The 66378-nt window shown below is 37.8% G+C and overlaps 3 protein-coding genes across 3 annotated transcripts; all 3 read left to right on the top strand.

The window, feature by feature from the left end:
• Positions 1 to 15040: 15040 nt before the first annotated feature.
• LOC147364875 (olfactory receptor 4F21-like) lies at positions 15041 to 15973 on the top strand. Its single transcript, XM_086322103.1, has one exon. It carries the CDS (start codon positions 15041 to 15043, stop codon positions 15971 to 15973), a length of 933 nt encoding a protein of 310 aa, XP_086178229.1.
• A 4448-nt stretch (positions 15974 to 20421) lies between these two features.
• LOC147364874 (olfactory receptor 4K15-like) lies at positions 20422 to 26669 on the top strand. Its single transcript, XM_086322102.1, has one exon. It carries the CDS (start codon positions 25104 to 25106, stop codon positions 26013 to 26015), a length of 912 nt encoding a protein of 303 aa, XP_086178228.1. The 5' UTR covers positions 20422 to 25103; the 3' UTR covers positions 26016 to 26669.
• Positions 26670 to 36490: 9821 nt separating this feature from the next.
• On the top strand, positions 36491 to 38954 carry LOC147364873 (olfactory receptor 4K3-like). The gene has a single exon (XM_086322101.1). It carries the CDS (start codon positions 38016 to 38018, stop codon positions 38952 to 38954), a length of 939 nt encoding a protein of 312 aa, XP_086178227.1. The 5' UTR covers positions 36491 to 38015.
• The last annotated feature ends 27424 nt before the right edge of the window (positions 38955 to 66378 follow it).

Genomic DNA, 66378 nt, shown 5'->3' with positions numbered 1-66378 from the left:
ACAAAGTTGTGCTATTTTTTAAATCATGCTTATCCAAAGTGATAATCCAATGAGTAATTAATAATAGAAATTAGTCCCTAAATATGATAGAAGTCTAAAATATCAATTAATTAAATAATTTAATTTTGATGAGAACAAATTATACATATATAAGCTTTTGAAAAATTATTATGGTAAAGGAGTGAGCTTTCTGTCACTAGAAGAATAAAGCAGAAATGAATAACGATCTGACAATATTGCCATAGGGCATTCCTGGTGACTCAGTCAGTATAGAATCCATCAGCAACACAGGAAGTGCCAGTTCAATACCTGGGTCAGCAAGAGTCCCTGGAGAAGGGCACGGCAACCCACTCCAGTGTTCTTGCCTGGAGAATCCCATGGACTGAGGAACCTGGTGGGCTACAGTCCATAGGGTCGCAAAGAGTTGGACACAAATGAAGCAACTGAGCATACACACATAATTGCCATAGGATAAAATTATGTTAGATGATTTCTAAATTTCAGAAGGGTTTAAAAGGTCCGTCTAGTCAAGACCATGGTTTTTCCAGTGGTCATGTATGGATGTCAGAGTTGGACTATAAAGAAAGCAGAGCACCGAAGAATTGATGCTTTTGAACTGTGGTGTTGGAGAAGACTCTTGAGAGTCCCTTGGACTGCAAGGAGATCAAACCAGTCCATTCTGAAGGAGATCAGCCCTGGGATTTCTTTGGAAGGAATGATGCTAAAGCTGAAACTCCAGTACTCTGGCCACCTCATGCGAAGAGTTGACTCATTGGAAAAGACTCTGATGCTGGGAGGGATTGGGGGCAGGAGGAGAAGGGGATGACAGAGAATGAGATGGTTGGATGGCATCACCGACTGGATGCACATGAGTTTGAGTGAACTCTGGGAGTTGGTGATGGACAGGGAGGCCTGGCGTGCTGTGGTTCATGGGGTCGCAAAGAGTCGGACACGACTGAGCGACTGAACTAAACTGAATGTAACTTCTCCTTTTGAAGTTTAATTTGGAATGTACATTTAATGGTAGATCAGTACTTGGAAAGTAAAACAATTTATTCATCCTCTATTGTTGAGCTGCAAAAAAATGAGGGGGCGGGGCCTCATGCACAAGGAAGATTTGTGGTTTGCGAGCCAATGTGGGTGGGGGTGCCTGGAGGGTGAGAAACAGATGGGCCCTGGCCCTGCTGCCGTCTGTAGGTCGCAGCTTGCCCATCCACTATTTAAATATTTTTAATTGTAAAATTTAATTGGAACTATTTTATAATCCACCCAAAATTAAGAAACGAAGAAGAAACAGAAAAACTAATCAATAAACCAATTATTCTATTTCCATGACATTAAACAAATTTTTGGACCAATTGAATTAGTTATGTACGGGATTATGACATGCCTTTTAAATGAGAAATGTTAAAGTGGTGTGTACAAGCAGACATGACTGCTCTAGAGATTGGGCAGCATGAGTTCATTCTTGCAGTCACTAATGTTTATTACCTTCTGCTTGTTAATAAGAATAAACATTTTTAAATGTTAAAATCTCATACCTGACTTTCAAATAATACTCTCTATGGAAGCCAAATGGAAAGTCCAAGGAGGAAAGATTCAAGCCCAAGCAAGCATCATTCTAAGTAGCCATACAATAATAGAATTAGAAAGCATCAGTGAAAAGTTGCTTATAATCCAGTTGTAAAATCTGAAAGACAAGAATCTGAAATATCAAAGAAGACAAACAGAGTTATACTATATCTTCTTATGAGATCTGCAAATATTTATCTGTCCCCCAATCAAGTATCCACAATTTGACTTGAATGGATAGTCTTCCCACACTCCAGGAATGCTTGACTTAGGGGTTTGTTTGAGAATTGGTTTTTAATGTTTTTTTCCTAGGGTGATTGGCCTGCTTAATTAAAAAAAAATAATTTCTAGAGCCAATTTTGGTGATATATATTTTCATTGAAATCTATCAACTTTATTTTGAATTTCAACTTATTTTAAAAAATCGATATAAAATTCTGTAAAAATGTATTCCATTTTTGTGATAACTTTTTCACTTTCTATTAATACATTGTATTTTCTCTATTTAAAGATATTAGCTAATATTTTAATTACTATATTTGCCTCAGATTATCTTGGAGTTATTTTCTTCTACTATAAATCTGTTTTTTAATTGTTAATATTTGCTTTCCTATATATTATTCTATGCCAGTTTGTTTGGGTTTACCATAATATTCATTATGGTAATTATAACATAATTATAATAAGTTATAACATGTTAAAACTTATATAACATAAGTTAATTATAACATTAACTCTAAAGTTGAAATGACAGTTATAATATTGTGTTCATTCTTATTTAGTTTAAAGTTTAAAAGCTAAAAAATTTTCTTTGTGCAATGTCTTAGCCACAATCTAAAGGGTCTAATAACTACTATTATCATTATTATAACCTAAATAACTTAAAATTTTAAATTGCATTTTACTTGACTAAAAATTGTAAAAGAGTATTTTGCTTTTATTATTGATTTCATTTTATCTCTCTCATTATGTCAATTATGCTTTTAAAAATTTTTAGTAGTTTCCTTAGAGTTAAAATACATATTTTTGACTAATCTAAATTCACTTTCAAACAACACTTCTGCTTCTCATGTAGCACACGTTCCTTAAAACAATGTTCCCAACCCTCCCTCTGTCCCTCTGTGACATTGTTATTATTCCTTCATTTATTTATGATACAACAACCAACACATTATTAGTTATTACTATAAACACAAGAGTTATCTTTTAAATTAATTAGGAATAAAGAAAAACTTTTTTTTGATCATGTATTCCTTCTTTAGAGTTCTTCATTTCCTTACGTAGATCCAAGTTTCTGATCTACATACTTTTCTTACTTTCTGCCCGAAGAACTTATTTAACATTTATTGCAGCATAACGTTGCCAGCGATGCAGTCCTCCAGTTTTTGTTTGTCTGTATCTCCTTCACTTTTGAAAGATAATTTCACTGGATTGAGAATTCTAGGTTGATTTTCTTTTCTTTCAATCCATTAAATATTTCACTCCATTCATTTTGCTTGCATGCTCTCTAACAAAAAGGCCAATATAATTCTTATCATGTTCCTTCATAGGCAAGATGTCTCCCCAACCTTTGGTTCCTTTCAAATTTTTATCTTTCTCTTTTGATTTCTGCAGTTTGCATTTGCTATGCCTAGGTGTGAGGGTTTTATTTTGTTTTATATTTGTTAGTGTTGGTCTTCTCTGACGTCCCAGGATCTAGGAGAAATCTAGTAGGGATTTCATGACTATTTGGTAGTTCTCCACCAACATTATTTCAAACATTTCTTCTGCTCTATTCTTTTTCTTCTCCCTCTAGTATGCCACTTATACACACATTATGTCTCTTTTGTTGTTGTTCAGTCAGTCATGTCTGACTGTGACCCCAAGGACTGCAGCACACCAGGCTTTCCTGTCCTTCACCATCTCCTGGAGCTTACTCACACTCATGTCCATTGAGTCGGTGATGCCATCAAACCATCTCATCCTCTGCCATCCCCTTCATCTCCTGTCTCCAATTTTTCCCAGCATCAGGGTCTTTTCTAATGAGTCAGCTCTTTGCATCAAGTGGCCAAAGTGTTGGAGCTTCAGTTTCAGCATCAGTTCCTCTAATGAATATTCAGGATTGATTTCCTTTAGGATTGACTAGTTTGATCTCCTTGCAATCCAAGGGACTCTCAAGAGTCTTCTCCAACACCACAGTTCAAAAGCATCAATTCTTCAGCACTCAGCTTTCTTTATGGTCCAACTCTCACATCCATACATGACCACTGGAAAAACCATAGCTTTGACTATGTCTCTTTTCATTGCCCCACAATTTTAGCTGTTCTCTTCTGATTTCTTTTTCATTCTCTTTGCATTTCAGTTTGGGGATCATCAAGCATATAGTTTTTTCCCTTAAACTCATTGAGACCAAATATCTCTAGTGTCCTTGTTTTACTCTCCTCCCTTGACTATGGGTTTCCCTAAGTATTCCTCCTCAGAAAGAATCTGTGACATTCAGTCCTTTCAGCTGTAATCTACTGTTACTATACTGGATCCCTGTTGTTATGGTGGTAATTTGTGAAGGAACAGAAGCACTGTATATTTTCTAAGATTAGATATCTATCTTATAGGAGTCTGTGGTTTAGAGATGAAGTTTTATAAATGTTTCTGCAATGTGTTTAACTCTTCTGTCTGTCTCTGCTTCCTTCCCTGGAAACAACATTCCCAATCTATTTTCTTGAGGCTTCAGTTCAATTCAGTTCAGTCGTTCAGTCATGTCTGACTCTTTGCAACCCCATGAACTGCAGCATGCCAGGCCTCCCTGTCCATCACCAACTCCCGGAGTTTACCCAAACCCGTGTCCATTGAGTCGGTGATGCCATCCAACTATCTAATCCTCTGTCATCGCCTTCTCCTCCTACCCTCAATCTTTCCCAGCATCACGGTCTTTTCAAATGAGTCAGCTCTTCACATCAGGTGGCCAAAGTACTGGAGTTTCATTTTCAACATCAGTCCTTCCAAAGAACACCCAGGACTGATCTCCTTTAGGATGGACTGGTTGCATCTCCTTGTGGTCCAAGGGACTCTCAAGAGTCTTCTCCAACACCACAGTTCAAAAGAATCAATTCTTCGGCACTCAGCTTTCTTTATAGTCCAACTCTCACATCCATACATGACCACTGGAAAAACCACAGCCTTGACTAGATGGACAATTTTTGACAAAGTAATGTCTCTGCTTTTTAATATGCTGTCTAGGTTGGCCATAACTTTCCTTCCAAGGAGTAAGCGTCTATTAATTTCATGGCTGCAATCACCATCTGCAGTGATTTTGGAGCCCAGAAAAATAAAGTCTGAGACTGTTTCCACTGTTTCCCCATCTATTTCCCATGAAATGATAGGACTGGATGCCATGATCTTAGTTTTCTGAATGTTAAGCATTAAGCGAACTTTTTTCACTCTCCTCTTTCACTTTCATCAAGAGGCTCTTTAGTTGTTCTTCACTTTCTGCCATGAGGGTGGTGTCATCTGCATATCTGAGGTTATTGATATTTCTCCCGGCCATCTTGATTCCAGCTTGTGCTTCTTCCAGCCCAGCATTTCTCATGATGTACTCTGCATATAAGTTAAATAAGCAGGGTGACAATATACAGCCTTGATGTACTCCTTTTCCTATTTGGAAACAGTCTGTTGTTCCATGTCCCGTTCTAACTGTTGCTTCCTGACCTGCATACAGGTTTCTCAAGAGGCAGGTCAAGTGGTCTGGTATTCCCATCTCTTTCAGAATTTTCCACAGTTTATTGTGATGCACACAGTCAAAAGCTTTGGCATAGTCAATAAAGCAGAAATAGATGCTTTTCTGAAACACTCTTGCTTTTTTGATGACTGTTTCTTGACTATGTTGAAGTTTGTTTTCTTAGGTGATACAGGAAAACTGCAGAGGGTTGGCATGGGAATCATTTCCTTACCCAGATTGGAAAAATTTTTAAATTGTGTTCAGACAAAGTCCTTTTACCTGCCCTTCATTATGGAGAAGGCTCTGGGTATTTTTCACAATGTTTAACTTCTCCCTTCCCCAGTCATAACCATGGGGGAAAGATCTGTCTCAAATCTTTACACTGAGAACCTGGTGGGGTTCCTGGAGGTAAAGCTCCCAAAAATGTGCCCCACCCCAGTAACGTGGCCCTCATGTTTCTCATGCCAGTCCAGACTCAACCTATAACAAATCATGAAAATCATCATTCAAGTCTCCCTATCAGTTTATGGTCCTTGTGGCTTCTCCTCTAGTTAGGTTGTCCTCAGTTGTGTTTCCCTGAATATGTCTCTCTCTTCAGGCATCAGGGGCCAGTTTGTCTTAGGACCTTTTTTGTAGCAGTTATAGAAACAAAAAAGTTATTGATTTTCAGTGTCCAGTATTTTTCATAATTTAAAAATATGAGTGACATATTACAAGCTCTTTATCTGTCAGAGAGAAATCAGAAGTCTCCTATAGCATGTTTTTTCTGTAATTTCAAAATTGTATGGTAACAAATTATAAGGTTTCACTTCCTTTTGCTTTATGAACCTATAGTTCTTACACAGTCTCAAACTGGCTCATTTCAGATTGCTATTCATGCTAGAATGAGCTTGTTACTTCTGAGACAGACAGTGGCAGAAATAGTAGACAACAATAAGCTGGAAATGTAGGAAGCAAGGAAATCGTAAATGTACAATGTGAATTTTCATAAATGAAAATGGTCAAGCAACTAACACCCAAGAAAATACATAAAACATTATCAGCTTTTCAGAAATACTGTATTGCATTACAAAGGTTTTTCAAGTTCCAGACAAATCATACTCCAAACTCTGCTCTAAACCAGCATCCTATCCCCAGTACTAGCACTCACTGCTGCTAAGTCACTTCAGTCGTGTCCGACTCTGTGCAACCCCATAAATGGCAGCCCACCAGGCTCCCCTGTCCCTGAGATTCTCCAGGCAAGAAACTAGCACTCACTAGTCTTTCATTATTAAGCTGTCTAAGACTAGGGAAAATCATTTATCCTCTTTTTGCCTGTATTCTCCTCCGTTCATGTATCTAAGTGTCTTTATATAATTAGATGAGGCCTGAAAATTGTGTTTAACACCCAACCAAGTGAATAAGTGTTGAGTCTTAATGTTCTCAGACTGAGATGGTCAAGGCACAAAATGTCTGGTAAAGCAAAATAAGTGTGCTCATATTTCATGAGCTCTAGAAATTAAGGAGATAAAACTTGGAGAGGGGGAAAAGCCAGACAGTAAAGATGGAGAAGAAACAAAGGGCCAGTAATGGACATTTTCAGGGTCAAGGAAGCACTGAGACTGTTGAGACTTATTCCTCTGAAGGACCAAGAAGAAGTCGAGGTCCATAGCAGTCCTTAAGTCATGAGCACAGTTGCAACATTTCAGTGATGAGCTCCCTGTCACCTGCCCATGTACATAACTCATCTAACTTGTGCTGGAGCTGGAGCTTATATCTTATTCTACTTCATGACATGGCAGATACAGAGCAAAAGAAAAAACTGAACAGACATATTTTAAACTTCCTTTGTTTACATACAATAACCTTTTAGCAATAGTTTAACTGGTGTAACTTGAAAAAGAGTGCATTACTACATGATGCGCTAAATTCAGAGAAAGCAGGCAGCAAAAGATCCCCGAGGAGCATGTAGGAGAAGTCTTTCCAAATACTTGGCTCTATTTAAACAGATATGGGAAGTTTCTAAGCCCAGAGGCTATGTGTAAACTTGCCACACTGAGAAGGATGCTCTCCCACCAGCACTGGTCATGACAGAAAATTAATTGGACTTCATTTCAGACTCATGGTAGAATATAGAGAAAACCTTCTCAGACAGAAACAAGATTCTGGTTTCTGATGTGATCTCTACAGAGTAAGTATATCCCAGTTAACTGATTTTTGAACTTTCACTAATGCCTCTCCCTTATTTTAAGACTAAATTCTTTGTTTTTTTCTTTAGTATGTTTTCACACATCCTTATAGATCTTAGTTTTAAATGTGTGATGCAGTTAATGTGCTTAGGAGAATTTTGCATTTTCTCCTAACTAATCCCTGGGACTTCTGGATTACCATAGCAGTTAACACATACTAAAAAACAGCTCTGCCTTTTACAGTCTTAGCAGTTCCCAGCTACCCTGGTTGAGAAACATCTGTTCTCACAGACTCTCCAAATTATCCTGAAGTCTTCTGATTGTTTTTGCATTTTGCTGTTCAACCATTTGATCAGTGTGATAAATACAGAAAAACCTCAGTCCTTACCACTAATAGGGGCCTAAGTACAGTCCAGTGAAGGTAAATGATGAAGTTAAAATTATTTTTCTATAAATGTGAACAACTTTTCTTACTGTTATTGGCCTTTACATATGTCTGTGTCTGAATTACTTATTCATAGGGCAAAATGTCTTATTTCAGAAATTGTTATTTTCTTAGTCTTTAGAAATTGGAAGCCATTTCTAATAAAGAAGTTACATTGGAGTTAGACAGACCTCCATTTATATTCCAGTTCTGTTACTTTCTAGATTATGAAATGGAAAAATCAAGCTTTCTCATCTATAAAATTGCAGTAAGTGCTGGGCTTATTGAAAAGAATAATATTGGTATTAAGCACAGTGAGTAGTACATAGTAAGCACTAGTCAACATCTTAATCATCCAGTTCCAAGCTTGAAAAAGGTAAAGGAAAAAGAGAGAGATGAAGGTATTAAGAGAGATGAAGAAAGAAAAGGAGGAGGGAAAAGGAATGAAGAAAAGAAGGAAAAGAAAGAGGGTTAAGGAGGCAGGACAAAAGAAGGAGGGAGGGAAAGAAGGAAGGAAGAAAAGTAGGAAGAAAGTACTTAACTCTCTGGCATAGAGAAAAAAAATATTTTCCACAGAAATCATTAAAAATAATACAGATTAATAGTTTATGACCAAGCGAACTTTGAGTTTACATTTTCTCCCATCAAGGACAATCAAGAGTGGAAGGAGTTTCACATGTCTATTGTATAAGACAGTCACAAAAAAGAAACCCCTTTGCCCCTGAAAGGCAAAGGGCAGTAATAAATTAAGCAGAAATTGGTAATTAATTCCCAGTCCTGCTAACAGATTCAGTATTGATGGTAAGAATCACTTATAGCTATTTATCTTAAGCAATGATGATGAATCTGAAAAGGAGACAATCTCTCAGTGTTTCTCAATCCCTTGAATCTGCTGCGGGTGAAATGTGAGCTTGGGAAGGTCTGTGGACCTAATTTTTATCACTGCAGAATCTGATTTCATAATTATATATCTTTTTCTTTACTCTCCACAATTGATTTCTCCCTCTGTCCTTTTTTTCTTTGTTGACTCATTTTATCTGAGTGATTTTTACTCATTTTGTTTGTATCCTTTTGGTATTATTCTCATAGTTAAAAATACATTTTAAGATGAATGTAAAATATTATTCAAAATGCTAAGGTTCTTTATTGGAGTGGTATGTGAAATGTCTTGACTTTTTCATCCTTTTGCTCTCTGAACATTAGGATCAGAAAAATAAAATGGCTATCCCATTTCTACTGACACAGTATAAAAAAGGATACTACCTTTATTTTTACCAGAGGAATTCAATCATTATTCCCATGGTTTCCTGAAAATTGTCTAAATTATCTAGCACTTGGTATACACTATAACGGGCTTCCCAGGTGGCGCTAGAGGTAAATAACCCACTTACCAATGCAGGAGACAAAAGAGGCACAGGTTCGATTCCTGGGCCAAGAAGATCCCCTGGAGGAGGGCATGGGAACCCACTCCAGTATTCATGCCTGTAGAATCCCGTGGACAGAGAAGCCTTGTGGGCTACAGTCCATAGGGTCACATAGGGTCACAAAGAGTCAGACAACTGAAGTGATTTAGCTGCTGCTGCTAAGTCGCTTCAGTCGTATCCGACTTTGCGCGACCCCATAGATGGCAGCCAACCAGGCTCCTCCGTCCCTGGGATTCTCCAGGCAAGAACAATGGAGTAGGTTGCCATTTCCTTCTCCAATGCATGAAAGTGAAAAGTGAAAGTGAAGTCGCTCAGTCGTGTCTGACTCTTCACGACCGCATGAACTGCAGCCTACCAGTCTCCTCCGTCCATGGGATTTTCCAGGCAAGAGTACTGGAGGGGGTTGCCATTGCCTTCTCCAGAAGCGACTTAGCACACACCTACAAATACACTATAACAAATAACACTTATTTAGCACCGACTATATGTCATAGCTGGAGAAGGCAATGGCAACCCACTCTAGTCTTCTTACCTGGAGAATCTCGTGGTCAGAGGAGCCTGGCGAGCTACAGTCCATAGCATCACAAAAGTATCAGATGTGACTTAGCGACTAAACAGCATATGTCATAGCATTGTCTGATTTTGCTTTGTTTCAACTCATATAATCCTCAAAAATAAGAGTCAGTGACTTTCAGTACCTGTCTGTAACAGGAAAAAATTAACACACTAGAAAGTTCAGTGTCTCACCCTAGAACAGCTAGAAAGGAGAATCTGGGGATACAGACAGTTTTGCTCCTAAATCCACATTATACTGTGTGTTGGAAATGACTCCAATATAAATATTTCTATCCCTCAATTAATTTTGATACACTGGCTTTTATATTAGGAAAACAAAAAATATATATATATTATCTCTAAAAATATACCAAACAAGTTGGGGATAAGGAAACAAGCCTAAATTGATTTAAAATCCCACCACCTTTAGAATTTGGGGAGCAGATACTAATGTAAAATGCCATCTGCATATCCCCCAAAATAAAAATGGGCTTCCCAGGTGGCACAATGGTAAAGGATCCACCTGCAAAAGCAGGAGACGTGGGTTCGATCCGTGGGTTGAGAAGATCCCCTGGAGAAGGAAATGGCTACCTGCTCCAGTATTCTTGCCTGAAAATTCCATGAACAGAGGAGCCTGGCGGGCCACAGTCCATGAGGCCTCAAGGAGTAGGAAATGACTGAATGAGCACAAAATAAAAAGATCTGTTTTCTGTATAAATGCTTTCTTGACTTATCAATATATCTTTATATGTTAGTTAATGTACACCTAACTTAGTGAACACTAATCTTTTTAAAAAACCTCTATTGTGTAAATGTATCCACTTAATCCCTTGTTCTAAAAAAGTTTGTATTGTAAGAAATGCTGTTAAGTAAAATATACATTTCAGCTATTTGTATGTTTGCATGCGTGCATGGGTGTTCTTTGGAAGGAATGATGCTAAAGCTGAAACTCCAGTACTTTGGCCACCTCATGTGAAGAGTTGACTCATTGGAGCTGCTAGGATCCTCTGAGCATGGGATTCTCCAGGTAACAATACTGGAGTGGGTTGCCATGCCCCCTCCAGGGGATCTTCCTGACCAAGGGATTGAACCCATGTCTCTTACACCCTCCTGCATTGGCAGGCAGGTTCTTTGCCACTAGCATCACCTGGGAAGACCATTTGTTCGTTTATTTCAATTCATTCAAAGACATAGGATTACTGAATCACAGTACAAATACATATATTTTTTTAACCTATTACTCAATTGCCCTCTAGATTGCTTATACCACTTCACATTACCAACAGCTGAGAATAAAACATACTGCTTTCCGAATCCCATAGCAACAAGTTTATTTATTCTGTTGAGGAAAAAAAGTACAAAATTGGAATCTGCTTTCTGAATTTGTAGGAAACATATAAAAATTTCTTCAACCTCAAGTTTAAACATTAACTATGACGTATTTTATTAAAATGTAATCCTTTTACTACTGTGTTTAAGCCTTACATTTAAGTTCCTCATTCACAACTTACTTTTATGTAAGATATATAGTAAAATACACTTTTACATTTCCAATGTTGAGCTACATGTTTAACAACCATTGAGTACTCTGAATTTATTGAGTTCTCCTGCATAATTGTAATGTCTTCTTCCTTATATACTAAATTCCCTAATTTGTATCTCATTCTTAACTGTGTTTTGTTAATTTATCTGTTCAACTTTACTCAAACTGATCACCGTTTAATTAGTAGAGGTTTATAATATGTTCCAATATCTTTTCCAGATAGCATTCCTTTTTCTCCTCTAACTCCCATTCTGTTCCCTCTTCAACATTTCCCTGGGCTTTTCAAATGGAGTTTGGTGCATTTTGTCATGTTCCAGACTTCCACTGAACTTTTAATGAACACTGCAGTTATTGCTCAGAATAATTTAGTGATAATTGATATTTTTATAATTTTGAGTCTTTTTATAACTTAGCATGATTTTCAGCTTCCATTTAAGTCAAGGCTTCAAATATTCCAGAACAGTTTGTTTCTCAATAAAATGAATAAATTGCTTATTTTTTTCCTTCATAAATGATGTCTCCTTTTATCATATTTTATCAAGTTATTAGCATCACTTTTATTCAAATATTTTACTACATTTAATAGTTTCTATTCAATTGTCTTAGGTTTTTGAGATGGATAATTGTGTGACTTGCAAATAATTGCAATTTTGATACCTTTCTTTCAACAGTATTATTTGATTTAATCTCATCTATCGTAAATGAAACATGTTACTGCAGCCTTCCTTTTTTGTGTTCCTGATTTTAATTTTTCATGTCTATGCTGACTGTTGGTTTAAAAATTATATTAAAAGCAGTTTGTTCAAAATAATTCTTCAGTTCAGTTCAGTTCAGTCGCTCAGTCGTGTCCGACTCTTTGCAACCCCATTCTTAATTCTTCCTAATTTACTGAGTTTTTATGTAAATTAGTTTTGAAATTTATTCAGTGAGTAGTACATTCATTTCCTAAAATTTCAATAAAAATACTCTCAAATAAAATTTTTCTCATCTCTGAGAGCCTTAGGTGTTATGTTGTGGGATGAAGAATTTTTTTTTCTTGATAGTCTCACCAAAGGCTTTAAGTAGAAAATCTATGTGATAATACTTGATGTCTAGATAAATGAGCTCTGAAAATAGACTATAGAAGGAGATAGTCTTGGGGACAACGAATCAGAGAGATCATTCAGTAACCTTTTCAAATATCAAGATGGGAAAACATGTAGACTAGAAACAAAAGGAAAAATGACAACAGAAATGAGAAAGAAATTTAAAAATACTTGAGAATGAAAATTGTGCAAATGGAGATGGAAATAAAAGGACAGAGGAGAGTGACACACAGGCATTTCAATTAGGCACCTGGAAGAACAGTAACAATATTATAAAGGTGTTGGAGTAGACGACAACATTATTAATTCAGTTTTGACATGTCAACTCAAAGATGGAGGTGTGGCTTTCATTTGTGTATACGGTTTTGGATAAATTACTCTGGAGTACAATTGAAGCTACAGACTCAGAATTCAAAATACAGGTACTTGTTAAACTGAGTAAACTGATATTGAATTTAAAAAATGCTTATTAAAAAACTTTGAGTCACACCAGAAATTAAGAATGAGCAGAGGAGAAGTGATCACTGAGTTAGTGAGAGGCATAGAGAAATCAGAAAATTAAGTGAATAATTATGGGAGGACTGTCATGGACACAGCATGATTGCATTCAACAAATTAACAGAAAATCTGATTTATAGAGGATCAAACAAGTTGGAATTCATTTCTTATCACATTACAAAAATAAATCTGAAGGGAGACTGTTGCTGGCTTTAACTGATTCAATATGCCCTTTGGTTGCCAGATTCTCCCTAAATTTTTACTATATTATTTGTATTTTACAGGCTTTAGAACTTTGCAGTTGCTGCACCTTTAGTCATGTCCTTTGAGTTAAATGCAGAGGGGAAAAAATAGACCATAAAAAGGACTTTTTCTACATGAACATTTGTCATTTCATTGGGGAAAGAAAGCCCTCCAAACACCCATTTATTTATGTCTCATTGAACAGTTAGCTCTAGGGCACGTGTGCCATCTTAGTCCAATTCATGGCCACAGTAACTGGTTTAGAAAAATATAGTGACTAGTTTAGACAAATCATATATCATGCTCACAATTTGGAATAGGGCTATTCTCTTCTAAAATTTAGACATCAGTCCACTACTTAAGCAAATGGAATTTCTGTTGGCAATAAATGGCAAGAGGGTTAGCTTGACAAAAGCCGAGAAGCCAACAGCAGAGGGAGTTACATAAACAAGGTTGTGATAAACAGCATCACATCCTGCAAGGAGATCAAGGAAAATGGTGACTGAAAATTGATTAATAGACAATGCATTCATATTCCAGGGGTTTTTCTATAGATAAGGAATCTTGGAAACTGAGTTGTTTTGACTTACTGATGAACAAAAGAGCCAAAGAAGAGTTAGGGAAATAAAGGAAAATTAGAAAGGGACACTAGATTAGAGATTTGATCTGATTTTTTTTAAGTTGTGAACTACGTTAGTAGGTAGAAGGAAACAAAAATGTTAATTAAGTTTAATTGACGGATCCTTGGGGCATCCCAGCTTGTTCTGTGGTAAAGAATCCACCTGCCAATGCAGGAGACGCAGAAGATGTGAATCATCCTTAGGTCAGGAAGATCCCCTGGAGAAAGAAATGGAAACCATTCCGGTATTCATACCTGGAAAATTCCATGAACAGAGAAGCCTGGCAGGCTACAAAGAGTCAGACATGACTTAGCAACTGAGCAATGACAATGACAATGAGTGATGGGGAAGATCTAGGGAAGGTTTTGGCCTTGAAGTGCATACTTCTATGGTTAGAAGCATGGATTATGGTATCCTATAGCTCTGGATAAAAGTCCTGGCTCTGACACTTGGTCCATTGCAGACTCAGTTTCTTCATTAATAAAATTAGTCTAATAAAACTGCATTTCTATATGGAATTCTATGAAGTTTAAATGAGATAATGAGCTTAGTACAAAGCTTTGTATAGAGGATATATTGATAAATGTTATCTGTTAATTTAACATTTTCTACTAATAGGTATTTTGTAATCAATATTTTATTGAATATACAGGTCTATATGCACTATGATAATGTTTCATGAATCAAATATTATGAAAAATCAATATCTGGACACCTTACTTCCTTGATAAATTGTGCCAAAAAGAAAAAAAAAAAAAACACACACACACAGGTGAAGCAACGTAACACACATTAAACAGTTTCAATCTGAAGATTTCTATTTAACCAGTGAAATAAATTCAGCTAAGGGTACTTTGCAATTTTGTGTGAGAACATTGATATAAAAGTGACAGAAATGACTAAGTTTATTCACATGAGAGCACACCTAGGTAGATGATCAAGGAAAATGTCCAAAACTTGAGAAACAAAAAAAATTTTATACATCTTAAAATGGAATAAGAAGAGAAGTAAACACACTTACTTTCATTCAAATTTTCATAAATTTTAATGTAATCATTCTTCTTATAATGTTTCCATATTCTTTTTTTTTCTAGTTAAATGATTTACCAAAATACAAATGAGTAGGATGAATAGAAAGTCTACTTTTGTACTAATTATGACTTTTCATTTTCTATCCTCAGGTGATTTGATAATCAGCTCTTCTGCCCAAGTCAATGGATGGACCAAATGATTCTGTGGTTTCTGAGTTTGTGTTGCTTGGACTCTCTGGTTCTTATGAAACAAAAGTTTTTCTCACGTTGATATTCTCCTGGATTTATTTAGGGATCATCCTGGGAAATCTCTTCATTTTGCTTTTAGTAATTTTTAATTCTCACTTACATTCTCCTATGTACTTCTTATTAGCAAACTTGTCCTTCATTGATATGGGGGTTGCTTCTACCACAGTCCCCAAGATGATTACAGACCTTTTAAATGAATACAAGATAATTTCTTTCAAAGGTTGTATGGTACAAATATGCTTCATCCACATAATGGGAGGAGTGGAGATGGTGTTACTCATAGCCATGGCATTTGACAGGTACACAGCAATCTGCAAGCCTCTTTACTATTTGAACATCATGAACCCTAAAATATGTGTTTCATTTGTAATCACTGGCTGGGTAATTGGGGTGACTCATGCTATGTCTCAATTTGCTTTCATTATAAACTTGCCCTTTTGTGGTCCTAACAAAGTAGACAGCTTTTATTGTGACTTTCCCAGAATCATAAAACTTGCATGCACGGATGGAGCCAAATTTGAGTTTATTGTTGCTGCCAACAGTGGCTTCATGAGCATGGGCACCTTCTTCCTGCTAATCCTCTCCTACATCTTCATTTTGGTCACTGTCTGGAAACGTTCTTCAGGAGACTTATCCAAGGCATTTGTCACTTTGTCAGCTCACATCACTGTGGTGGTTCTTTTCTTCACTCCATGCATGTTTCTTTATGTTTGGCCTTTCCCCAGATCATCAATTGATAAATACCTCTTCATTGCTGACTTTGCTCTCACCCCTGTCTTAAATCCCATTATATATACATTAAGGAACAAAGAGATAAAGGTAGCCATAAAAAGATTGATCAAAAGACATTATGTCAAATTTTGCTGATCAGATATGACTTTGGAGCTTTAAGACTATAATCCATCTGTCTTTTGGACTTCTCTACTCAGGCAAGAGAGTCGAACTAAGTCGTTCCAGTCATGTCTGATTCTGCAACATTATGGACTGTAGCCCTCCAGGCTCCTCTGTCCATGAGGATTCTCCAGGCAAGAATATTGGAAGGGGTTGCCATGCCCTCCTCCAAGGGATCTTCCTCACCCAGAAATTGAGCCCGTATCTCTTATGTCTGCACTGGCAGGCAGGTTCTTTGCCACTAGTGCACCTCTACTTAGGTACCTAAGACCTAAAATAGACAAAACTAGCAGCAGCAGATGTATCATCTACCTCACTGAACAAAATTCTGCTACATCTGTATAGTATTTATTCATTACATTTGCTACCATGGAAGGTATCAATCTACCACATAAGGTGATTCTTTTATTATTTTTAAAATAGCATGCTGCTGCTGCTGCTGCTAAGTCACCTCAGTCATATCCGACTCTGTGCAACCCCATAGAGGGCAGCCCATCAGGCTCCCCCATCCCTGGGATTCTCCAGGCAAGAATACTGGAGTGGGTTGCCATTTCCTTCTCCAATGCATGAAAGTGAAAGTGAAGTTGCTCAGTCATACTCTATTCTTAGCAACCCTATGGACTGCAGCCTACCAGGCTCCTCTGCCCATGGGATTTTCCAGGCAAGAGTACTGAAGTGGGGGTGCCATCGCCTTCTCCGAAATAACATGGATATCTACTAAATAACATTTTGGATTGAAAGTGTGGCTATTTTGACAATAACAAACATAAAATCTCTTCATCTTATAAAATTTGTAAGTAAATTAGCTTGGTTTGGGAAATGTCGGGAACCATCACATTGAATGGTTATATATTTTGTGTAGGACATACTAACTCTACTTAGTTACTTATGCTGATTTCCCTCAGAAGACTCAAAGACAAAATTTAATCACAGTAGTTTATTTGGAATCTGATTTTTGGAAGCACCAGTGAAGGAATGAAGAAATGATACTGAAAAGGGAAGGATGCTTGTATGTTAACATAACTGTGTGAGCTTATTGTTGTCCTCCAGGAGAACTTATAGGTTCTATGACTTAGAATTCTTCCGGCTGAAGGACAATGTTTTTGGAGTATTTGTTCATGATTATAGGATGTATTAATTTGTTGGCATCCCCAGAATATCCTATAGCAAATATTGTGTATCTGGGTAACCAGAGAAAAGATGTGAAATAGGCTTTCTGGTACTGACAGTAAAGAACTATCTCCAATAAAAGCAAACTTAAAAGCAGCCTCCCATTAACTCTTTGTTACTTAGATAAGTGCTAATTAAAGTGTTTATTCCAATAGACCCCAAACTAGTAATTGAGCACAGAGAATCAGTGATATAAGATATTTCTCTGCTTTCTACAATTCCCATAAACAGAGTTAGAGGTGGACCATTCAGCTTTGGGCATGGTTCCAAAAGCCATGACCAGATTCTGAAATCAGTCCCTAGAGATGACAACCACCTGAAACCCACAAAAGCCAACTTATTTCTTCAAGAAAGGAAGTGAAATAGTTTCAATACAAAAACTGTAGCTATAGACCAAAGTAAGAATTTTATCATACCTACAGAAAATTCAAATGAACCAAAGAACATTTTAAAATTCTACTTTACTTCCATCACTAGAATTGTTACAATTAAATTCACTTTGAAATTTTGGCTCTGAATTTGATTTAAAAGGTAAGCTATCAGATAATGCTTTCAATTTAGAGAAACACAGAAACTTAAAATCCCCTTGTTCTACCTACTCACAGAGCTCTGGAAGCTATTCTCCACCATAAGTATAATTCACATTAAGGGTAACACTGTCCCATAAACAATTCTCAAAAAAGACAATATAGTGTTTGTATTCCTGCAAGCTGACTGTATTTCAGGTCCTAAATAGAATTTTAAATCAGTTTTATCCATGAAGAATCTGATCCCAAATAATGACATTTCCAAATGTTATATACCTTGTGCTCTACAACAATCTCTTAACCTCCTCCTTGCTTTTCTTCCTCCCGCACATTTAAACCAGCTTTCTTAGTATTTCAATATCAACTTTCAATATATACTAACTGGGATTTTCTGGAAGTTTTTTCAAGTTTCCAGAAACATTAAGGGGTTCTTCTCAGCAACTTCCTGGAATTTTTTGACTCTCTAGAGCAAAGGTCCTTCCTTCACCAAAAGGGATGCCTTCTCTACAGTTCAAGAGCTGGATACTGAGATTCAGGAAGGCCTATCCCAGTTCATGGTCCACAATTCTATAACAGGAGATGATCCTGGACAGAGATATAAAATATTAATTACCAGAAATTTCCAAACGGGGAATTTATTGCCAATGGTATTGTTTGCTAATAGTTTTTTCAGGAAGAACTTGAATGAACTATATAAAGGGAAGCCTCAGAAGTTATGAAAACCAGTTATTTGCCATGGAAACAGAATTAAGCTTTTAGAATTGACAATACCAGAATGGCACCACTGAAGGAAGAAGCAGAGGAGCTTAGGTGCCCACCCCAGCCATACGGTTTCTCAGCCCTGTGACTTCTTGCAAGACATGTTGAGACATAAACATTTGACATAAGATCCATTTTAATGAGGTTATTATGAAGACTGCTGCTGCTGCTACTGCTGCTAAGTCGCTTCAGTCGTGTCCGACTCTGTGCGACCCCATAGACAGCAGCCCACCAGGCTCCCCCGTCCCTGGGATTCTCCAGGCAAGAACACTGGAGTGGGTTGCCATTTCCTTCTCCAATACATGAAAGTGAAGAGTGAAAGTGAAGTTGCTCAGTCGTGCCCGACTCTTAGAGACCCCATGGACTGCAGCCTACCAGGCTCCTCCGTCCATGAGATTTTCCAGGCAAGAGTACTGGAGTGGGGTGCCATCACCTTCTCCAATTATGAAGACTAGATCATGCAATTTGAAAGGGAGCTCTTGGCATGTGAAATACAGTCAGGTTCTCTTTGCCTGATTTTTATTTTGCTCTCCACATATTTTACACCTCTTTAAGGAGAGTTCTGTCTTGTGTATTTGAACATATAAATATAAACTCTTGGAAGCTTTATTTCTCCAACATAAAATATCCTGTCCTTTAAAAAATTAATTGCTACAGTATTCTTTGAAAGTGTTGAAGTAATCTTTATCTGGCTACTAATATGAATTAATTTTATAGTACTATTTGTAAGTCACATAACACCTTTCACAGAAAGTGTAGAGAAAATAAAGCAGGCATGGGCTTTGGGGTAATCCACAGCACTCAGGATCTCTTTCGTCTGAAATGTCCAGGAGTGAGTAGACTATGATCTATGAAAACATCCAGTATATCCTTTTGACTTCACAAGAGAAAATTAGAGTATTTTACTTCCAATATTTTCTAATTCCAGTCTCACTTTTCAAACTTTGCCATCTTCTGGAAATATTGAAGGCAGAAAGCTACTTTTTTTTGTTACATACTATGAGAGTGACCAAAGACTAAATTAGAAAAAAACTTTTAAACAGGTTGTAATGATAAACACAGTTATATAATATTTTTTCATATGGATACTGGCCATTTCACCTTTTTAAGTAGGATTCTTATGAAGAGTTGCATTATTAAATGAACAATTAACCAGATGACCCCAAAATCCCACTATTTGGTATTTACTGAAGTGAAATAGAATAGTTAAATACATAAATCTATGAAAGAATATTCACACAGCTTTACTCTTAATCATGAAAAATTGGAGACAACTCTAATATCCTAAACTGGGGATATCCATACAGTGCAATACTATATATCAATGAAAATAAATGACTAATATATGCATCAAATGGATGAATCTCAAGTACAGAGTAAGAAAAGCCAAATGCAAAAGACAACAAATTGCACAATTCCATTTGTCTGCTATTTTGGAAAAACGAAAATACAGAGACAGAAAAGAAACCAATAGTTTCATAGGACAGGGGTTTTGTGTGTGGTTGAGTAAAAGGGCCACAGGAGAATATGATGTGAAATGAGACTGTAATGTATCATGGTGCAATGGTTACCCAAGTATATACGTGTAACTACAAAACTCTCATTGGTCTTTCACTTAATAACTATAAGACTTAGGAACGTCACTTAGTCTCTTTTGCCTGTTTTCTCCTTTGTAAACAGCTCTATATATCATCATAGTTAGTGAGATGATACCTAAAAAGTGTGTGGTAGTACCCAAGTAACTGAATTAGTGTTGACTCTATGTGTTCTCAAAAACTGGGATGGTTATGGATTCTAGTCCTCAGGGCACAAAATGGGTGGTAAGTCAAATATATTCATTTAAATGTTTTGAGATCTAGAAATGAAAGAGATAAACAAAACTTTAAGAGGGAGAAATTGAGACAGTAAATAAGGAGGAGAGAAGCAGGGACAATAAGGGAAAGGAAATAAATTGAGATTTAGTAGAATAGTCTTTGGCTTTTATTTAAAATCAAAACTTCCAACAAAAAAAGATAAAGAAAAATAGCTCCAATGGCATACATTGATATGTACATCTACCACTACCGATAGGAATAGGAACAGAAGGATGCACTACAAGACTGATACTTGTTACCTCTGAGAGTGGATGAGATTTGGAGGGGACAGATGAAGTGGGACTTCAATAACTGCTTAATGATATACATGAACATATATCAGTATTAGCTTGACTCTTATAAGTAATGCTGTATCTGTGTATTATATCTTTAATTAAATAGTAAATTAAAAAGCATCCATCCACAGTCTTCTTGTAACGGAGTTGGATGAGCACAGCCCTTAGTAAGCAGCCATTGCTGTGTCTCTTACTCTACACCTGTTACTAGGCAACAGGTCTTGCTCAGACCTTGCTGGGTGCCTCAGTGGCCCCACCCACAAGCAACCAACCGTCAATGAGCCACTGTTAGTTGTCCTGCTCAGCTATTGGTCAGCACTGCAGTGGGCCCTGCTCACAGCTAACTGTCAATGAGGGACCACTGGGGAAATAATGGAGTCAAGGGTCAGTGGTATGGTGATCATCAGCTGGACAGTGAGGTAAGAGGCAGATTCAGGCCTTCTCCTGGAAGGCCCTCCAGCTTATCCAGCCTTGGGCCAGCAGGTGAGCTGGAGGACCCAAGGAATAGACTAGGGACTACATCTCATGGAGCTCCACGGCCCACACTAAGACCCTTCACTAGCTTGGCCCAGGCTTTGAGGCAGCAGTGAACGTCACCCCCATCCCTGTCTCTCCAACCCTACAGCAGTGGCCATCTGTATAAGTTGCAGTCTATGAGACCTGGTCTCCCCATTTGTGCAGACTGAGGAGACTGAGGGCCAGCTGGGTTGGGTGCCTGGCTCCCTTAGGGATGACACCTAGGCAGGATATGGGAACCTGGCCCTAAAGGAGCTACCAACTGAGCTCTTCCTCCTCTTAGCCAGGACCTGGACCTTGGAGGGTGAAGGTTGTGCCTTAGGACTTTGCCCTTTCTGATCAAGACAGAGAATAACATTCATCTGGTAGAGATATACAGTACATCGTTACCTGACCATGACCTGACCTCAAGGACAAAGGATCTGACACCAAGAAGTCTGCAACAACTAACCATACCCATCCCTCACCTTTTGCTTTTAAAGGGGCTTGCTGAAAGCTTTGAGTAACTTTGGGGTTCTTAGGGCATAAGCCACCCATCTCTTTGTATAAATCTGTAATAAACCTTTCTCTGTTCTGAATTCTAGTGTTTAGTATTGATGGGTCTCTGTGTGCAGGCAGAGGGGCTTGCGAATTCAGTGACACTCTCATCACATACAGAAATGCTTATAACATGGTTAACACACAAACCATTAACATTCAGAACTTTGCTCAAGGTAGCATTGAGAACATTGAGACCAACTATTCCTCCCAAGTCCCAGGAAGCAGAAGTTTAAGTAGGCCCCTAAGTCGTGAGCATAGTTGCAAAGTGATGAGGTGAGGGTGAGCTGCCTGTCACCTGCCCATTCACATGTCATCTAACTTCTGCTGACACTGGCTGATTCTGGCATCTTAGTTCTCTTCATGACATGGTAGATGCAGAACAAAAGGAAAAAAGTTATATCCTCCTAAATTCAGAATATTTGAATCTGTTAAACTTCCTTCTTTTACAGTTTTAGGTGTAATTAACTGAACTAACTTTAGCTTTTACAAGGGAGCATTATTTTATTATGCATGCAAAACCCAACTTTTCCTCAAGGGAAGTTGAAGACTAAGGATCCCCGAGGAGCATGACAGGGAGAGACTTTTCAAATGTTTGGCTTTATTAAAACACAGATATGGAAAGTTTCCAAACCCAGAGGCTACTCCTTAGAGTGTACATTTGCCACATTGAGGATGCACTCTCACCAACACTGTGGGAAATGGCAGAAAATTACTTGGATTTCATTTCAGACTAAAAGGAAAATCTAGAGTAAGCCTTCTCAGTTAGGAAAAGGATCTGGTTTCAGAGGTGATCTGTATAAGGTAAGTATATCCCAATCTATCTGACTTTTTAACTTTCACATTCAATGTTTCTCCTCTATTTTGATTTGATGTCCCCCACCCCTTTAGCATTTTTTCATACCTATCTGTGAAGCTTACTGTTCTAAAGATGTTATTTAGTTAATGTGCTTATAGGAAAGACTATGGGCTTTCTCTATCAGTCAGTCCCTGGGACTTTGGGATTCTTAACAACACTTTGACAAACTAACAAAAAACACTGCCTTTCTACAATCTTAAAAGTTCCTAGAGGCCCAAGTTAGTAAGATCAGTTCTCACAGATTCTCCAACTTCCCAACCCAGGGATTGAACCCAGGTCTCCTGCATCGCAGGCAGATTCTTTAATATCTGAGCTACCAGGGAAGCCTCCAACTTATATTAACATTTTCTAATTCCTTTTATATTTTACTTGCTCTACCATTGATCAAAGTAGTAAATGGAAAAAAGCCTCAGTCAAATATCAATAGGGCAAAGTACTCTACAATTTAAGGACAAACAGAACTGAATTTATACTAATGTAAACCTTTACTTCTTTTCCTATTGTTATTGGCTATGTACATTTACTGGTGTCTCAGTCACTTCTTTAAAGAACTAAATATCTTATTCCAGAAATCTTTTTTACTTAGTCTTCTCAAATTCAAGATTCCTATAGAAACCATTTTCGTAGGGAAGCTATCCTGGAAGCTTTGGAGTCAGACAAACCTGTTTATTTTCCAGTTTTAGAACTTTCTAACTTAAGGTGGGAAAATCAAATTTCACATCTACAAAAGGGCAGGAAACATGATTGCTAAAATAATGTGTGTGTACATAGTTTATTGGGGCTTCCCAGGTGGCTCAGTGATATAAAATCTGCCTGCCAATGCAGGAAATGCAAGAGACCTGGTTTCAATGTCTGGGTCCAGAAGATTCCTTGGAGTAGGAAATGGCAACCCACTCCAGTATTTTTGCCTGGGAAATCCTCTGGACAGAGGAGCCTAGTAGCTACAGTCCATGGGATCACAAAGAATCCGACATGAGTGGGCAACTGAGCACGCATGTACATACAGAGTTTATTAGACCTCATGTTGTGTTTCCACCAAAATAACATAGATCTTATGTTGTGCTCTTCCCAAAAAAAGAAAGTAAAATAATTTTAAACTCAATACTGAGATGGTGAGAGTCCATAATCCATATGCTGATTTTCATTTTTAAAAAATAGTCATACTTTTTCTGAGGAAAGAAGAAAACACTTGAGGAAAGAAAATAAAAGCAAAATCCAAACTAAAAATGTGCCCAGAAGAGTAGCAGGCAGTTCAAACAAAAAGAAAGGCAAATAGTCCTTTAAAATGGTGTGTGTTGATGGGGAGAGGGAGATGCTTAATCTCACAGTAAGAAATGAAATCTACATTTAGATGCCATTTCTTGTTACCATTAGGAAAACATTCTATTGGTAACGAGTGACAACAGGCAATTTTGTACACAGCTAGTTGAAATATAAAATGTTTGAAGTCTTATAGAAGGAATAACTAACAAAATAGGTTTTTAAAATGCTTACTTGGTAAATAGTAAGTGCTAGTGAGTCAACTTAACATTAGTAGCTAGACTGAAGATAACAACAGGACAATATATAGAGAGAAATAAAGAGACATTAAAGAGGGAAAAGTAGAAATAAAGAAGGAGGGAAGGAAGGAAGTGGGGAGGGACAGATGGATAGAGAGAGGGAGAAAAGAAAGGAAACAAAGGCTTTGCTTTCTGGCTTGTAGAAAATAGAAAATATATGTGTCCACAGTTCACAGAGGTCAATTTAAATAATGCAAAGGAATAGTGTAAGTACAAATGAAGTTAGAATTTATTAATATATTTTCTCCCACAAGGGCAGTCAGGAGTAAAAGTAGTTTAAATTGGCCTGCCCTTTAGGCTACTCTGAAATAAGGAATTTCTGTTGCCAGTGAAGGCAAAGGACCAGTCAATGTGCATTAATAAGTGGAGTTAGGCTAAGGAGTAGATAATATTATGGATATATCTTCTCATAGAGAGATCAAAATGCATGAAAATATTTTGCACTATAAATGTGTAGTCAGCATCTCGGGTTTCTTTTGGAACACAAACATCTTTTCTGAAGTCATTTGATGAACAGTTTCTCCCTGAGTGTGTAGAAGACCTTGGTTTAATTCAATCTGCTATATATATCAACTTAGAAATTGATTTGTTTCTAAAAAGTGTATACTATAATGAATTATTGCCCTAGATAGATTCTGAAAAATAAAAAGCCTCTAAATAGATTTTAGAACGATGCATTCTCCCTGCAGAAAAGGTATATTCAAGCCCTGGAGAAACTGTTCATAAAACACATTACTACTAAAGTTTTTAATCAGAATATTTGTTTTCAATAACCCTTAAGAACTGTACTTCTGATGGATAAAGTTTTTGACCTGTCCTTCTATATTTAATTAGCTTCTTTGTTTAGTCAGAGGATTGTGCCCATCCATAAATTCATAAAATGTTATTTTCAATTTTGAGCTCAGTATAATGCTAAGATTTCAACACTGCACCTGAGAAGAATTTATCTGCTCTCTGACACCTAAACCTTAAGTTCTTCTTTCTAGAAGTTCTTAGTTTATCTCTTCTGGACACTTTAGAAATTCACTAAATGGAAGAAGCAAACCAGTCTGTGGTATCTGAGTTCATTTTTCGTGGACTCTGTGATTCAAGGGAGCTCCAGAAATTCCTCTTACTGCCATTTTCTGCACTCTACCTGATGACCGTCCTGGGTAACCTTTTCATTGCATTCTTAATCATCACTGACTCTCATCTCCATTCCCCAATGTACTTCCTCTTAGCCAATCTCTCATTTGTTGACTTCTGCTTTTCCTCAGTGACCACTCCTAAACTGACCACAGACTTCCTAAAGGATAATAAAACCATCTCCTTTGGGGGTTGCATGAGTCAAATCCTCTGTGTACATTTCTTTGGAGGGGGTGAGATGGTACTGCTTGTGACAATGGCCTATGACCGTTATGTAGCCATCTGCAAGCCACTCCATTACTCCAGCATCATGAACAGACAGAAGTGCATCTGGCTAGTATTGACATCGTGGATCATTGGCTTTGTGCATGCCGCAAGTCAACTAGCTATGATTTTAGATCTTCCCTTCTGTGGACCCAGAATAGTGGACAGTTTTTTCTGTGATATTCCCGAAGTGATCAAACTAGCCTGCACGGATACTCATACTCAGAGAATATTGATAAATGCTGACAGTGCAGTCTTGGCTACAACGTGCTTCATTCTCTTGTTGATCTCTTACACCTACATCCTGGTGACTGTCCATCTTAGCTCCAAGGATGGGGCATCAAAGGCACTCTCTACCTGTACTTCTCACATCACAGTGGTGGTACTGTTCTTTGGACCCTGCATCTTCACCTATCTGTGGCCACCTAGCATCACTTGGGTGGATAAGTTCCTTGTTGTGTTTTACACAGTAATCACACCTCTCTTGAATCCAGCCATTTATACACTGAGAAATAAAGAGATTAAGAATGCCATAAAGAGACTGATAAGTTAGCATATGTATTCAAGGTGTAATTTTTAGAGCCTTCATGTAATCAGCAATTCCACCATGTGCTCCCCAATTTGGATATATTCTGACCTATGAGCTGGAAATATGTTGTATCCATAAGCTTTAAATATTCCCAAATGTATGCTGTGATTTAATCCACTAAGAAAATATGTTAAAATGCAACACTAAAATTCTTAACATTGGAAAGAAATAAAATTTTTCATAAATAATTCTTTGTATAGGATAAAAACTTACCCAGTGATAACAATAATGATGACAGTTTTAAAATAATAATAATTTTCAGAATTTACTAAACATTACCTATGTTCCCCAAGCCATTCTAAGCACTTTGTATATTACTAAACCACTTTCAGTAGTTTATCATTCTCTTTTCTAAAAACACATGATGTATCCTCTCTTACTTAGCTAGAGAAAATACTAAAGATACTTGAGCAGTCGGCTTCCAGTTAGAAAAATAAATAAATGATTCAAACCATAATACATTGCATTTGCATTCCATAGCATAATCCTTAAAGTTTCAATCTTCAAATGTTAACTCTTGGTTTAAAGATAGAAGTTTCCCTCAAAATTTTCCTCTTAAAGTACACATGGAAAAGTATTCACAAAACATTTCTTATGTTAATAAATGACTTTTATGACTATTGTTTTTTTTTTCTTGCATTAAAGAACTAATAATTCATTGCTTCAAAGCAAAGATTATGTACGATGAGAAAAATGCCCCAAAAATAAATTTATACAAAACTATGAAAACCTCTTACACATGAATAAAAAAGATAAACAAGCCAATGGGGCTTAGAGAAGAGGCAAACAATTTGAACAAGTATTTATTTCACTGACTACACATTCAGCCTCTTTAGTTAGCTGAGAAATGCAAATTAAGATCATTGTTATTGCCTCCCAACTCTGCTTTCTACTTCTATACTCTGCTTTCTGCTCCTGGGATTCTGCATACGACACGTCTATTTTCACATCTGGCTCCATTTTACCCTTTGAAGACAGAGCATGGGAGACAAGGACAGCAAAGTTAGAGAAGGAGAAAAGGACTCCTTCCTGTCTGCTCTTTTGAGCTTTCCCTCTGCTTGTGAGCATTACCATAGTCGCTATAGCAATAGTTCCTTCCTACAGCATGAGCTGAACCCAGGGTGCAGCTTTTCTTACAGGTTCAGAACTAGTCTCATTCTGTTCCATCAGAGGTAAGAGCACCAGCAAGCTGGCACCCTATCTTCAAATATCTGAGTCTCAGAATCTATCTTGCCACACTTCTGAGTTCAGAGAAAAAGTAGGAGGCAAGTACACTCCCTCCAAAGAGGGAGTTTCACACCATAGGAATCCTTTGCTACATCACTACATTTCTATCATTTTCATTTTTAAACTTTGTTCCCCACCCCGTGAGCAGTAGCTGCTGCCTACAATTGTTTTCTTCATGGTAATAAAGTTTTCTTTTAACTCTGTCAGACACCTAGTTGGCAATATTATACCTGCTTACTTTTTATATTAAATTCTGTTCAAGTAATGTGTTTCCGCTTTGCCAACTGATCCCTGACTGAAACAGCTTTCCACACAGAAATGTGCAGCCTATTTTGCTGTCTCATATACAAGGTTATTGTTATCATCTTTCTAAATTCCATATATATGCGTTAGTATGCTGTATTGGTGTTTTTCTTTCTGGCTTACTTCACTCTGTATAATAGACTCCAGTTTCATCCACCTCATTAGAACTGATTCAAATGTATTCTTTTTAATGGCTGAGTGATATATAGAACAGTCTTATGGACTCTGTGGGAGAGGGAGAGGGTGGGAAGATTTGGGAGAATGGCATTGAAACATGTATAATATCACGTATGAAACGAGTCGCCAGTCCAGGTTCGATGCACGATACTGGATGCTTGGGGCTGGTGCACTGGGACGACCCAGAAGGATGGTATGGGGAGGGAGGAGGGAGGAGAGTTAGGATGGGGAACACATGTATACCTGTGGCGGATTCATTTCAATATTTGGCAAAACCAATACAATATTGTAAAGTTTAAAAATAAATAAAATTAAAAAAAAAAGAAATGTGCAGCCTAAGTGACTTTCCTGATGAACACTGCAAGTATGAAAAAGGAAACATTTTTTACATAAACTTCTCCTGAGATGAGAAAGAGAAGGAATACTTATTTCCCCCTAAAATAACAGAATAAGATTGTCTGAAATACTATCAACATTATTAATTTTGATACTGTCAAAATACTGTCAAATTATTAATAATTCAAAGGATGCTGGCAGCTGTAGTCAAAGGTCATGCATGGAGAATTCTAAGACCGTAAGTCCCCAGGGTTTTTCATACTATTGTAAGTTGCACCTTGAAACAGATATAACAAACGAAGAATCAAACAATAACACATATATAACATGATTTACAAAGGGAGCTTATTTTGGTCATGAAGCACCTTCAACTTTTAATTTGATAATTGAATAGCTCATTGGTATTTTCCAGCTGAATTCTAGCTAATAAATTAATAGGCTGATTTGTCACTAGCAACCTAGACAGGTCAAGTATATCTTGCCTAAAAGAATTCCATAGATGAAGCACCCCATTATCTTTTCAATAAAAATATCATCAGGGGGTCCAATTAGCATGCTTTCAAGGGGACTTATCAGATCATTTCTATACTTCTTTCTGTATTTTCTCTTCTTCCAGATCAGATCAGTCGCTCAGTTGTGTCCGACTCTTTGCAACCCCATGAAGCACAGCACACCAGGCCTCCCTGTCCATCACCAACTCCCGGAGTTCACTCAGACTCATGTCCATCGAGTCAGTGATGTCATCCAGCCATCCTCTGTCGTCCCCTTCTCCTCTTGCCCCCAATCCCTCCCAGCAACAGAGTCTTTTCCAATGAGTCAACTCTTTGCATGAGGTGTCCAAAGTACTGGAGTTTCAGCTTCAGCATCATTCCTTCCAAAGAAATCCCAGGGCTGATCTCCTTCAGAATGGACTGGTTGGATCTCCTTGCAGTCCAAAGGACTCTCAAGAGTCTTCTCCAATACCACAGTTCAAAAGCATCAATTCTTCGGCTCTCAGCCTTCTTCACAGTCCAACTCTCACATCCATACATGACCACAGGAAAAACCATAGCCTTGACTACACGAACCTTTGATGGCAAAGTAATGTCTCTGCTTTTCAATATGCTATCTAGGTTGGTCATAACTTTCCTTCCAAGGAGTAAGCGTCTTTTAATTTCATGGCTGCAGTCACCATCTGTAGTGATTTTGGAGCCCAGAAAAATAAAGCCTGACACTGTTTCCACTGTTTCCCCATCTATTTCCCATGAAGTGATGGGACCGGATGCCATGATCTTCGTTTTCTAAATGTTGAGCTTTAAGCCAACTTTTTCACTCTCCACTTTCATTTTCATCAAGAGGCTTTTGAGTTCCTCTTCACTTTCTGCCATAAGGGTGGTGTCATCTGCATATCTGAGGTTATTGGTATTTCTCCCGGCAATCTTGATTCCAGCTTGTGTTTCTTCCAGTCCAGCGTTTCTCATCATGTACTCTGCATATAAGTTAAATAAACAGGGTGATGATATACAGCCTTGACGAACTCCTTTTCCTATTTGGAACCAGTCTGTTGTTCCATGTCCAGTTCTAACTGTTGCTTCCTGACCTGCATACAAATTTCTCAAGAGGCAGATCAGGTGGTCTGGTATTCCCATCTCTTTCAGAATTTTCCACAGTTTATTGTGATCCACACAGTCAAAGGCTTTGGCATAGTCAATAAAGCAGAAATAGATGTTTTTCTGGAACTCTCTTGCTTTTTCCATGATCCAGCGGATTTCACAAAGTACAGAGTAAGGGTTTCAGACCAGGGGTTAGATGAATTCACAGATGAATTTCCCAGTTCATCTATGAAGCAGGTATAAAGTTGACATGAATAATATATGGCAAAAAAATTAATTTTATACCTGAAGTGCAAGGTTGATTTAACAAGTGGAAATCAATCACCAGGCTAAAAAAGGAAAAATCATACAAATATCTCCATAAATAGAGAAAGAGCATTTCATTAAATCAAATACACTTTCATAATAAAACTCCTAGCTGTAGATTTAGAAATAAAATTACTCATTCTGATAAGTGATTGCAAAACAGCTCCAGCATAGCATATAGTTGATGCTGAAATATTGGAAATCCCTCTACCATGTCCCTAAGGTTGGAAATAACAAAATTGCTTATTGTCAACACTAATGATTGGTGTTTTATTGGAAATCTTGTCCAGATGAATAAGAGAAGAAAACTAAATAAAATGAGCAAAAAGATATAAATAAATTATTATTCATCACAGACAATATTTTTGTTTAAAAATGACATATATTTCTATAGTTTCCTCAGTCTGTGGCAGTCTGCTTAATCATAATAGCTAACCCCACTCCAGTACTCTTGCCTGGGAAATCCCAGGGACAGAGGAGCCTGGTGGGCTTCCGTCTATGGGGTCGCACAGAGTTGGACGCGACTGATGCGACTTAGCAGCAGCAGGAGCAGCAACACATAATATGACTTCCCTGGTGGCTCAGACAGTAAAGAGTCTGCCTACAATGCAGGAGACCGGGGTTCAATCCCTGGGCAGGAAGATCTCCTGGAGAAGGAAATGGCAACCCACTCCAGTATTCTTTCCTGGAAAACCCCCTGCTTCGTTTGTTTACCTCAATAGATGGCAAACTTGATGAGCATAGGATTGTTGGAAAGTAAAGATGAATATAGATTTAATAGTGTTTTAGACAACCTGCTGAATGGACAAATATATTTGTAAATCTATCTGATAAGGGCTTATAATTCAAAACAAATAAAGCACTCTACAACACAATAGCAAAAAAAACCAAAAAACAATTGGGTTAAAAAATGTCAAATCTGAATAGACATTTTTCCAGTGAAGACATACAGATGGACAACACAACTATATGTTCAACATCACTAATCATCAGGCAAATGCAAACCAAAACCCACCTTACACCTGTCGAATGACTACTTACAATACTGGATGCTTGGGGCTGGTGCACTGGGACAACCCAGAGGAATGGTAGGGGAGAGAGGAGGGTTCAGGATGGGGAACACTTGTATACCGGTGGTGGATACATGTTGATATATGGCAAAACCAATACAATATTGTAAAGTAAAAAAAAAAATAAATAATATATAAAATTAAAAAAAAAAGTCCAAAAAAAAAAAAAAGCAAATAACAAGCATCAATGTGGATTAGAGAAAAGGGAAACTTCATGCAATATTAGTAGGATGTAACTGGTGAAACCACTGTGGAAAACATTGGATCTTCCCCCAAAAATTAAAAAAAAAAAAGACTACCATGTGACCTAGCAATTTCAAGTTCCACAAGTGAAATAAAAACCTAGAATTTATCTGGAAAAAAAAAATTGAAAGCACTAATTTGAAAAGATACATGCACCTTTATGTTCATTGCAGGACTATTTACAATAGCCAAGTTATGGAAGCAACCTAAGTGTCCATTGATAAAATGAATTAGAAAAGATGTGACTATATATGTAGGAACACTATCCTGCCATAAAAAAAGAAAGTTTGCCATTGCAAGAACTTGACACTATCATGCTAAGTGACATGTCAGACACAGAAAGGCAAATACCATATTATTTTACTTATACATGGAATCTAAAAAGCAAAATAAACAAATAAAAGCAGACTCTTAGGACAAACTGGTGGTTGTCAGACAGGGTGGGTGCTGAGGGGATGAATGAAATAAGTAAAGGGGATTAGAGGAACAAACTTCCAGCTATGAAAGGAATAATTCATGGGATTTGATGAGCCCACAGGGTTACAAAGAGTCAGACATGACTGAGTGACTGAACAACAATAACAACAATGTATACATAGGGAATATAGTCAATAATATTGTTACAACTTTGTATGGTAATGAATGATAATGGGAATTTGAATTTCAAGGGTGATTCTTGCATAATGTATTTGATTGTCAGATAACTAAGTTGTATACCTCAAAATAATATAACATTCTATATCAGCTGATTTTCACTAATTATGCATGTTTACTTATTTGAAAGTGAAAGTGTTAGTCACTCAGTCCACCTATTTGAGACTCTTTGCAACCCCATAGTCTGTAGCCCATCAGGCTCTTTTGTCCATAGAATTCTCCAGGCAAGAATACTGGAGTAGGTTGCCATTCTCTTCTCCAGGGGATCTTTCCGAACCAGGGATTGAACCTGGATCGCCTATATTACAGGCAGATTCTCTACTGTCTGAGCCACCAGGGAAGCCCATTTATTATTTTTTTTTTAATACTTCCTATTTTCCCAAGAGTTTTTTTAATGAGGAGTCAGTTTTGAAATTTACTCAGTAACTTTCTGGTAAAGTTCTAAAGTTCATTTTCTAAAATGTTTATGTAACTTTGTCTAAATCCAAATATTGTTCATTATTTCTCTTAGTATTATGTGATATTCTGTGGGATTTCAGAAATTTTCTCTTCATAGACACATTAAAAATTTAGCTAGGAGACCATGTAGATCATATTTGACTTTCTGTACACATAGGTGGAACCAGACTACAGAATGAGTTGGAATTGGGGAAGAATGGAGCAGAGAAATCCATTAATAGTCTTTTAAACTGCCAATATGGAAAAATATATAGCCTAGAAGCAAATAATGACAACAGAAGTAAAGGGGAGGGAAGTTAATTGAGACATGTTGAGACTAAAACTGGACAACTAGAGATAGCAAGTGAAAGTATGGACAAGACAACCACATAGGTATCTGTTTGTGGCGTATGGGGGAATGGCAATGATACTTATCAGGGCATTGGAGTGGATTATTATATTCTAAATTCAGTTTTGACATGTGATCTTGAAGGTGGAGGTGAGACTTTCATTTGTGTATATAAGCTACAACTCTGGATAGATTTCTCTGAAGACCGGTGATAAAGCTACAGACCAGGATGTGACCGTGCTGTACTAGAAGGCACAAGAAGGGAGACTGCTATGGGTGCTGATTAAGTATTCCACAAACGGTTTGGATCCTAGGTTCTTTCTAACCTTTGGCTCTCATTGTATATAGACTTTAAACGTTGTTAACTTTGGCATGACGTTAGCATCAAATGCATGGAAAAAGGATCAGGAAAGTCCATCTGCACACGACGATGTGTCATTTGGTTTGAGAAAGGCAGACCTCAGAAACTGACTTTGGTTTATATCTCATTGAATAACTCTGGACTATATGCCTACCTTACAACACTCCATAACTAAGGAAAATGAGATTATAGTAACTGGTTTAGAAAAAAATCATATCACATTGGAAAGGGAAAACTCAGTTCAGTCTACCTCATGTGTGTTTCTTTCCTATAAGTGTCCTTTTTTATTCACATAAAACACTCCACCTCTGACACTTCTGATCACCAGATGTAGAGGTTTCTCCCCATACCAAGCTAATATCTACAACAACTTAACTCAATTCTGGGTGTCCTAGGTCCTAATTTGCTTCAGTCATATTTGATTCTTTGCAAACCTATGGAGTGTAGCCACCATGCGCCTCTGTCTATGGGATTCTCCAGGCAACAGTACTAGAGTGAGTTACCATGCCCTCCTCCAGGGGATCTTTCCTACCCAGGGATCAAACTTGCGTCTCCTGCATTGGCAGGCAAGTTCCTTACCACTAGCACCGCCACAATCTAAGTTAATCCTTACAACACTATGTATTTGAAGCTAATGTTAGAGCTCATGGGTTAAGGGCTCAGTCCCACTAGACTCTTTCTGTTATTTTAAGTTGCCCATCTCAGTAATAGGTCCCCAGATTATACACAATTTTTGTCCGATTTGGCTACAAATCAGAGGTTCCCAGGATCCCCTCCTCAGCTTCTATTAATTTGTTAGAGTGGTTCACAGATCTTAGGAAATATTTACCTACATTTACTTGTTTAATTAAAAATATGATAAAGGAGCTACACAAATATCCAGATGAAGAAATACACAAGCAAAGACTGAGATGGTCTCAAGTACAGCAGCTTCTGTGCCTCTGGAGTCAGGGTGTATCACCCTCTCTAGGTTAGTGGATGTGTTCACCAACACTGCCTTTCTACAATCTAAGAAGTTTTCAGCTGCCCACGTTGGGTGAGATCAGTTCTCAGAAACCCTCTCATTTATCCTGATATCTCAAATTTCTTTTGGATTTTATTTGTTCTACCATTTTTAGGAGGATTAATAAATTGTGTTTTATTCATATTTTGAATATTACATAGTTTAGAGAAATTACGTTGAACTATATATAATAGGGGCTTCCCTGGTGGCTCAGTTGGTAAAGAACCTGTCTGCAGTGTAAGAGGCCTGGGTTTGATCACTCAGTCAGGAAGATCCCCTGGAGAAGGGAATGGCAACCCACTGCACTATCCTTGCCTGGAGAATGCCGTGGACAGAGGAGCCTGTTGGACTACAGCCCACGGGGTCGCAAAGAGTCAGACACGACTGAGCAACTAACACACACACACACACACACACACATATACTAATAGAGACATTATCAAATCATATTGATAGATATGAAATGAAATGGCAAAATACATAGTTTCAAACTTACAGAAAAAATTAATATTTTTTAAGAATATGTTTTAAATATGAATTATCAATAAAATTTAGGAAGGATACATGCCAAATTCTGGGGGAAGAAAATACGGTATTTATGGATATTCAAAGGAACTTTTTAATGTAACTGTTCAGGCTTTTGAGACATTTTTAAACTTGCAATTTATGTATTTGAAAATAATATTATATTAAAGTGACAAATATGAAGAGCCTTAATTATATAGCTTTGATAACTGCTTTAATGTCCTAGGGGATTCTGTGCTTTGCTGACACAATTCTAGAACATAGAAAAAGAAGAAACGATCGTTTACCCTCTTCTCAAAAATAACATTTTTATCATAAAATATTTCATTTTATACTAATACCTCTAATTCTCTTGTTCACCTTCCTTAACCTTTAAAAAATCATGGAAATTTTAAAATAGCAGCACAATGACTGTGGGTTAATGCAAAGCTAAATTGGACCAAAGTTATCTTGGCACATTGTCATGCTTTTTTTTTTTTTTCTCTTTCAACTTTAATACCCACCATTTGTTAAGTGAGGCAGTACCTAAAAAAGGAATCTCAGAATCCTGTTTGGACACTGTTTGGGAAGAAAACCAGGTTTTGAGAGGGGCACTCTGTCTCAGCCACTGGCCAGAAAACGATCTGTTTGAAATCTGTTCAGTCTGAGAGCGATATGGTGACTTGGGGAAGGAAGGGGACCTCTCCCTTGTAAGGCAGACTGGCTCCGTTTCCCTCTGTGTTTTCCACCGCTGTTTATAACACTTGTGCTGAATGCTTGTAGTGACAGTAATAGTCATAAAATATGGCTCAAATTTCATTTTTAATTGAAATATAGATTAATTTACAATGTTGTGTACATTAGATATACAGCAAGATATTTGGTCTTATATATATATATATATATATATACACATATATATAATTATATATATTCTTTTTCATTATGGGTTATTATCAGACACTGAACATAGATCTCTGTGCTACAAAATAGTTTTTTGTTGTTTATTATATGTAGTAGTGTGCATATGTTAATTCCAAACTAATAATTTATTTCCCTCCCCTCCACCCCATTTGGTAACCATAAGATTGTTCTCTATATCTGCGAGTTTGTTTCTGCTCTGTAAATAAGCTCATTTATATCACCATTTTTAAAATTTTCCACATATAAGTGATATTATATGATATTTGTCTTTCTCTGTTGACTAACTTCACTTAATATGATAATCTCTAGGTACATTCATGTTGCTGAAAATGGCATTATTTTGTTCTTCTTTTATGGCTGAGTAATAGTATTCCATGTATATAGTATCCATATATATATATATATATATATATATATATGCCACATCTTCTTTATCCATTCCATCAATGGACACTTAGGCTGCTTCCATGTCTTGGCTATTGTAGAAAGTGCCGCTATGAACATTAGGGTGTATATATGTTTTCAAATTAGAGTTCTCTCCAAATATAGACCCAGAAGTGGAATTGCAAGATCATATGGTAACTCTATTATTCAATTCTGTCACTGACAAAAGTAAGTAAATGGAAAAAAGCTTCAGTCAAATATTAATACTGCAAAGTACCATACACTTTAAAGACAAACAATGAAACTGAATAGATTTTAATATAAACCTGGACCTCTTTACTATTGCTTTAGCTATTTACATAGTTTGTGTCTGTCACCTCTTTACAGAACAAAATATCTTATTTCAGAATTTTTTTTTACTTTTAAAGATATCTCAAAATCAAGATTCTTAGAAGTCATTTTTAGTAGGAAAGCTAGTCTGGAAGTTTTAAAGTCAGACAAATTTCTGTGTATTTTGTTGTTCTAGTATTTTTGAACTTAAGACTTGGGAAAAATCAAATTTCTCTTCTGCAAAATTGCAAGAACTGTGACTCTTCAAAAAGGTAATATGTACATATATATATACTCGATTAGATCTGATGGAGTATTTTTACAAAAATTTAAGGATAATGAAGTTAGAATTCAATAGTAAGAAAATAGTCAAAAGACATAAATGATGCTGATGTTCCTTTTAAAAAGTCTTATGTTTGCTGAGGGAAAAAAGCTGAACAGAAAGAAGAGCAAAACTCAGAAGGAAAAAAAGTACAACAAAAAGGGAGCAGATATTCAAAGAAAAAAAGGCAAATAATACTAATAAATGGAAAAATAATTAATTTTGTAATTAAAAAATTACATCCCAGTGCCATCTCTCATCATCATAAAGACAACACATTGTATTGACAAGGCTATATTTTTAAGAAAGGGGATTTGTACTTTGTAGTTGGAAATGTAAAATGCTTTGAGTCCTATAGTGGGAATACCTAACAAAATGTATGTTTTTAAAATGCTTATCAAGGACTTGGTAGTTCATAAGTGCCAGTTATTGTACCTGATAATCTAAACTATATTTTCTAAAAGACTAGGATAATAAAGAAATACAGACAAGCAGGGAGACTAAAGAAAAAATATAAATAAAAAATGAGGGCAAATGGAAGAAAAAAAATAAGGAAAAAAGAACTTGCTGTTTGGTTTACAAAATATAGAAAATATATATATTTTGCAGAGTTCAATTTATATAGTATATGTGAACAGTTTAAGGACAAATGAAGTTAAATTTTATACATTCTTTTCTGAGAACAGTCAGGAATAAACGTAGTTTTCATTTCTTTATCATTTAAGCTACTCTCAAAAAAGAAATCTGTTACAAGTGAGGGAATAGAACTGGTCTATAATGTTAATAAGTGGAGTTACTCTGCCTATGAAATATATAATTTTATACACAGATTCAAAATTAGTAAAAATATTCAGCTTAGAAACGTGCCATCAGCATCTGGGGTCTCCTTTGGATGTAGATGGGCTTTCCTCAAGTCATTTGATAAACAAATTTTTCTCACAGTTTGTAAAAGATTTTGATTGAATTCAGTTTGCTCACACATATCAACTTTAGCAATAAATTTGTTTCTAAGAGTCAAGTTTTGTGTGAGAAATGTAGCATTAGATTATTGCCCTAAATAAGAGTTAAAAATAAAGAACCTCCAAATATATTATAGACCTATGCACTTTTAATGCCAAAAAGGAAGATTCAAGCAGTGGAGAAATTCTTTATAAAATACATTAATATTGTTATTTTATGAGAATATTCATTTTGCATAAGCAAAGCACTCTTTCTGTTGGGTGAAGTTTTTAAACTTCCTTTATACACATTATTAGCTCCTGAGAGCTGAGACTGAGTCAATAAATCTTTATTTTCAATTTGGAATTTAGCACATTTCCTAGGATTTAAATTTTGCACAGGAGAAGTGTTTGTCTGCTCTCAAGCACCCAAACATTTAGTTCTTCTTTCCATTCTAGAACTTCTTAGTTCACTTCTTCTGGTCACATTAGAAATGTACTAAATGGAAGAAGCAAACCAGTCTGTGGTATCTGAGTTCGTTTTTCGTGGACTCTGTGATTCAAAGGATCTCCAGAAATTCCTCTTCCTGCCATTTTCTGCACTCTACCTGATGACCGTCCTGGGCAACCTTTTCATTGCATTCTTAATCATCACTGACTCCCATCTCCATTCCCCAATGTACTTCCTCTTAGCCAATCTCTCATTTGTTGACTTCTGCCTTTCCTCAGTGACCACTCCTAAACTGATCACAGACTTCCTAAAGGATAATAAAACCATCTCCTTTGGGGGCTGCATGAGTCAGATCCTCTTTATACATTTTCTTGCAGGAGATGAGATGGTACTGCTTGTGACAATGGCCTATGACCGTTGTGTAGCCATCTGCAAGCCACTCCATTACTCCAGAATTATGGACAGACAAAAGTGCATCTGGCTAGCTCTGATATCATGGATCATTGGCTTTGTACATGCCATAAGTCAACTAGCTATGATTTTAGATCTTTCTTTCTGTGGACCCAGAATAGTGGACAGCTTTTTCTGTGATATTCCCGAAGTGATCAAACTAGCCTGCATGGATACCCATACTCTGAGAATATTGATAAATGCTGACAGTGGTGTCTTGGCTGTAACTTGCTTCATTCTCTTGCTGATCTCTTACACCTACATCCTGGTAACTATTCACCTTCATTCCAAGGATGGGTCATCAAAGGCACTCTCTACCTGTACTTCCCACATCACAGTGGTGGTGCTGTTCTTTGGACCCTGCATTTTCGTCTATTTCTGGCCACTTAGCATCACTTGGGTGGACAAGGTACTTTCTGTGTTTTATACAGTAATTACACCTCTTTTGAGTCCAGCCATTTACACACTGAGAAATAAAGAAATTAAAAATGCAGTAAAGCGACTGATAAGTCAGCATAAGAATACAAAGTACAATTTTTAAAGCTTTCATATAATCAGTAATTCTACTGTTTGCTCCCTAATTTGGACATAGTTTGACATGTTAACTAAACTATAAATGTTCATATCTGTAAGTTATCAGTAATCTCAGATATATTTTTTGTGTTTATTCCATTAAGAAAATATGTTCAAAAAGCTAATACATGTATTCTTACCACTTGGAGAAAATAAAAATTTGTCTAAATATTCTTGTGTATTGTAAAAAAAAAAAAAATGCCTGGTGATTATAATAAGAATTCAGTTCAGTTCAGTTCACTCGCTTAGTCATGTCCGACTCTTTGCGACCCCATGAATTGCAGCACGCCAGGCCTCCCTGTCCATCACCAACTCCCAGAGCTCACTCAGACTCACGTCCATCAAGTCAGTGATGCCATCCAGCCATCTCATCCTCTGTCATCCCCTTCTCCTCCTGCCCCCAATCCCTCCCAGCATCAGAATCTTTTCCAATGAGTCAACTCTTCACATGAGGTGGCCAAAGTACTGGAGTTTCAGCTTTAGCATCATTCCTTCCAAAGAAATCCCAGGGCTGATCTCCTTCAGAATGGACTGGTTGGATCTCCTTGCAGTCCAAGGGACTCTCAAGAGTCTTCTCCAACACCACAGTTCAAAAGCATCAATTCTTTGGCACTCAGCCTTCTTCACAGTCCAACTCTCACATCCATACATGACCACTGGAAAAACCATAGTCTTGACTAGATGGACCCTTGTTGGCAAAGTAATGTCTCTGCTTTAATTATAAAATAACAATTTATGTCTATGGATGGTGCTAATGGTAAGAACTTGCCTGCCAATGCAGGAGACAAGAGGTGTGGGTTCAATTCCTGGGTCAGGAAGATTCCCTGGAGGGCATGTCAACCCACTCCAGTATTAATTCCTGGAGAATCCCATGGCGATTCTCCCTACAGTCCATAGGGTCACAAAGATTTGGACATGACTGAAGCATGCCTAATTTAATAAACACTACCTATATTCCAAATCTCATGCTGAGTATTTTACCTAATCTATGTATTACCTAATAAATCATTTTGAGTTAAATATCATTAATCTCGCTTCTAGAAATACATGATTTATCTATCATAACTCTAAATTAGCTAGAGAGCTTAAGGGATATATTTCCCTGCTCTGCTTCTACTTGAAAAACAAAATCTAAATGCATCAAACTACAATACTGGTACTTAACAGTATAATCTCTGTAATTCAAGGGTTCAAGTCTTAGCTATTGATTAAAGGTACAGTTTCCTTGAAAATTTTTTTCTTAAACACACAAGCAGAAGGATTTGAAATTGCTTGAAACATTATTTTTTTACTTACATTCAGGAAATAATAAGGATATGTTGCTTCAAAACAAAAGAAATTTAGTAATGAGAGGAAAATACAAGGGAACAATCAAAGAAACAACATTACACAGAAATCATAATACCTCCTACACATGAATGAAAAAGATAAACATCTCAACAGGGGAGATAATGGGCAAAACATGTACAGGTATTTATTTCACTGAAGACTATTTCATAATTAATCAGGGAAATGCAATTTAAGATGATGATAAAATGGTATTATACATCTGTGAAATGGGTTTATTAAAAAAGACACCAAACAAAAAAAATTATTGTTCAGAATGTGTATTCAAGGAAATGCTATGCCTTGTGAATGGATGTAAATTGATTTAAGTACTCTGAATAATAATTCGTATTGTAAAGCTGAACATGTGTATAAACTACATCTCAATAATTGTATGCTAATTGTTTCCTGTGGCCAAGTGCCTATTCTTACTAATAGTAAATCTTTCAAATTTTAGCTGGATACAGGACTCCCCAGCTATACAGTAGATTTCCTAATCGCTATAGACAGTTGTCAGAGAAGGCAATGGCACCCCACTCCAGTACTCTTGCCTGGAAAATCCCATGGATGGAGGAGCCTGGTAGGCTGCAGTCCATGGGGTCGCTAAGAGTCGGACACGACTGAGTGACTTCACTTTCACTTTTCACTTTCATGCATTGGAGAAGGAAATGGCAACCCACTCCAGTGTTCTTGCCTGGAGAATCCCAGGGACGGGGGAGCCTGATGGGCTGCCATCTACGGGGTCGCACAGAATCGGACACAAGTGAAGTGACTTAGCAGCAGTAGCAGCATAGACAGTTGTATCTGAATGACCAAGTTCTGGCAATAAGATGTGAGAAGTGATTTGTACATCTTTCAAACCATTATTTTAAAGACATCAGCTCAGGATTCCTTTCCCTGTCCTAGTGACACAAAACACCTGGCAAAGATACCTTGTAGTCAGTAATGGATGCCACAAGTTGAGAAGAGCAGAGACAATGCTCCAGCCAGGAGATGGACGGACTCCAGAAGAAGATGAGACAACTTGAATGTTGATTGGTAATGTTTTATTTACCATTATACCATCTTCATTTGTGCACTGTTCTTCATGACATATTTATTTGGGTTGTTACAATTAAAATATTGTATAATGCAAAGTTAAGGAAACAATAAACAAAAGGATTTCTCTTTGGCCTTCTACAAACACACACACACACACACACACACACACACACACACACCCAGAATACAATTGCTCATTCATTCACTGCAGCTTTCAAAAAATCCATGTGGTTCTGGTCTGTATACTTAACCAATATCTGTTATTCTAGGGAAAAGGCCTTCTAGGGAATAAGCCTTCTAGGAAAGGTTTCACTTAATAACTTCCCCCAAAATATATATGTTCTTAGACACATGTATCATACTCAGAGAGTAAAATATATCTGGCAGGAAAATGAATGCAGTTTGGTGTTACTGTAAGTTGAGGTATGCTAGTTATGTCTGCATCTTATAGACTTTTTAAATGAATCTGCCTGTGTAATAGTGCATGCTTCATAGCCCTAGTTGATATGTGTCACTTGCAAATAAAATTATATTAACAAATCTTTACAGTATATTCATTGTTACTTTATTCCTGTGAACTGAAGAAAAAAGTTGATTTCTTGAGTCAGATCCCTATACCAATAACTATCAACTTAATCGTGACATATCAATCTTTATGCCAGTAAGTTAAAACACTACTAATGATAATATAATTGACTTAAAAAGACATACAATTATTGCTATTAATTTCCTAAAATATTAAAAAAAAAAAACAAGAAGTACAAACTACACCAAGGAATAATTGCAGAAATTTACATTTGGCCAAACCAGATGATCATGAAAGTATCACTTAGATCAGTGTCCAGACATATCTGGGGACCTAGAATGGCTTCTTGAAATATTTTTTAGATGAAAATATCTTAGCTGTGCTCACTGATATAAATCTTTAATTATAGAAGCCACCATTCATTCATAAGTTATTTGAAGCCTGAATGTAATTTCCTTTCACATCCCGCCTGGAAAGGAACATAATAACAGCACTGCATCCTGATTGAGTCCTTGCTAAATTGAATAATTAGTTCTGGTAAACTTACAAAATGAGATACTGCTATCCACCTAGTTTCAAAGCCCACATATTTCATGTAATTCATTATCAATTTAATACAATTTGATTCTAAAATCCATGTTTCAAAAAAAAATCATAATAGAAATTCAAAGAATCTGCCTGCCAATGCAGGAGACACAGATTCGATTCCTGGGTCAAGAAGATCCCCTGGAGAAGGAAATGGCAACCCACTCCAGTATTTTTGCCTGGGAAATGCCATGGGCAGAGGAGCCTGTCAGGTTATATAGTCTATGGGGTTTCAGAGTCAGACATGACTTAGCAATTAAATAGCAACAATAAAAAATACAATATCTACATAAGAACATATAGAATGCAGTTACAGTCATGCTGGCAGAGACGTTACTATTCATACATGTATTTTTAGAAAATAAAAGATGCATGTCAATGATCCAGGTATTAATGTCAAGAAAATTAAACTATAGAAAGTAAGGATGAAATATCAAGAACAAGTATTAATGAATAAACATATTAAACATAAAAGTACAATAGAAAAAAAATTACAATACGTCAGTAAGATTGATGGAGAAAATACACAAATAACCAATGCCAGAAATGAAAACGGAGATATATCTACACATGCCAAAGTCTGCGCAAATATTACAAGATGATATTATGTAAAACTTTATACAAATAAATTTTGAAATATATATGAAATTAGAAATTCCCTCAGAAAAACTAGCTACTAAGCAAAACATATTAATGGTTCTATATCTACTAAACAAATTTCACCTAAAATTAAAATATTTGCTTGTCCATTTTTTCTTGACTCCCAACTCTGCTTTCTGCTTCTACACTCTGCTTTCTGCTCCTGCTGCTGCTGCTGCTACGGCTGCTGCTAAGTCGCTTCAGTCGTGTCCGCCTCTGTGCGACCCCATAAACGGCAGCCCACCAGGCTTCCCCGTCCCTGGGATTCTCCAGGCAAGAACATTGGAGGAGGGTGCCATTTCCTTCTCCAATGCATGAAAGTGAAAAGTGAAAGAGAAGCCGCTCAGTCGTGTCCGACTCTTCGAGACCCCATGGACTGCAGCCCACCAGGCTCCTCCATCCATGGGATTTTCCAGGCAAGAGTACTGGAGTGGGGGGACTATGCAAATCACATTTTTATTTTCCCATCTGGCCACATTTTGTGCTCTGAAGATAGAGCATGCTAGAGGAAGATTGCACGTTAGAAAAGGAGAGAAGTATTCTTTCCTGTTTGCTCGTCTGGGCTTTCCCTCTGCTAGCTGTACTTGTGTGAGCATTACCACAGCCACTACAGCATGAGTTCCTTCCTATGGCATGACTTGAACCGGGGTGAACTTGTTCCAACAGGTGCAGAATTAGTCTCACCATGCTGCTTTAGAGGTAAGAGCATCAGTAAGCTAGGTTGACAAGGTCATTTTTATCGTTCTGTATTTTCTCTTTCTCCAAAGTATAGAGTGTGGGTTTCAGACCAGATGCTAACTCTATTTCCTAGTTTACCTATAAAATAGTATAAATTTGATATGAACACCAGATAAATGTACTGAAATAAAAAAATTATAAGATATGAACTTTCTCAACATCAACACAAAAACAAAATAATATAAATTATAGTGGAACAATATATAATAAGAATAATATGTTAACAACAAATTAATTTTATAACTGAAGTGAAAGGTGGATTTAACAATTTGAAATCAGTCACCAGGCTAAGAAAGGAAAAATCACGTATCTCCATAAATAGGGAAAGAGCATTTCATTAAATCAATACACTTTCATAATAAAACTCCTAGTTGTAGATTTAGAATTAAAATAATTCATTCTGATAAATGATTAATGTAAAATATCTCCATCATAACATAGTTAATGTTGAAATATTGGAAACCCCTCTCCCACATCCCTAAGGTTGAGAATGAGAAAAAATGCTTTCTCTCAACACCAACGTTTGGCATTTTATTGGAAGTCTTGTCCAGTTGAATAAGAAAAGAGAACTAAATAAAATAAATAAAAAGATATAAACTATTGTTCTTCACAGATAATATTTTTGTTTAAATGTTACATACACTTCTATAGTTTCCTCACTCTATGGCAGTGTACTTAATTATAATAGCTTAACACATAATATGCCTATTTCATTTGTTTTTCTCAATAGATGGCAAGCTTGATAAGCATAGGACTGTTGGAGAGTAAAGATAAATATAGATTTAACAGTGCTTCAAACAGTCTACTGAACGGGTGAAAATATTAATATTTGTAAATCATATATCTGATAAGGGCTTATAATCCAAAATATATAAAAAGCTTATAAAACACAATAGCAGAAAGTAAAAGGTTGGATTTAAAAAGGCAGAGGATCTTAATAGACATTTTTCCAGTGAAGACATACAGGTTAGTCCAACAGACCCATGAAAGAATTTTCAACATCTTTAATCATCAGGGTAATGCAAACCAAAACCACAATGAGAGATCTAACATCTGCCAGAACAGCTACTATTTATAAAAACAACAACAAATAACAAGTGTCAATGAAGATTTGAAGAAAAGGGAATCTTTGTGTACTGTTGGTTGGATGTAACTTGGTGTAGTCACTGTGGAAAACAGTATGGATCTTTCCCTCAAAATTAAAAACTAGAACTACCATATGTTATAGCAATTTCACTTCTAGGTATTTCTCTGAAAACAATTGAAAACACTAATTTGAAAAGATACATATATCCTTGTGTTCATTGCAGGACTATTTACTATAGCCAAGTTACAGAAACAACTTGCATGCCCATTTGTAAACAGGTAAAGAAGATGTGAAGGATGGAGTCCAGATGGTGGAGTAGGAAGATGGAAACTCATGGCTCCTCACGACTAGGGCATCTACCAGGCACTGGTGGAGGACCTGGAACACCTCAGGGAACTGGATGAACTGAGTAAGAAGTGAGGCAAAAAGAGAGAAGGATGAAAAGTGGAGACAGAATGGAACCAGCACCCACTGAGGGGTGGCTGGGGGAGGGAAAGAGTTCCAAAACTTGGAGGGTCCCATTCACAGTAAGGAGATCAGCAGGTACAGAAAGAGACCTTCAGGAGATTAGGGGATGGGAACACAGCCAGTGTTTCCCACACTCTTGAGGGCTCTGGTGTGTCTGCTGGGATCCTGGACCCAAACAGTCTTCTGGGACCCTCTCGGTCCATAACATCCTGAGCCTAAGCCCCCTCCTCATGGCCTTTTCTGGCCAAAAGGGATTTGGACCTAAGCTCGCCCAAGGCACTCTTCCAGTCAGGAAGATAGAGGGGCTGAACCTCCATCTCCCACCAAGCCTGTTCTGGCTTTCTTTCTTTCTTTCTTTCTTTTTTTTTTTTTTGCCATCATGGTTCTATTTTGCTTTGTTGTTATTTCATATTTATTTTTATTTTTTATATTTTTATTTTATAACTTCTTTGCTATTCTGCTTCTTTGATTGCTGCTTTTTTTTTTTTCACCATGGCATGCAATTTGCATGGCCCCTTGGTTCACTGGCTGAGGTTCAGGACTAGTTTCTATGGTGGGAGCTCTGAGTCCAAACCACCAGAGTAACAGAGAACCTCAAACCACAGAGAATATTAATAGCTGTGAATTCTCTCCAAGGTCCTCATCTCAGCACCAAGATCTGGCTCCAACCAACTGCCTGCAAGCGCCTGTGCTGGATGCCTCAGGTCAAAAAACTAGCAAGACAGGAATATAGCCCTGCCCATAAAAGAAAAAAAAAAAAAAAGACAAAAAATATATTACAGACAAAGGAGCAAGGTAAAAACCTAAAATACCAAATAAATAAAGAGGAAATAGGCAACCTATCTGAAAAAGAATTGACAATAACAATGATTCAAAATCTCAGAAGTAGAATGGAGGCACAGATTGAGAAAATATAAGAAAAGTTTAACAAGGAACTAGAAGAAATAAAGAACAAATAAATAGTCATAAACAACACAAAAGCTGAAATGAAAAATACACTAGAAGGAATCAATAGCAGAATAACTGAAGCAGAAGAACAAATAAATGAGCCGGAGGATAGAATGGTAGAAATAACTGCCAAGGAGAAGAATTAAGCAAAAAGAATTTAAAGAAATGAGAACAGTCTCAGAGATCTTTGGGACAACATTAAACACACGAACATTGAATTACAGGGGCACCAGAAGAAGAGGGGAAAGAGAAAGAGTCAGAGAAAATATTTGAGAAGATGATAGTTGAAAACTTCCCTAATATGGGAAAGGAAATAGCCACATAAATCCAGGAAGCACAGAGAGTCCCATAAAGGATAAACCCAAGGAAAAACATGGCAAGACACATACTAATAAAGTTAACAAAAATTAAACTCAAAGAAAAATTATTACAAGAAACAAGGAAAAAGCAACAAATAATATACAAGGGAATCCCTGTAAGGTTATCAACTGACTTTCATCAGAAAGTATGCAGGCCAGAAGGGTTGGCTGGATATATTTAAAGTGATGAAAGAAAAAAAACCTACAACAAAGAGTACTCTACCCAGCAAGAAGCTCATTCAGATTTGATGGAGAAAACAAAAGCTTTATAGACAAACAAAAGTGAAGAGAATTCAACACCATCAAATCAGCTTTACAAAAAATGCTATGGAAACTTTTCTAGGTGGGGGGAAAAAAAAAAGCTACAAAAACAAACTAAAAACAATTTTTAAAAAGGGTAATAGGAATATACATATCAATAATTACCTTAAATGTAAGTGGATTAAATGCCCTAACCAAAAGTCAAAGACTAGATAAATGCATACAAAAAAACACTCATATATATTCTGCCTTCAAGAGATCCACTTCAGACCTATGGACATGTGAAGACTGAAAGTGAAGAAATGATAAAAGGTATTCTATGCAAACGGAGATCAAAATAAATCTGGAGTAGCAATACTCATATTAGAGAAAATAGACTTTAAAATAAAAAATGTTACAAAGGATAAGGGAAAACATTACATAATAATCAGGGACCAGTTCAAAAAGAAAATGTAACAATTATAAATATTTATGCACCCAACATAGGAGCACCTCAATACATAAGGCAAATGCTAACAGTCATAAAAGGGGGAAATAATAGGAATACAAAAATAGCGGAGGACTTTAACACCCCACTTATACCAGACAGAAAATTAATAAGGAAATCCAAGTCTTAAGTGAAACATTAGACTGGATAGATTTAAATTTATAGGACATTCCATCCAAAAGCAGCGGAATAAACTTTCTTCTCAAGTGCACAGAGAAAATTCTCCAGGACAGATCACAACTTGGATAACAAATCAAACCTTGGAAGCATATCGAGCATTGAAAGCATAACAAGCATCTTTTCTGATCACAATGTTATGTTTTGGTTATCAGTTACAGGATGCTTTTGAATTGTGGTGCTAGAGAAAACTCTTGTGAGTCCCTTGGACTGCAAGAATATAAATCAATCCTAACGGAAATCAACGCTGAATATTCATTGGAATAACTGCTGTTGAAGCTGAAGCACCACTTTTTTCTTGAGGTAGAATTATATAAGAAACAGAAATGAATGGAGGCTAAACAACATGCTACTAAATAACCAAGAGATTAATGAAGAAATCAAAGAGGAAATCAAAAAACATCCAGAGACAAGTGAAAATCAAAGCATAATGATCCATAATTTATGAGATGAAGCAGAAGCAGTTCTATCTCAAGAAACAAGTAAAATCTAACCTTACATAGGCTCCTCTGTCCATGGAATTTTCCAGACAAGAATATTGAAGCAGGTTGCCATTTCCTACTCCAGGGGATTTTCCTGACCCAGCAATCTCCTGTGTTGGCAAGTGGATTCTTTACCACTGGCGCCACTTAGGAAGCCTGAGTGCTGAAGAACTGATGCTTTTGAATTGTGGTGCTGGAGAAGACTCTTGAGAGTCCCTTGGACTGCAAGAATATCAATCAATCCTAAAGAAAATCAATGCTGAATATTTATTGGAAGAACTGCTGCTGAAGCTGAAGCTCCACTATTTGGCCACTTGATATGAAGAGCCAATTCATTGGAAAAGACTCTGATGCTGGGAAAGACTGAAGGCAAAATAAGGATAAGGAGGAGGCAGAGGATGAGATGGCATCATCTGACTCATAGATAGATAGCATCACTGACTCAATGGACATAAATTTGAGCGATCTCTGGGAGGGTGTAAAGGACAGGGAAGCCTGGCATGCTGCAAAGAGTCAGACACGACTTAGCAATTGAACAACAACAAATCTAACACTGAAAGCAATTAGAGAAAAAAGATTTTTAAAAATCCAAAATTAGTATAAGGAAAGAAATCACAAATATCAGAGCAGAAATAAATGAAAAAGAATCGAAGAAAACAATAGTAAAACTCAGTAAAACTAAAAGCTGGTTCTTTGAGAAGATAAACAAAATTGATAAACCATTAGCCAGACTCATCAAGAAAGAACGAGAACTCAAATCCACAAACCTAGAAATGAAAAATGAGAACTGACAATGCAGAAATACAAAAGACCATAAGAGATAGCTGTAAGCAACTATACACCAACAAAATGGACAACCTGCAAGAAACCAACAAAAATCTTAGAAAAATACAATCTTCCAAGACTGAACCTAGAAGAAATAGAAAATATGAACAGATCAATCGCAAGCACTATGATTAAAAAATCTTTCAACATACAAAAGGCAGGGCCAGATGGCTTCACAGGAGAATTCTATCAAAAATTTAGAGAAAGAGCTAACACCTTTCCTACTAAAACTCCTCCAAAATATTGCAGAGGGAGGAACATTACCAAATTCATCCTACAAGGCCACCACCAACTGATATCAAAACCAGACAAAGATGTCACACACACAAAAAAAATTATAGGTCAATACCACTGAAGAACATGGATGCAAAAATCCTCAACAAAATTCTTCAAACAGAATCAAATAACACATTGCTTTTTGTTATTCAGTCACTAAGTTATGTATGACTCTTTGTAACCCCACAAACTGCAGCATTCCAGACTTTCCTATCCTTCACTATTTCCCTGAGTTTGCTCAAACTCCTGTGCATTTAGTCAGTGATGTGATCCAACCATCTCATCCTCTGTCGTCCCTTTTTCCTCTTGCCCTCGATCTTTCCCAGCATCAGGGTCTTTTCAAAGAGTCAGTTCTTCGCATCAGGTGGCCAAAGTATTGGAGCTTCAGCTTCAGCATCAGTCCTTCCAAAGAATATTCAGGGTTGATTATCTTTAGGAATGACTGGTTTGAGCTTGCTGTTCGAGGGACTCTCAAGAGTCTTCTCCAGCCCCAGAGTTTGAAAGCATCATTATTTGGCACTCAGCCTTCTTTATGGTCCAACTTTCACATCCGTACATGACTACTGGAAAAACCATAGCTTTGACTATATGAGCTTTGTCAGCAAAGTGAAGTCTTTGCTCTTTAATACACTGTCTAGGTTTGTCATAGCTTTTTTTCCCAAGGAGCAAGCGTCTTCTAATGTCATAGCTGCAGTCACCAACCACAGTGATTTTGGAGTTCAAGAAAAGAAACTCACTGTTTCCACTTTTTCCCCTTCTATTTACCAGGAAGTGATGAAACTGGATGCCATGATCTTAGGTTTTTGAATACTGAGTTTTAAGCCAGCTTTTTCACTCTCCCCTTTCACCCTCATTATGAGGCTATCTAGTTTCTCTTTACTTTCTGCCCTTAGAGTCTTATCATCTGCATATCTGAGATTATTGATATGTCTCCTGTCAATCTTGATTCCAGATTGTGATCACAGTAATGCTTCCTAAGGCCCACTTGGAATTTGTTACAGAAATGCAAATCAAAACTGCAGTGAGATATCCACTCACAGCATTCAGAATGGCCATGATCAAAAAATCTACAAATTGCTAGAGTACCAGCAGAGGAAATGGAACCCTCTTTGCACTGATGGTGGGAATGTATATCGATGCAACCACTATGGAGAAAAGTATATAGCTTCCTTAAAAAAAAAAAAAAAATAGAACTACCATATGACCCAGCAATCCCATTCCTGGGCAAATACCCTGAGAAAACTATAATTCACAGACATGTATCTCAGTGTTCATTGCAGCACTATGTACAAAAGCCAGTATATGGAAGCAATCTAAACGTCTACTGACAGATGAACAGATAAAGAAGATATGGTACATACATACAGAGGAATATTGCTCAGTCGTCAAAACAAACAACGTGGGTCATCTGCAGAGATGTGGATGGACTTAGCATGTGTCATAACGAGTGAAGTAAGTTCAGAAAGATAAAAACAAGGCAGCTGTTCCCTTCTCCAGTGGATCTTCCTGACCCAGGGATCAGACCCAGGGATCAGACCCACATCTTCCACACTGAAGGTGGATACTTTACAATCTAAGCCACCAGGGGAGCCCAAGAATACTGGAGTGGGTAGCCCATCCCTTCTCCAGGGGAGCTTCCTGACCCAGGAATCAAACCTGGGTCTCCTGCACTGCAGGTGAATTCTTTACCAGCTGAGCTACAAAGGAAGCCCATAAAAAGGAACAACATGGGTCATTTGGAGAGATGTGGATGGACCTAGCATCTGTCATACAGAGTGAAGTAAGTTCAGAAAGAGAAAAACAAATAACATGTATTAATGCATATGATATATATAATATAAAAAATTTTATATGTGAACCTATTTTCAGGGCAGGAATAGAGATACAGACATAGAGAATGATGGACTTGCGGACACAGTGGAGGAAGGAAAGGATAGGGAGAATTGAAAGAGTAGCTTTGTTTGACATGTATAAAACTACTGTGTGTAAAATAGCTCTTGGAAGTTGCTATATATAACAGGGAGCTCAGGCGGGTGCTCTGTGTTGACAAAGAGGGGTGGGATGGGGGTGGTGGGAGGAAGGCTCAAGAGGGAGGGACTATATGTATACTTATGCCTGATTCACATTGCTGTTCTGAAAAAAACAATACAATATTGTAAAGCAGTCCTCCAATTTAAAAAAAATTTTAAGGGGGAAAAAAAAAGAGAAAAAAAAAATATTGCCATTGCAGCAACTTGAAGGTATTATGCTGAGTGAGACAGAGAAAAATACCATATGATTTTATTTATATGTGGAATCTAAAAAATAAAACAAACATAAGACAAAACATAAACAGACTCTTAAAAAAGGGAACAAACTGATGGTTGCCAGATAGATTGAGTGTTGGAGAAATGAATGAAACAAGGGTATTAGAGGGACAAACTTCCAGCTATGAAATGCATAATTCATTGGATGTTATGTACATATAGGAAATAGAGTCAGTAATACTGAAACAACTTCTAAAATGATAGAAGTTAACTGGACTTATTATAAAGGTGATTATTTCATAATGTGTTTTTCACATAACTATGTTGTACACCTGAAACTAAGATAATAGTCTATGTCAGCTGTACATCAGTAATTAATTTTTATTTATTTGTGTGTTTATTAATACTTCCTATTTTGCTGCTGCTGCTGCTAAGTCACTTCAGTTGTGTCCAACTCTGTGTGACCCCATAGACGGCAGCCCATCAGGCTCCCCCATCCCTGGGATTCTCCAGGCAAGAACACTGGAGTGGGTTGCCATTTCCTTCTTCAATGCATGAAAGTGAAAAGTGAAAGTGAAGTCGCTCAGTTGTGTCCAACTCTTAGCGACCCCATGGACTGCAGCCCACCAGGCTCCTCTGTCCATGGGATTTTCCAGGCAATAGTACTGGAGTGGGGTGCCATTGCCTTCTCCTTTCCTATTTTACCAAGAGCTTTTCTTTTAATCAGGAATTTTGAAATGTATTTAGTAACATTCTGACATGTTCACTTTCTAAAATGTTTATGCAACTTCTTAAGAAGATGGCGGAAGAATAGGATGGGGACACCACTTTCTCCCCCACAAATTCATCAAAAGAACATTTAAACGCCAAGTAAATTCCACAGAACAACTTCTGAATGCTGGCAGAGGACATCAGGCACCCAGAAAAGTAGCCCATTGTCTTCGAAAGGAGGTAGGAAAAAATATAAAAGACAAAAAAAGAGACAAAAGAGGGAGGGACAGAGCTCCATCCAGGGAAGGGAGTCTTAAAAAGAGAGAAGTTTCCAAACACCAGGAAACATTCTTCACTGCTGAGTCTGTGCTGAGCCTTGGAAGCACAGAGGGCAACATAACAGGGAGGAAAAATAAATAAACAATTAAAACCCACAGATTACGAGCCCAACAGTAACTCCCCCAGCAGAGAAGCAGCGCAGACGGCTGCACATGCCACAAGCAAGTAGGGGCTGGGCAGGGAGGCGGGGGCTGCATCGCTTAGAGTAAGGATCTGGCCTGAATGCCCGGAGCACTATCTGAGTGAACTAACTTGGGCTTGCAAACCAGACTGTGGGATAACTACCACGTGAAGAGCCAGCCCTAACCTAAGACACCGCCAGGCCCATGCACAGAACAAAGGACTGAATAGAGATAGCCGGCTGCAGACCATCCCCCTCCAGTGACAGGCAGCCAGAGCCAGAAGGGGGCAATTGCAGCCCCAGAGAGACATTATCTACAAAACTGTAAGAAGGCTTCTTTGCTAACTAAGACTTCTTGGGGTTCTGGACGGTCAACATCTGCCTGAGAAAGTGCGCCAGTTGTACACCCAGAAAACTGAGTGGCGGAGAGGCGTTAAGTCGCAGTGACTGCGCTCGCCAAACACCTCATCGCCTGAGCTGCTCGGACCTGTGAAGTGCACAAAACGCAGGCCCAACCGAGTCTGTGCCTCTGAGGACTACCCGAGTTCCTGAACCTGAGTGGCTTAGACCTGGGAGGTGCATGCAGCCCAGGGCCAGCCTCAGATGGTTCCCGGTGGAGCAACCTAAAGCCTGAGCAGTGTGGGCAGGGAGGGTACACGCGCCATGAGCAGGGGCAGCCCCAGTGTGGCTAAGGCACTGCGAGCACACGCCAGTGTTGTGCTACCTACCCACAGCGCGACTGAACAAATGAGACTAAAAAAAAAAAAGTGTCCACCACTGCCCCCTTTGCGTCAGGGCGGAAATCAGACACTGAAGAGACCAGCAAACAGAAGAAGATAAAACAGAGGGAACCATCTTGGAAGCAACAGGTGCAATAGATTAAAACCCTGTCGTTAGTACCGACTACATAGGAAGGGGCCTATAGATCTTGAGAAATATAAGCCAGACCAAGAAACTAGCCAAAAGTGAACTGACCCCACAGTACCTGCAACACCACCAGAGAAAGTCCTAAATATATTTTTACTATTTTTACAATCATTCTTTCTTTCTTTCTTTTTTTAATTAAAAAAAAAATTAAGTCCTTTATTCTTCCTTTAATTTTCACTTTTATAACTTACTATTACTTTGCAATGGAGAAGGCAATGGCACCCCACTCCAGTACTCTTGCCTGGAAAATCCCATGGATGGAGGAGCCTGGTGGGCTGCAGTCCATGGGGTCGCTCAGAGTCAGACACGACTAAGCGACTTCACTTTCACTTTCCACTTTCATGCATTGGAGAAAGAAATGGCAATCCACTCCAGTGTTCTTGCCTGGAGAATCCCAGGGACGGGGGAGCCTGGTGGGCTGACATCTCTGGGGTCGCACAGAGTCGGACACTACCGAAGCCACTTAGCAACAGCAGCAGCATTACTTTGCAAAAAAAAAAAAAAAAAAAAAGACCCTATTTTTTAAAAAACAAACTTCATATATATATATTTTATAATTTTTGTGATTTGTTTTTTTTCCCTCTTTTTTTTTTTTTCTTCTTTTCTTTAACATTGTATTTTTGAAATTCCAAACTCTACTCTAGATTTTTAACTTTTGCTTTTTGGTATTCGTCATCAATTTTGTACCTATATTTTTTTAAATAATTTTTGTGACTCTTTTTTCTCCTTCTTTTTCTTCTTCTTTTCTTTAACAATGTATTTTTGAAATGCCAAACTCTACTCTAAATTTTTAATTTTTGCTTTTTGGTATTTTTTGCATGCTAAAGCGCAGGCGGCTGCAATGGGTGCGCTAAAGTGGGGACGAGAGGAGCTACCCCATGTCCGAAGTCAGGGGCAGAAGCTGGGAGGACCCCATGCCCGAAGGGTGGAGGCCAAGAGAGTTACCCCACGTCCGAGGCCAGGAGGGCAGCCGACAGGAGATACCCAGCATCTGACGTCAGAGGCGGTGGCCGGGAGGAGCTACCCCATGCATCTAAGCCCGAAGCAAGGGGCGGCGGCGGGGAGGAGCAACCCCACACCCAAGGCCAGGGGCAGTGACCGGGAGGACCAACCCCACTCCGTGGCTGCGCAGGCGCAGGAGGGCCTAGAGGAGCTATCCCACGTTGAAGGTCAGGAAGGGCGGCGGTGAGGAGATACCCCTCGTCCAAGGTAAGGAGCATTGGCTGTGCTTTGCTGGAGCAGCCATAAAGAGATACCCCATGCCCAAGGTAAGAGAAACCCAAGTAAGATGGTAGGTGTTGCAAGAGGGCATCAGAGGGCAGACACACTGAAACCATACTCACAGAAAACTAGTCAATCTAATCACACTAGGACCACATCCTATCTAACTCAATGAAACTAAGCCATGCACGTGGGGCAACCCAAGATAGGCAGGTCATGGTGGAGAGATCTGACAGAATGTGGTCCACTGGAGAAGGGAATGGCAAACCACTTCAGTATTCTTGCCTTAAGAACCCCATGAACAGTATGAAAAGGCAAAATGATAGGATACTGAAAGAACCTCCCCAGGTCAGTAGGTGCACAATATGCTACTGGAGATCAGTGGAGAAATAACTCCAGAAAGAATGAAGGGATGGAGCCAAAGCAAAAAGAATACCCAGCTGTGGATGTGACTGGTGATAGAAGCAAGGTCCGATGCTGTAAAGAGCAATATTGCATAGGAACCTGGATTGTCAGGTCCATGAATCAAGGCAAATTGGAAGTGGTGAAACAAGAGATGGCAAGAGTGAATGTCGACATTCTAGGAATCAGTGAACTGAAATGGACTGGAATGAGTGAATTTAACTCAGATGACCATTATATCTACTACTGCGGGCAGGAATCCCTCAGAAGAAATGGAGTAGCCATCATGGTCAACACAAGAGTCCAAAATGCAGTACTTGGATGCAATCTCAAAAATGACAAAATGATCTCTGTTCGTTTCCAAGGCAAACCATTCAATATCACAGTAATCCAAGTCTATGCCCCAACCAGTAACACTGAAGAAGCTAAAGTTGAACGGTTCTACGAAGACCTACAAGATCTTTTAGAACTAACACCCAAAAAAGATGTCCTTTTCATTATAGGGGACTGGAATGCAAAAGTAGGAAGTCAAGAAACACCTGGAGTAACAGGCAAATTTAGCCTTGGAATACGGAATGAAGGAGGGCAAAGACTAATAGAGTTTTGCCAAGAAAATGCACTAGTCATAACAAACACCCTCTTCCAACAACACAAGAGAAGACTCTATACATGGACATACCAGATGGTCAACACCAAAATCAGATTGATTATATTCTTTGCAGCCAAAGATGGAGAATCTCTCTACAGTCAGCAAAAACAAGACCAAGAGCTGACTGTGGCTCAGACCATGAACTCCTTATTGCCAAATTAAGACTTAAATTGAAGAAAGTAGGGAAAACCACTAGACCATTCAGGTATGACCTAAATCAAATCCCATATAATTATACAGTGGAAGTGAGAAATAGATTTAAGGGCCTAGATCTGATAGATAGACTGCCTGATGAGCTATGAAATGAGGTTCGGGACATTGTACAGGAGATAGGGATCAAGACCATCCTCGTGGAAAAGAAATGCAAAAAAGCAAAATGGCTGCCTGGGGAGACCTTACAAATAGCTGTGAAAAGAAGAGAAGCAAAAAGCAAAGGAGAAAAGGAAAGATATAAACATCTGAATGCAGAGTTCCAAAGAATAGCAAGAAGAGATAAGAAAGCCTTCTTCAGTGATCAATGCAAAGAAATACAGGAAAACAACAGAATGGGAAAGACCAGGGATCTCTTCAAGAAAATAAGAGATACCAAAGGAACATTTCATGCAAAGATGGGCTCAATAAAGGACAGAAATGGTATGGACCTAACAGAAGCAGAAGATATTAAGAAGAGATGGCAAGAATACACAGAAGAACTGTACAAAAAAGATCTTCACGACCCAGATAATCACGATGGTGTGATCCCGGACCTAGAGCCAGACATCCTGGAATGTGAAGTCAAGTGGGCCTTAGAAAGCATCACTACGCACAAAGCTAGTGGAGGTGATGGAATTCCAGTTGAGCGATTCCAAATCCTGAAAGATGATGCTGTGAAAGTGCTGCACTCAATATGCCAGCAAATTTGGAAAACTCAGCAGTGGCCACAGGACTGGAAAAGGTCAGTTTTCATTCCAATCCCAAAGAAAGGCAATGCCAAAGAATGCTCAAACTACCACACAATTGCACTTATCTCACACCCTAGTAAAGTGATGCTCAAAATTCTCCAAGCCAGGCTTCAGCAATATGTGAACTGTGAACTTTCTGATGTTCAAGCTGGTTTTAGAAAAGGCAGAGGAACCAGAGATCAAATTGCCAACATCCTCTGGATCATGGAAAAAGCAAGAGAGTTCCAGAAAAACATCTACTTCTGCTTTATTGACTATGCCAAAGCCTTTGACTGTGTGGATCACAATAAACTGTGGAAAATTCTGAAAGACATGGGAATACCAGACCACCTGACCTGCCTCTTGAGAAACCTGTATGCAGGCCAGGAAGCAACAGTTAGAACTGGACATGGAACAACAGACTGGTTCCAAATAGGAAAAGGAGTTCGTCAAGGCTGTATATTGTCACCCTGCTTATTTAACTTCTATGCAGAGTACATCATGAGAAACGCTGGGTTGGAAGAAGCACAAGCTGGAATCAAGATTGCTGGGAGAAATATCAATAACTTCAGATATGCAGATGACACCACCCTTATGGCAGAAAATGAAGAGGAACTAAAAAGCCTCTTGATGAAGGTGAAAGAGGAGAGCGAAAAAGCTGGCTTAGAGTTCAACATTCATAAAATGAAGATCATGGCATCCTGTCCCATCACTTCATGGGAAATAAATAGATGGGGAAACAGTGTCAAATTTTATTTTTTTGGGCTCCAAAATCACTGCAGATGGTGACTGCAGCCATGAAATTAAAAGATGCTTACTCCTTGGAAGGAAAGTTATGACCAACCTAGACAGCATATTCAAAAGCAGAGACATTACTTTGCCAACAAAGGTCCATCTAGTCAAGGCTATGGTTTTTCATGTGGTCATGTATGGATGTGAGAGTTGGACTGTGAAGAAGGCTGAGTGCTGAAGAATTGATGCTTTTGAACTGTGGTGTTGGAGAAGACTCTTGAGAGTCCCTTGGACTGCAATGAGATCCAACCAGTCCATTCTGAAGGAGGTCAGCCCTGGGATTTCTTTGGAAGGAATGATGCTAAAGCTGAAACTCTAGTACTTTGGCAACCTCATGTGAAGAGTTGAGTCATTGGAAAAGACTCTGATGCTGGGAGGGATTGGGGGCAGGAGGAGAAGGGGACGACAGAGGATGGCTGAATGGCATCACTGACTCGATGGACATGAGTCTGAGTGAATCTGGGAGTTGATGATGGACAGGGAGGCCTGGCGTGCTGCGATTCATGGGGTCGCAAAGAGTCGGACGTGACTGAGCAACTGATCTGATCTGATCTGATCAATTTTATACCTATATTTTCTTTATAATTTTTGAGACTTTGTTTTTTTTCTCTTTCTTTTTCTTCTTCTTTTCTTTAACATTGCATTTTTGAAATTCCAAAAGTTACTGTACATTTTTAACTTTTGCTTTTTGGTATTTATTATCAATTTGTACCTTTGAGAACCCAATCTTCAGTACCCATATTTACTTGGAAGCGAGATTACTGATTTGACTGTCTCTCCCTTTTGAACTCTCCTTTTTCTCCACCAGGTCACCTGTGTCTCCTCCCTAACCCCTCTCTGCTCTACCCAATTCTGTGAATTTCTGTGTGTTCCAGATGGTGGAGAACACTTAGGGAACTGATTACTAGCTTTATCTGTCTCTCTCCTTTTCATTCCCCACTTTTATCCTCCTGGCCTACCTCTGTCCCCTTCCTCCCTCTTCTCGTCTCTATATAACTCCGTGAACATCTCTGATTGGTCTAGTTGTGGAGTGCACATAAGGAAGTGATTACTGGCTAGCCTGCTCTCTCCTCTATTGATTCCACCTCATCTCATTCGGGTCACCTCTAACTCCCTCCTCCCTTTTGTCTTCTTCATGTAACTTCTGAACCTGTGAACCTCTCTGGGAGTCCCTCACTCTGGAGAAACTTTTCATCTTTAACCTAGATGTTTTATCAATGGTGCTGGGTAGATGGAGAAGTTTTGAGACTACTGTACAAATAAGACTGAAAACCGGAAGCAGGAGGCTTAAGTCCAAACCTTGACTCCAGGGAACTCCTGACTCCAGGGAACATTGACAGGAGCTCATCAAACACCTCCATACCTACATTGAAACCAAGCACCACACAAGGGCCAACAAGTTCCAGAGCAAGATATACCACGCAAATTCTCCAGCAACATAGGAACACATCCCTGAGCTCCAATATACAGGCTACCCAAAGTTACTACAAAACCATAGACATCTCATAACTCATTACTGGACACTTCATTGCACTCCAGAAAGAAGAAGTCCAGCTCCACCCACGAGAACACCAACACAAGCTTCCCTAACCAAGAAACCTTGACAAGCCACAGGTACAAACCCACACACAGCAAGGAAACTCCACAATAAAGAGAACTCCACAAACTGCCAGAATACAGAAAGGACACCCCAAACTCAGCAATATAAACAAGATGAAGAGATATAAGAATACCCAGCATGTAAAGGAACAGGACAAATGCCCACCAAACCAAACAAAAGAGGAAGAGACAGGGAATCTACCTGATAAAAAATTCCGAATAATGATAGTGCAAATGATCCAAAATCTTGAAATTAAAATGGAATCACAGATAAATAGCCTGGAGACAAGGATTGAGAAGATGCAAGAAAGTTTAACAGGGACCTAGAAGAAATAAAAAAGGTCAATATATAATGAATAATGCAATAAATGAGATCAAAAACACTCTGGAGGCAACAAATAGTAGAATAACAGAGGCAGAAGATAGGATTAGTGAATTAGAAGATAGAATGGTAGAAATAAATGAATCAGAGAGGAAAAAGAAAAACGAACTAAAAAAAATGAGGACAATCTCAGAGACCTCCAGGACAATATTAAACACTACAACATTCGAATCATAGGAGTCCCAGAAGAAGAAGACAAAAAGAAAGACCATGAGAAAATACTTAAGGAGATAATAGTTGAAAACATCCCTAAAATGGGGAAGGAAATAATCACCAAAGTCCAAGAAACCCAGAGAGTCCCAAACAGGATAAACCCAAGGTGAAACACCCCAAGACACATATTAATCAAATTAACAAAGATCAAACACAAAGAACAAATATTAAAAGCAGCAATGGAAAAACAACAAATATCACACAAGGGAATTCCCATAAGGATAATAGCTGATCTTTCAATAGAAACTCTTCAAGCCAGGAGGGAATGGCAAGACATACTTAAAGTGATGAAAGAAAATAACGTCCAGCCCAGATTACTGTACCCAGCAAGGATCTCATTCAAATATGAAGGAGAAATCAAAAGCTTTACAGACAAGCAAAAGCTGAGAGAATTCAGCACCACCAAACCAGCACTCCAACAAATACTAAAGGATATTCTCTAGACAGGAAACACAAAAAGGGTGTATAAACTTGAACCCAAAATAATAAAGTAAATGACAACGGGATCATACTTATCAATAATTACCTTAAATATAAATGAGTTGAATGCCCCAACCAAAAGACAAAGACTGGCTGAATGGATACAAAAACAAGACCCCTATATATGTTGTCTACAAGAGACCCACCTCAAAACAGGGGACACATACAGACTGAAAGTGAAGTGCTAGAAAACGATTTTCCATGCAAATAGAGACTGAAAGAAAGCAGGAGTAGCAATACTCATATCAGATAAAATAGACTTTAAAACAAAGGCTGTGAAAAGAGACAAAGAAGGTCACTAAATAATGATCAAAGGATCAATCCAAGAAGAAGATATAACAATTATAAATATATATATACACCCAACATAGGAGCACCACAATATGTAAGACAAATGCTAACAAGTATGAAAGGGGAAATTAACAATAACACAATAATAGTGGGAGACTTTAATACCCCACTCTAACCTATGGATAGATCAACTAAACAGAAAATTAACAAGGAAACACAAACTTTAAATGATACAATAGACCAGTTAGACCTAATTAATATCTATAGGACATTTTACCCCAAAACAATGAATTTCACCTTTTTCTCAAGCACATATGGAACCTTCTCCAGGATAGATCACACCCTGGGCCATAAATCAAGCCTTGGTAAATTCAAAAAAATTGAAATCATTCCAAGCATCTTTTCTGACCACAATGCAGTAAGATTAGATCTCAATTACAGGAGAAAAACTATTAAAAATTCCAACATATGGAGGCTGAACAACACGCTGCTGAATAACCAACAAATCACAGAAGAAATCAAAAAAGAAATCAAAATTTGCATAGAAATGAATAAAAATGAAAACACAACAACCCGAAACCTGTGGGACGCTGTAAAAGCAGTCCTAAGAGGAAAGTTCATAGCAACACAGGCATACCTCAAGAAACAAAAACAAAGTCAGGTAAATAACCTAACTCTACACCTAAAGCAACTAGAAAAAAGAAGAAATGAAGAACCCTAGGGTTAGCAGAAGGAAAGAAATCTTTAAAATTAGGGCAGAAATAAATGCAAAAGAAACAAAAGAGACCATAGCAAAAATCAACAAAGCCAAAAGCTGGTTCTTTGAAATGATTAAAAAAAAAAAAAAAATTGACAAACCATTAGCCAGACTCATCAAGAAACAAAGGGAGAAAAATCAAATCAATAAAATTAGAAATGAAAATGGAAAGATCACAACAGACAACACAGAAATACAAAGGATCATAAGAGACTACTATCAGCAATTATATACCAATAAAATGGACAATGTGGAAGAAATGGACAAATTCTTAGAAAAGTACAACTTTCCAAAACTGGACCAGGAAGAAATAGAAAATCTTAACAGACCCATCACAAGCACAGAAATTGAAACTGTAATCAGAAATCTTCCAGCAAACAAAAGCCCGGGACCAGACGGCTCCACAGCTGAATTCTACCAAAAATTTAGAGAAAAGCTAACACCTATCCTACTCAAACTCTCCAGAAAATTTCAGAGGAAGGTAAACTTCCAAACTCATTCTATGAGGCCACCATCACCCTAATACCAAAACCTGACAAAGATTCTACAAAAATAGAAGACTACAGGCCAATATCACTGATGAACATAGATACAAAAATCCTTAACAAAATTCTAGCAATCAGAATCCAACAACACATTAAAAAGATCAACACCATGACCAAGTGGGCTTTATCCCAGGGATGCAAGGATTCTTCAATATCCACAAATCAATCAATGTAATACACCACTTTAACAAATTGAAAAATAAAAACCATATGATTATCTCAATAGTAGAAGAGAAAGCCTTTGACAAAATTCAACATCCATTTATGATAAAAACTCTCCAGAAAGCAGGAATAGAAGGAACATACCTCATCATAATAAAAGCTGTATATGACAAACCCACAGCAAACATTATCCTCAATGGTGAAAAATTGAAAGCCTTTCCTCTAAAGTCAGGAACAAGACAAGGGTGCCCACTTTCACCATTACTATTCAACATAGTTTTGGAAGTTTTGGCCACAGCAAATAAAAGGAATTCAAATTGGAAAAGAAGAAGTAAAACTCTCACTGTTTGCAGATGACATGATCCTCTACGCAGAAAACCCTAAAGACTCCACCAGAAAATTACTAGAATTAATCAATGAATATAGTAAAGTTTCAGGATATAAAATCAACACACAGAAATCCCTTGCATTCCTATACACTAATAATGAGAAAATAGAAAGAGAAATTAAGGAAACAATTCCATTCACCATTGCAATGAAAAGAATAAAATACTTAGGAATATATCTACCTAAAGAAACTAAAGACCTATATATAGAAAACTATAAAACACTGGTGAAAGAAATCAAAGAGGACACTAATAGATGGAGAAATATACCATGTTCATGGATTGGAAGAATCAATATAGTGAAAATGAGTATACTACCTAAAGCAATTTATAGATTCAATGCAATCCTTATCAAGCTACCAACGATATTCTTCACAGAGCTAAAACAAATAATTTCACAATTTGTATGGAAATACAAAAAACCTCGAATAGCCAAAGCTATCTTGAGAAAGAAGAATGGAACTGGAAGAATCAACCTGCCTGACTTCAGGCTCTACTACAAAGCCACAGTTATCAAGACAGTATGATACTGGCACAAAGAAATATAGATCAATGGAACAAAATAGAAAGCCCAGAGATAAATCCAGGCACCTATGGACACCTTATCTTTGACAAAGCAGGCAAGAATATACAATGGATTAAAGACAATCTCTTTAACAAATGGTGCTGGGAAAACTGGTCAACCACTTGTAAAAGAATGAAACTAGAACACTTTCTAACACCATACACAAAAACAAACTCAAAATGGATTAAAGATCTAAATGTAAGCCCAGAAACTATAAAACTCCTAGAGGAGAACATAGGCAAAACACTCTCTGGCATACATCACAGCAGGATCCTCTATGACCCACCTCCCAGAATACTGGAAATAAAAGCAAAAATAAACAAATGGCACCTAAGTAAACTTAAAAGCTTCTGCACAACAAAGGAAACTATAAGCTAGGTGAAAAAACAGCCTTCAGAATCGGAGAAAATAATAGCAACTGACAAACAACTAATCTCAAAAATATACAAGCAACTCCTACAGCTTAATTCCAGAAAAATAAATGACCCAATAAAAAAATAGGCCAAAGAACTAAACAGACATTTCTCCAAAGGAGACATACAGATGGCTAACAAACACATGAAAAGATGCTCAACATCACTCATTATCAAGGAATGTAAATCAAAACCACTATGAGGTACCATTTCAAGCCAGTCAGAATGGCTGCGATCCAAAAGTCTACAAACCATAAATGCTGGAGAGGGTGTGAATAAAACGGAACCCTCTTACACCGTTGGTGGGAATGCATAGTACAGCCACTGTGGAGAAAAGTGTGGAGATTCCTTAAAAAACTGGAAATAGAACTGCCTTATGACCTAGCAATCCCACTGCTGGGCATACACACCAAGGAAACCAGAATTGAAAGAGACACATGTACCCCAATGTTCATCGCAGCACTGTTTATAATAGCCAGGACATGGAAGCAACCTAGATGTCCATCAGCAGATGAATGGATAAGAAAGCAGTGGTACATATACACAATGGAGTATTACTCAGCCATTAAAAAGAATACATTTGAATCAGTTCTAATGAGGTGGATGAAACTGGAGCCGATTATACAGAGTGAAGTAAGCCAGAAAGAATAACACCAATACAGTATACTAACGCATATATATGGAATTTAGAAAGATGGTAACAATAACCCTGTATACAAGACAGCAAAAGAGACACTGATGTATAGAACAGTCTTTTTGACTCTGTGGAAGAGGGAGAGGGTGGGAAGATTTGGGAGAATGGCATTGAAACATGTATAATATCATATATGAAACGAGTACCCAGTCCAGGTTTGATGCATGATACTGGATGCTTGGGGCTGGTGCACTGGATGACCCAGAGGGATGGTATGGGGAGGGAGGAGGGAGGAGGGTTCAGGATGGGGAACACGTGTATACCTGTGGCGGATTCATGTTGATATATAGCAAAACAATATTGTAACTTTAAAAAGAAAAAAAAGCTTCTAAAATGTTAATGCAAATTCCTCTGAAGACAAATATTGTTCATTACTTCTCACAATCTAATGTGATATGCTGTGGGATTTCAGGAATTTTTTCTCGAATGACTGATTAAGAATATAAATACAAAACCATGTGATCATATTTGACTTTTGACGCACATAGTTGGAAACAAGACTACGCAATGAGCTGGAATTGAGAAAGAACGGAGAAGAGAAATGCATCAGTAGTCTCTTAATAGTCTCTTAAATTGTCAACATGGGAAAACATGTAGACTAGATGCAAAACACGGAGAAGGCAATGGGACCCCACTCCAGTACTCTTGCCTGGAGAATCCCATGGATGGAGGAGCCTGGAAGGCTGCAGTCCATGGGGTCGCTGAGGGTCGGACACGACACAGCGACTTCACTTTCACTTTTTGCTTTCATGCATTGGAGAAGGAAATGGCAACCCACTCCAGTGTTCTTGCCTGGAGAATCCCAGGGACAGAAGAGTCTGGTAGGCTGCCATCTCAGGGGTCGCACAGAGTCGGATACAACTGAAGCGACTTAGCAGCAGCAGCAGCAGCAGATTCAAAACATCACAACAGAACTAAAGAGAAGAGATGCAAACTGAAACATATTTGAGAGTAAAAATTATATAACTAGAGATAAAAAGTGAAGTTGGACAAGAATGCCACATAGGTGTCTATTCTGGGCATCTGGGGGAATGGTAATGATATTTATCAAGGCATTGGGGTAGATTACAATGTTATAAATTCAGTTTTGACATGTTAACTTGAAGGTGGAAGTGGGACTCCCATTTGTGTGTATCATACACAGCTCTCCTTAGATTTCTCTGGAGACCATTGATAAAGCTACCTAGAAGGCAAAGACGGAAGACCATTTATGGGCTCTGATTAAGTGACTCAACACTCATCTTGGGTCCAGTTTCTTTCTAAACTTTTCACTATTACTCTTTGTATACGGGCTCTATAAGGCTTCACTTTGGGTATAACAGTAGCATCAAATAAAGAAAAAAATAAGATCAGGAAAATCCATCTTCACATGAAGATTTGTCCATTTGTTTGGGAAACAGATCCCCAAAACTGACTTCGGTTTATATCTCATTGAATAATTCTGGACTACATGCCCACCTGACAACACTCAATGACTAAGAAAAACTAGATTATAGTAACTGGTTTAGAAAAAACTTCATAACATTAGAAAAGAGAAACTCAGTTCCATCTACCTCTTGCTTGTTTCTTCCCTGCGAGTGTCCTCACATCAAACACTCCACCTCTGACATTTCTGATCACATGTGGAGGTTTTGCCCCATACAAAGCAATTATCTGCAACAACTTAATTCTGGGTGTCCCACAAACTCAGTTCAGCACTGTGTACTTGAAGCTAATGCTACAGCTCATAGGTAAAGGGCTCAGTCCCACTAGACTCTTTCTTTTTCTTCAGATGCCAATCTGAGGTAATAGGTCCCCAGATTATAAACAACTTCTGTCTGATTTGTCTATAAATCAGAGGCTCCCAGGGTCTCCTCCTCCATTGCAATTAACTTCCTAGAGTGGCTCACAGAACTTAGGGATCTATTTATTTAAACTTACTAGATTATTTTAAAAATATAATAAAGAATCTAGATAAATGTCCAGATGAAGAGATACACAGGCAAAGACTGAGCTGGTTCTGAATGCAGCAGCTACTGTGCCTGCCACACTGGGATGCATCATCTCCAGGTTTGTGAATGTGTTCACCAACACTGCCTTTCTACAATCTAAGAAGTTCTCATATGCCCACACTGGGTGAGATCAGTTCTTAAAGATCCTTCAATTTATTCTGACATCTTCTAATTCCTTTTGGATTTCATTTGTTCTACCATTTTTAAAAGGATTAATAAACTGTGGTTTATTCATCTTTTGAATATTGCATAGCTTAAAGAAATGAGGCTAATCTATATACTCCAGGGAAGTCCATATACTAATACAGACACAGTGTCAAATCATATTGATAGATACAAAATGAAATTACAAAATACGCAC

Source organism: Bos grunniens, chromosome 10 (genome assembly GCF_055505025.1).
Source record: "Bos grunniens cultivar Pamir isolate PY7600 chromosome 10, Bosgru_T2T1.0, whole genome shotgun sequence".
Taxonomy (NCBI): domain Eukaryota; kingdom Metazoa; phylum Chordata; class Mammalia; order Artiodactyla; family Bovidae; genus Bos; species Bos grunniens.
This window is presented reverse-complemented; position numbering and strand designations above follow the sequence as displayed.

What these genes read in the sequence shown, in the direction of transcription:
- LOC147364875 (XM_086322103.1), top strand. Translation starts at nt 15,041, where the DNA reads ATGGATGGACCAAATGATTCTGTGGTTTCTGAGTTTGTGTTGCTTGGA.
- LOC147364873 (XM_086322101.1), top strand. Translation starts at nt 38,016, where the DNA reads ATGGAAGAAGCAAACCAGTCTGTGGTATCTGAGTTCGTTTTTCGTGGA.
- LOC147364874 (XM_086322102.1), top strand. Translation starts at nt 25,104, where the DNA reads ATGGAAGAAGCAAACCAGTCTGTGGTATCTGAGTTCATTTTTCGTGGA.